The sequence below is a fragment of the Bos mutus genome, chromosome 14, assembly GCF_027580195.1.
Source record: "Bos mutus isolate GX-2022 chromosome 14, NWIPB_WYAK_1.1, whole genome shotgun sequence".
In the NCBI taxonomy this organism is placed as follows: Eukaryota; Metazoa; Chordata; class Mammalia; order Artiodactyla; family Bovidae; genus Bos; species Bos mutus.
Genome location: NC_091630.1, coordinates 35,256,987 through 35,329,075, shown reverse-complemented (window position 1 = coordinate 35,329,075; position 72,089 = coordinate 35,256,987). Strand labels below are relative to the sequence as shown.

At 40.8% G+C, this 72,089-nt stretch overlaps 1 protein-coding gene and 1 non-coding gene across 3 annotated transcripts; both read right to left on the bottom strand.

The window, feature by feature from the left end:
• Window positions 1-33,974: 33,974 nt before the first annotated feature.
• Window positions 33,975-53,055, bottom strand: MED30 (mediator complex subunit 30). 2 transcript variants are annotated; one of them, XM_005897250.3, is made up of 5 exons: window positions 52,715-53,055; window positions 46,968-47,126; window positions 44,918-45,019; window positions 43,053-43,168; window positions 33,975-34,375 (listed from the first exon to the last, which is right to left on the bottom strand). In XM_005897250.3, exons 1-5 carry the CDS (start codon window positions 52,889-52,891, stop codon window positions 34,348-34,350), a joined length of 582 nt encoding a protein of 193 aa, XP_005897312.1. In that variant the 5' UTR covers window positions 52,892-53,055; the 3' UTR covers window positions 33,975-34,347. The 2 variants fall into 2 exon arrangements, with proteins under 2 accessions (XP_005897312.1, XP_005897313.1); XM_005897251.3 differs by lacking the exon at window positions 43,053-43,168 and having other exon boundaries at window positions 52,715-53,051.
• Window positions 53,056-63,267: 10,212 nt separating this feature from the next.
• On the bottom strand, window positions 63,268-63,339 carry TRNAC-GCA (transfer RNA cysteine (anticodon GCA)). Its single transcript has one exon. It is a non-coding gene; the product is annotated as a tRNA-Cys (tRNA).
• Between the last annotated feature and the right edge of the window lie 8,750 nt (window positions 63,340-72,089).

The window sequence follows — 72,089 nt, the reverse complement described above, 5'->3', positions numbered from 1 at the left end:
CTTTCCAGTGGTTAAGAGTCTGCCTTGCATGTAGGCGACACAGGTTCAACCCCTGGTCTGGAAAGATCCCACATGCTGTGGAGTAACTAAGCCCCTGGGCCACAACTACTGAGCCCAAGTCCTAGAACCCGTGCTCCACAATAAGAGAAGCTGCCGCAGTGAGAAGCCCGCACACCACAACCACAGAGTAGCCTCCACTGGCTGCCACTAGAGAAAGGCCCACGTGCAATAGCGAAGACTCAGTGCAACCACAAATAATAAAATTAATTTAAAAAATTTAAAAACAATTCCAATTTCTTTCTGAAAGACTATCCATTAGAATAAATAGACAAGATATATTACAAAAGGGATAGGATCCTCTGAAGCAGCAGTCAAGGTGATTTTTCTAAGCATCCCACTGATGGCATAGGCTCCTGTTTGCGGTTCTCTGCCGCTTCTCCCAGCTGCCCTTGGCTCCAGGTGTAGCCATGATCCTGGAATGCAGCCAGAGAAAGAGTTGGAAGAGATAGGAGGTCTCTGATTGTTGAGCAGCACACAGGCTTTCTCCTCCACTAAAGGGCTCTAAATATTCTTCATGGCGCTTGGTTTTGAAGCCCCTTGTCATCTGGAAGCCTGCATCGCATCAGAAGTTGGAAGCAGTCTGTTATTGATTGCAGCTGCGTCCTTGTTTGGCAGAGGAAGAAGGTGTAGAAAGCAAATGTAGTCCCATTTGGCAAGGACACCTTCCAGGTGAACAACAGTCAGGAAAGAATTCTAGAGGCACAGTTAAGAGCTGCAGAGACAGAACTGACAGGCCCCGGGGTAGATAATTAGTGCCTTGTCTTTTAAAGGGAACCTCCCTCTCAGAAGTGCATGCATGCCTGCTCAGTCACTTCAGTCCTGTCCAACTCTTTGTGACCCCATGGACTATAGCCTGCCAGGCTCTTCTGTTCATGGGATCCTCCAGGCAACAATACTGGAGTCGGTTTGCCATGCCCCCCTCCAGGGGATCTTTCCAACCCAAGCATTGAACCCGTGTCTCTTGCATCTCTTGCATTGGTGGGTGGGTTCTTTACCACTAGCACCACCTGGGAGCCACCCCCCCCACCCCGCCCAGAAGTACTGGGAACAGAAACCAGCTTCCCCTGTACCCTTGGCTTACCAGGACCTAGGACAAATTTGTGCATTTGTGTGTGTGTGAATGTGAATGTATCACAAGCCCTCAACAAGCTTGTCTCACCTCCACATGCACTGGCATTTCGAAGGCTCAGTGTATTTCACACTTATCATCAAATGCCATCTCGCTTGATGTAGAGAAAACAAATAGTAATTGAGTTCCTCCTCCTGCCTCCATCTCTGAACTGGACCTACAGACAGGTATTTGGGGATTCGCCTCAGAGGTGTTCATCACTCAGAAAAACCCCTAAAAATTCCTGATATGATGCTCTGCCTTTTTCCTGAGACACATATTTGAATTTTTTCCTTCAAAGTATGAGTTATTTATCTGCTGAGTGAACCTAACTGCCAGCCCAGCAAGCACGTGATAGTGGAGTTTTGTTGTAGAAGGACAGCAACTCTTAAGATAGAATCAAGACTCGATTCCTTTGTCGGAAACAAGAAGTCCTGAAATGTATACTGTTTGCTGGATTGGAAATGGCAACGTAGATAGAGTCAAGAGGACTTCAGGTTAAATGTGGATGATTACACGTAAATGTGTATCTTCTCTCCTGCTTGAAGAGTCACTGAGACCGAGGAAGGAAATTTATAAAGTGGAAACTAATGAGAGCCAAGAACAAGAGGCAATAGGAGGCAAAAAATGGTAACAGTTACTTGGGAAATGGGAGTGGATGAAGGAGCAATGACCGAGCGAAGTAGAGGGAGTTATGTGCTGGGCGCCTGCTGATGCAGGTACTGCATGAGTTAGATGGCCAGCATCCTCGGAAGCAGGAGAGAGGCGAGGACTGAGTGCAGGTGGGAACTGGCTGTGGGAGACATTGTACTATGCATCCGGATTCCCAGGTCTTTTTCCAGTCCTCAAAGCCAGGTGTTTTCTCCCCCCACCTGCCCCAAAACACACACATACATATGCATCCATATTCACATGAAAGTTTATTTCTTGGAAAAACTTAAACTCAGGATCAGAACCTGTGATGGAACTGAACCACAAAATGGAACCATATATAGCAGAAAAAGTGGGTGAGGGTGAGGCTGAGAATGGGGGTGGGGAACGAAGTGAAAGCCTGCAGAACTGCAGGGCCCAGTCCTCACATCTCCACAGACTGGCGGATAGCCAAGTAAGAGATGCAAGGATTTGCCAGCAAAGAACCTAAACAGCTATAGAGAAGAGACTTGCAGCTATTGGTACTTAAAGATCCTGAAATGTTGACGTTCAGTTCACTGCTCAGTCACCCTATGGTAAAGACTGCCAGTCAACAAGCCCCACTTACTCACACAAAATTGAAATTTTAGTACCTCCTCCAAATATTGCCTGATATTTGAGGAAAATCTTCAGTATGAAAGACTGAGGCCAAAATAACAAACAGAAGAAAGGAACTGGGATGAGAGTGACGTGAGTGGAAAAAGAAATGCTGGAAGGAAATACACACATTGACCTCAGGGAGATGTAATGGTATATTGCTCCCCTGCTTTGGGAGGGGAACAATCAGTGGAAAAAAAGAACATGGTTGCTAAAATTAAAAATTTAAATCAAAGTTTTGAAAATAAAATTGAGGAAATATTCTAGAAGACAATAAGAAGACAATACAAAGAAAATCCAAGAAAAATATAAGAAAATTAGAACTCCAGTATTAAAAATTTTCAACATGTAGAAATTCCAGAAGAAAAGGGAGAAATTAAGCAGTAATACCAAAAATTTGCCTAGCACTGAACAAACATCAACTACCAGATTAAATTGGCTCATTCAATGCCTAACACAGTGAATAAAAGAAAAGCTACACCAAATACAGTATGATAATACTTCAGATATCAGATATACAGAGAAGATCCTAAAATCAGAATGAAGTTGGGCCAGAAGACAACAAAAGGATATCATAAACATTCTTGAGGAAGCATATTTTCACCTTCACATTCCAAGTCCTTCTAGGTCTTGATCAAATGAGAGAGTAGCATTAAAAATATTTTCAGATATGCAAGGACTCAGAAATTTTACTTCTCAGGCTCTGTTACGTAGAGAGGTACTGGAAGATATGCTCTTACTAAACAAGGTAGTAAAAGAGGAAAGCTCAAAATGTGAAATCAAGAAACAGACCATTGAGTATAAAGATGAGATGAAGAGAGGTCCCCATAATGTCAAGAGAGCTGGCCAAGAAGACAACTGCTCAGATTTGGGCAGGAAGATGAGGGGTCTGGGAAAGGGATGGAGCTCACCAAACCTGCATGCGTGCTAAGTCACTTTGGTCATGTCCAACTCTCTATGACCCTATGGACTATAGCCTTCCAGGCTCCTCTGTCCATGGGGATTCTCCAGGCAAGAATACTGGAGTGGGTTGCCATGATCTCCTCCAGGGGATCTTCCTGGCCCAGGGATTGAGCCCATGTGTCTTATATCTCCTGGATTGGCAGATGGGTTCTTTACCACTAGCACCACCTGGGAAGTTCCTGATAAACCCTCATGCAAACCAAGTGTGCAATCAAATGCATTTGATGTTGTGGAGAATTGTGTGTGTGTGTGTGTCTGTTCGGAGAGGGGTGTAGGGAAGAGTTACTGATTGATACATAAGAAAATTAATTTTTAAAAAAGACAACATAAACTCCAGGAAAAACAAAAAGTTATATAAGAAAGGAAACTTTGCTTAACAGAGAACAATATGCTTGTAGTCATAACGTATAAACACACAGTCTGACTTAACCAAAAAATGTGGACAGAAATACTTTGAAGGACAGACATATAAGTGAAACTTTGTGTGTTAGTGTCTGCGAGGACTGCAGCTGACCTTTATCTACAGGAATGTAAGTAGTCAGTGTCTCAAATTGATGCATGAAAAGATAAATCAGTACATATTGAAATTAAGGAGGTATAGTCTAGAAATCGGAGAAGGCAATGGCACCCCACTCCAGTACTCTTGCCTGGAAAATCCCATGGATGGAGGAGGCTGGTGGGCTGCAGTCCACGGGGTCGCTAAGAGTCGGACACAGCTGAGCAACTTCACTTTCACTTCTCACTTTCATGCATTGGAGAAGGAAATGGCAACCCACTCCAGTGTTCTTGCCTGGAGAATCGCAGGAACCGGGGAGCCTGGTGGGCTACCGTCTGTGGGGTCGCACAGAGTCGGACACGACTGAAGTGACTTAGCAGCAGCAGCAGCAGTCTAGAAATAACAGCTGAGTGAATCAAAAGTAGTTGCTATTGAGAAGCAGAACAGCTATTTTCTTTTATAAGCCCTTTTCTACAATTTGGCTTTTCAACAATATTTATATATTGCTTTGATAAAAATCAAAATTCATTAAAAAATTAAGAGCATGGATAAAAAATGTATTGAATAGGTCTGGGCTTCCCTGGTGGCTCAGTGATAAAGAATCTGCCTGCAACGCAAGAGTTGTAGTGGCCGCAAGTTCCATCCCTGGGTCAGGGAAGATCCGCTGAAAAGAGGAAACCAACCCACTCCAGTATTCTTGCCTGGGCAATCCCATGGACTGAGGAGCCTGGTGGGCTACAGTACATGGGGTTGAGAGTTGAACATGACTGAAGTGACTGAGCATGCACGCAAGCATTGAATAGGCCCATGCAATTGATAACTGGTTCTTATCTACAACATAGAAGTCTGGAAGAAATTAAAAAGTAGAATATGCTATATTAAAAAAAAAGTGTCACTTAAACTATTTAGTCATAGTTCGGTAAATTTTATTGGGACCAGAAGCAGAGAGTATGTTATAATGACTCTTTTACATTTGGAAATTCTTGAAGATCTCTGATTATATCTCAGTAGTGTCAAAGATTTATTGAACTAAATCCAAACTAACAAAGCAAACAAATTATGAAGAGATTTTTTGGCATCAGCAAGAATTCCTTCATTTTTTGAAGTGTTTGTGAGGATTCTTTAAATAGCAGCCTCCTCTGGTACACTGAAGTGTTAGTAGATATCAACCTCTAGCAAAGAATCTAGGGAAGATCAAAAGAAGAGATACTTAAATCTAAAGAGCTCGAAGTTGCTACTGGTCCTTGATTTCTAAGAAGATAAGATAAATCAGCGCTGGCACTGCAGTGTGAGTTCACAGGAAGAGACTTCTTCACCAAAGTCTGACATCTGTGCTGCTGTGAGGAGAGACCCACTGCTTTATTAAGCAGAGTGCATATTTACAGCTGTTGAGTGTAGTGACCAAACAGGTGAACTCTTCTCAGCTTGACTTGGAAACTGCTGAGATTAAGAAACTTCCAAACCACTGAAAACATTTTTTTTTTTAAAAGAAAGAAAAATCAGTCCCCTTGAACAGTGCTAAAGGTGAAATTTATGTCACTTTTGAAAATTTTCTGACCCTTCTTGTTGCAAAAGTAATGTAACTTGAGAGAGTTGCCTTAACTGGCAGGAGAGTAGCAACCTGTGCTGTCTTGAGGGAGTAACATAAAGGGTAGGTCATCTTCCAGCCTCATTAGGCCAGGCTCGCTAAGACTGGGTCCCCAGGGCTCTGTACGAATGGATGACAACAACCAGCCCCTTTTCTCTCACTTGAGCCTGAAAATTCATCCCCAAGTAATAAGAACACAGAGCCAGCTAAAGAGCAAAGCTGAGAACAGCTCCCTGGCAGTGCATTTTTATCTTCTTTGTAGAAAGACATCATCTGCTGGACCATCGGTACCTCCAGCGCATCCAGATGTCTACTGGAGGCATTCTCGGTCACCACCCCACCCCAACCCCCCACCTGCAGGTGAGGCTGATGCATCCAGTTTCCTCAGAGTGTTTGGGAAAAAGAACAAGAAAATTGAAGCAGGCAGCCTCTTTTGTTGACATTCCAGAACATAAGGACATTTCAGTCTTTAAGGCATCTCACCAGGGAGAGAAGATTCCAGTGTAGCAGGAGGGAGGCCGTCAGTGTTCTGCAGCAGATTTAGATTTATGCAAGGCCAGTGAGGAACAGCTGCTGCCTCTGTCAGTGCTGAAAGGACATGGGAGCCCTGAGCAGCAGCTGGGCAGCCTCTTAATACAGGGAACTTAGAAGGAGGCCTAGCATTTTTTCCCTATGAACCTGGGCACCCCACCCTTCCCCCGCTTCCCTTGTTAATTTCAAAGGCCCTCATGGATGCCCAAGCCAGCAGCCAAAGGTTGCCGAGAAACTTCAGCAAAAGAAGAGCTTGAATGATTCAGGATGATGATTCCTTCTCCTTTGACTGCTGGGTGTTAATAACAGTCCCTGCTTCATGGGGTTGTTGTGAGGATTAAAGGAGTTATTAATTAAATGGAAGATGATTATAAGAATGTGTGACCCAATGAATGTTCAGTTCAGTTCAGTTCAGTCGCTCAGTCACGTCCGACTCTTTGCGACTCCATGAATTGCAGCACGCCAGGCCTCCCTGTCCATCACCATCTCCCAGAGTTCACTCAAACTCATGTCCATCGAGACGGTGATGCCATCCAGCCATCTCATTCTCTGTCGTCCCTTTCTCCTCCTGCCCCCAGCATCAGAGTCTTTTCCAATGAGTCAACTCTTCGCATGAGGTGGCCAAAGTACTGAAGTTTCAGCTTTAGCATCATTCTTTCCAAAGAACACCCAGGGCTGATCTCCTTTAGAATGGACTGGTTGGATTTCCTTGCAGTCCAAGGGACTCTCAAGAGTCTTCTCCAACACCACAGTTCAAAAGCATCAATTCTTCGGTGCTCAGCTTTCTTCACAGTCCAACTCACATCCATACATGACCACTGGAAAAACCATAGCCTTGACTAGACAGACCTTTGTTGGCAAAGTGATGTCTCTGCTTTTCAATATGCTATCTAGGTTGGTCATAACTTTTCTTCCAAGGAGTAAGCATTCAATGAGTGTTAGCCATCTTTAATAATAGTAGTCCTGGTAGTATTTGAAAGATCAATGAGAGTGTGAGAGATGAAATTGTACTTTGTCTAAGGAGGCAGTTGGGTGACTGGATGACTGGATATTATCTGACTGAAGTGTATTTTTGTTTTTATTTTCATTACTCCAGGAGGTGGGTCAAAAAGGATCTTGCTGCAATTTATGTCAGAGTGTTTTGCCCTAGTTTTCCTCTAAAAGTTTTATAGTGTCTGGCCATATGTAATAAGGTCCTTCATCCATTTTGAAATTATTTTTGTGTATAGTGTTAGGAAGTGTTCTAATTTCATTCTTTACATGTAGCTGTCCAGTTTTCCCAGCACCTCTTATTGAAGAGGCTGTTTTTTCTCCATTGTATAGTTTTACCTCTTTTGGCAAATATAAGCTATCCATAGGTGTGTGAGTTTATCTGAGAGATTTCTATCCTGTTCCATTGATCTATAGTTCTATGTTTATGCTGGTACCATAAATGTCTTGATCACTGTAACTTTGTAGTATAGTCTTAAGCCAAGGAGCTTGATTCCTCCAACTCTGTTTTTCTTTCTGAAGAGTGGTTTGGCTAATCGGGATCTTTTGTGTTTTCATACAGATTGTAAAATTGAAAAACAATTATTTATTTTGTTCTTGTCTGTGCTGAGTTTTCATTGCTACATGGGCTTTTCTCCTGTTTTGGAGAGCAGGGCTGCTCTTCATTGCAGTGCTCAGGCTTCTCATTGTGGTGGCTTCTCCTGTGGTGGAGCACGGGCTTTAGGGCACGTGGGCTTTGGTAGTTGCAACTCGGGCTCAGTAGTTGCAGCTCCCAGGCTCTAGAGCTCAGGCTCGGCAGTTATGGTGCACAGGATTAGTTGCTTCTTGGCATGTGGGATCTTCTCGGACCAGGGATTGAACCTGTGTCTCCTGCATTGGCAGGTGGATTCTCTACCACTGAGCCACCAGGGAAGCCCTAAATTTTTTTGTCCTAGTTCTGTGAAAAATGCCATTGGTAATTTGATAGGGATTGTACTGAATCTATAGATTACTTTGGGTACTATAGTCATTTTCACAATATTGATTGTTCCATTGAAGTCAAGTGTCACAGATCTGAATGAGGATTTCTGCACTGGAGGAAATGGTTCAACAGAGACCTGCCAATGAAGCCTAGCAAGATTATAGAAACTGGACCCATCAGGGTTGGGTATTGAATACAGATTTCATTGCGTGTCAGAGAATAAATGTTATTAACTTATTTATTTTTGAATATTTTGGAGACTTTGGGTGAAAGCCTTCTTGAATAGTTGAGAATATTGAGGGGCAAGGTTAGATCAACTTTTCCTAAGGACATGCCTCCCAAGAAAGTAGGAGGCCCTCAGAAAGCCTTTGTACTTTATTACATGCCATGTTCTCTTATGAAAAGAAGGCTAAGATAAAAACTATATGATAATCTCATTAGATGCAGAAAAAGCCTTTTAACAAAATTCAGCACCTGTTTATGATTAAAACTTCAAAAAATGGGCATAGAAGGAACCTACCTCAACATAGTAAAGGCCATATATGATAAGCCTACAGCAAACATTATTCTTAATGGTGAAAAACTGAAAGCATTCCCCTAAGATCAGGAACAAGACAAGGGTGTCCACTTTCACCACTGTTATTCAACACAGCTCTGGAAGTCTTAGCTACAGCAGTCAGAGAAGAAAAAGAAATAAAAGGAATCTAGATCGGAAAAGAAGAAGTAAAGCTCTCACTGTTAGCAGATGACATGATACTGTACATAAAAAACCCTAACGATACTATCAGAAAATTACTCGAGCTAATCAGTGATTTCAGCAAAGTCACAGGATGCAAAGTCAATGCATAGAAATCACTTGCATTTCTATATACTAACAATGAAAAGTCAGAAAGAGAAATTAAGGAATCAATCCCATTCACCATTGCAACAAAAAGAATAAAATATCTAGGAATAAACTTACCTAAAGAGTTAGACACGACTGAGCAACTGAACTGAACTGAAGGAGACAAAAGAACTGTACACAGAAAATTCAATCAAAGGTGACATAAACAGATGGAAAGATATTCCATGTTCCTGGCTAGGAAGAATCAGTCTTGTGAAAATGACTGTACTACCAAACACAATCTACAGATTCAATGTGATCCCTATCAAATTACCAATGGCATTTTTCACAGAACTAGGACAAAAATTTCACAATTCATATGGAAACACAAAAAACCCTGAATAGCCAAAACAGTCTTGAGAAAGAAGAATGGAGCTGGAGGTATCACCCTTCCTGACTTCAGATTATACTACAAAGCTACAGTCATCAACACAGTGTGGTACTGACACAAAAACAGAAATATAGACCAATGGAACAAGACAGAAAGCCGAGAAATAAACCCATGCACCTACGGGTACCTTATTTTTGACAAAGGAGGCAAGAATATACAATGGGGCAAAGACAGCCTCTTCAATAAATGGTGCTGGAGAAACTGGACAGCTCAATTTTTAGTTCAGTTCAGTCGTTCAGTCATGTCTGACTCTTTGCAACCCCATGGACTGCAGCACGCCAGGCCTCCCTGTCCATCACCAACTCCCAGAGTTTACTCAAACTCATGTCCATTGAGTCAGTGATGCCATCCAACCATCTCATCCTCTGTCATCCCCTTCTCCTCCTGCCTTCAATCTTTCCCAGCATCAGGGTCTTTTCAAATGAGTCAGTTCTTCGTATCAGGTGGCCAAAGTATTGGAGTTTCAGCTTCAGCATCAGGCCTTCCAATAAATATTCAGGAGATTCCTTTAGGATGGACTGAATGGATCTCCTTGCAGTTCAAGGGACTCTCAAGAGTCTTCTCCAACACTACAGTTCAAAAGCATCAATTCTTCGGCACTCAGCTTTCTTTATAGTCCAACTCTCACATCCATACATGACTACTGAAAAACCATAGCTTTGACTAGATGGACCTTTGTTGGTAAAGTAATGTTTCTGCTTTTTAATATGCTGTCTAGGTTGGTCATCATTTTTCTTCCAAGGAGCAAGTGTCTCTTAAATCATGGCTACAGTCACCATCTGCAGTGATTTTGGAACCCCCCAAAATAAAATATCTCACTATTTCCACTGTTCCCCCATCTATTTGCCATGAAGTGATGGGACCAGATGCCATGATCTTAGTTTTCTGAATGTTGAGTTTTAAGCCAACTTTTTCACTCTCGTCTTTCAGTTTCATCAAGAGGCTGTTGAGTTCTTCTCTGCTTTCTGCCATAAGGGTGATGTCATCTGCACATCTGAGTTTATTGATATTTCTCCCAGCAGTCTTGATTTCAGCTTGTGCTTCATCCGCCCAGCGTTTCTCATGATGTACTCTGCATATAAGTTAAATAAACAGGGTGACAATATACAGCCTTGACGTATTCCTTTTCCTATTTGGAACCAGTCTGTTGTTCCATGTCCAGATCTAACTGTTGCTTCCTGACCTGCATACAGATTTCTCAGGAGGAAGGTCAGGTGGTCTGGTATTCCCATATGTTTAAGAATTTTCCAGAGCTACATGTAAAAGAGTGAAATTAGAACATTTCTTAACACCATATACAAAGATAAACTCAAAATGGATTAAAGACCTAAATGTAAGACCAGAAACCATAAGTCTGAGAGGAAAACATAGGCAGAACACTTGATGACATAAAGCAAGATCCTCTATGACCCACCTCTTAGAGTAATGGAAATAAAAACAAAAGTAAACAAGTGGGACCTGATTAAACTTAAAAGCTTTTGCACAGCAAAGGAAACCGTAAGCAAGGTGAAAAGACAACCCTCTGAATGGGAGAAAATAATAGCAAATGAAACTATGGACAAAGGATTAATTTCCTTTGGCCACAAGGCATGTGGGATCTTAACTTCCCCACCAGGGATCAAACCTGCACCCCATGTATTGGAAGGCGAAGTCTTAACCTCTGGACAGTCAGGGAAATGCTCTTGTTTATGTTTTGATAGTACCCGTTCATCCAGAATGAAGGCCAGATGTTTAGTTCTTAAACATTCTGAAAGGAACAGTTCATTAGTGGTGAAAAGAGTCAATAAAGAGTAGGGTACCTTCCAGGAGAGTTGTGGAAAACTTCAAATTTTAAGTGAACCTGATTCCTATGTGATAGAGGTATACTTTCAAGCATGATAGCCTAGCTGTCCATCAACCCTTCTCTGCTTGGGGGTTGGAAAAGGAGGAGGAATTGTACATAGGTAATTCAAAATAAGCAGGAGTTTGTTTGACTGATATCTGAAAAAACTCATAGAAAATTAACTATTGTCCATGGCAGGGCAGTAGAAAAAGGAGACAGGAGCAGTGGTTGGCCTGAAAAAAATTACACCAGTATAAAAACTTGTCAGACGCAGTCCACAAAGTGGATAATCCACTGTGAGTAACCAGTGACTGAAATACAGCAGTAAGACAGCAGTTGCAATGAAACAACTAAAGTGATTTTTTAAAAAAGAAAACAAATTGGCTTCAGCCTCCTAAAATAGGCAGCATTTCAAATTAGAGGTGGCTCAATGGTAAAGAATTCACCTGCCAGTAAAAGAGACTCGGGTTCAATCCCTGGATCCTGAAGATCCACAGGAGAAGGAAATGGGTACCCACTCCAGTTTTCTTGCCTGGGAAATCCCATGGACAGAGGAGCCTGGTGGGCTACAGTCCATGAAGTTGCAAAGAGTTGGACACAACTGAGCACAGCACAGCTAGCTAGTCTAATTCATTTGTAAATTCATATAAAGCAAACTATTGATTTAATGATCTCAGGAGGTTAACACAAACCTTGCTCTGGCTTTTTCCTTCTCGTTGCTCTACTTGTTGCAAAAGCTGTGGTCTCTGGATTGCTGATTAGGAATAGCTTTGCTTTTAATGGCTCAGAATCCTCCCCATTCTGTGGCCTTGATGTGGAGAAATCCCTGGTATTACAATGCCTTTGGACCCTTCTGAATCTCTGAGCCACCAGTGTGTGCAGTCCTGATTCCTGGACTTTTCTACTATAATCATTCTCAATCCTGAAACACAGGCACTGGGTCTTCAGAGGCCAGACTTTGGAATCAGACTGCCCATATTTAGACCTTGGCACTGAATCCTGGCTCCATATTTACTGACTGGGCTTGAATATACCTAGATTTCCTCATGCATGAAATAAGGGAAAATAATAGGATTCTTGTAAGATCTCATTGTAAACACACACACACACACACACACACACACACACACACACACAGAACAGTGCATAATGAAAAGAGTTCCTTAATGCTGATTACTCATATTATTAGGGATATGTGCTTATAGTTTAGTTACTTTTCTTTAATTCCTGTCTTCTCTTTTTTTCTCTTCTTCTTCCTTCTTTTATTAAGATTTCTCCCTTGTTGTAGTTGCTTTTTCCTTATTGCCATCATTAATCTTCACCCGTCACTATTGTTATTGTATCCAAAGAACAGGCTATAGACCCACTTGATTTTGGCAAATAAAATGGTGCTATGTATGGTGGCGAGTGGAAAGTAGACAGGGTCAGTGTTAGTACTTAGATGATACAAAGGCTAATAAATATACCTTCTTAACAACCCCTGGCCCAGAAGGAAGGTGGGTGGAGGCAGGGGCAAGAGAGGGGAGCGTGAAAGAGGAAGAAGGATGGAGAAGATGGGAGAACAGGGTGAAGAAGAGCCACAGAAAACCCTGAGGGAGACATCCCCACAATGTCCAGGACATAAGCATGAGTTATTTTCCAAAGTGCTTTACCATCTTATCATGGGGAGAATTTACCCTTGATTATAAGCACTACCGTAGTTAACACCAAAGTATAAATATGTGCATCAGGAAAACCTCCTTTTGTATGAGTGAGTGAGATGGAGACCAAGAAAACAACGGAAGCTTTAGGGGAACAAGATGAGCAGGTTGATGCAATATCAGGAAATGGGGTGAATCTGACACAGATGAAAAGAGCACTGACTCACAGGCGGAAAGTCAGAAACCATTCCACCTTTGGGGTGGGGAACAGCCATGTCGTCTTGGTCATGACAAGCTATGGGGTGTCTTGCTGGCTGGATGGCATCGATGAGACTGAAAAAGCCTTATTTTGGTTTTTAGGTGATACTGCAGACTGCAGAATGAAACGTTTTCATCTGGAACTGGGGAGATGGATCTGAAACCCAGAAACACTGACCCACTATTTAAAGATAGTGGAATGAGCTCCCTGGCTGGGAGAGGGGTCGAGAGATGGACCACCAGGTTGGTACTCGGACTTGTGTTATCCCACTAAGCTCCAGCATGCTTCATCAGCCTCCGGACAAGACTGTGCACTTTCTCCTCACTCGCTTATAGCCTGGCCCTGTGACCTGACCCCTGGGAGAAGGAGAGTTTGGGTTCTGGCCCATCTCACCCTGGAACTTAGGAAAACTGTTTACCCCTTCAACAACTCAGCTTCCTCGTCTGCAAAACGGGTGATGGAAGAATCCCTTCATATCAGGTTGGTGTTTTTAAATTATTTATTGTTGACTACGCTGGGTCTTCGTTGCTGCGCAGACTTTTTCTCTAGTTGCGGTGAGTGAGGGCTACTCTATTGCGGTGTGTGGCTTCTCATTGTGGTAGCTTCTCTCGTTGCAGAGCTCGGGCTCTAGGGCTCGCTGGCTTCAATAGTTGCGGCTCCCGGGCTCTAGAGCATAGGCTCAATAGTTGTGGCACATGGACTTCGTTGCTTTGGGGCTGTGGGATCCTCTCCCATTAGGGACTCAACCTGGGTCTCCTGCATTGGCTGGCAGGCTCTTTACCACTGAGCCACCAGGGAAGCCCAGGTTAGTGTTAAAAAAAATGGTGTCCTCTGGAAACCCGTCAAGGACAACTGTCTGAGGGGATGGCCAGAGTGGGAATAGGTTGTGTTTCAGTTTTCCTTACATCCCGCCCGCCGCCACCAGCCCCACCACCATTGAGAGCAGCTTTTTCTTCCGCGAACTGCATGTTTGCACTGCAGGGCAATATTCGGTCCGCAAATGGCATTTCAAGGCTAAGACTGAAAACCCGCCAGTGTCGGCCATCTCTAGCATTGCTTCTGCCTCTTACTTTCTCTTTCTGTTTCTCATGAGGTGACATGAGAGTATGCTGTGCTGAAGACATGGTGGGAAGAGGGCCCGGATAGAAATAAATTGGAAAAATGAGTAAGTGGGGGGTACAGTGGGCTTTGGCTGAGGGAACCTGCGGCACGTGCTTGGGAGGAGGCGAGGAAAGGTCTGTCTTGCTGAGGGGTTTGTTCTCCCCCCGCCTCCTTCCCAGTGGGGTCTCTCAAATGCAGAATTAATCCCTCCTGCTTCCAATTATGGGCAGAATCCAGTTTGGAGCACCTATTTCTTACTAAGAGTCTGCTATGTAGTCTGTACAAGGACAATGATAAAAATAGGTGCTGTTAATTGCCCTTTTGGGATACACGTTACAGGATTGAGTCACTGCAGGGCTGGTTGCTGTAAATGTCCAGCTCTCTCTCTCTCTTTTTAAATTACATATTTATTTATGTTTGGTTGCACTAGGTCTTCAGTGCTTCACATGGGCTTTCTCTTGTTGGAACCAGTGGGGGCTACGTAGCCTTCGTTGGGGTGCACGGACTTCTCAGTGTGGGGGCTTCTCATGTTGCAGAGCACAGGCTCTAGGGACTGTGGGCTCAGTTAGATGTGCCCAGTGGCGCCCAGGCTTAGTTGCTCCAAGGCATGTGGACTCTTCCCGGACCAGGAATCGAACCCACTTCCTCTGCATTGGCAGGCAAATTCTTACGCACTGTGCCACTAGAGAAGTCCTACTGAGCTTTCTTTCTCTCCAGTTGATGGCAGAGGTTCAGATAGTAGCATATTTTTGTTGATCTAATGGGTTTACATTGATGAAATTACTGGCATTCAAAATATGTGGATTCTAGAAATCTCATAAATATTGTGGAAACCCCTCTTGTATTTGCATAGAGCATAGCAATCCAGGGAACTCAGCAGTCTGAACTCTTCACAGAGGGGCCCACAGCTTGATTCTGAAACTGTCCTTCGTCTGGCAATTGTTTCTGCGATTGCTTGATTCATCCTCTAAAATTAACAGAATCTCTGCTTCCAGAACACTGCAGCTTTGGTTTATGCAATGGCATGGTCAGAATAAAAGGGCAAAGTTCTGGGAGTTCATCCAGGTTATAGAGCAGGTTGTATGCCTCTTTTGTCCCTTTGTCAGCTTTGGTTTAAGGCCTGTTTCTAATAGAACCTGGGAGCAAAGTTTTAGGAGCAGAAACATACACGTTTCTGTAAGCAATTTACACATTGCTACTCAAACTGTGATGGATGCAATCAGCAGCATAGTTTTTCCCTGGGAGTTTGTTAAAACTATAGAATCAGATCTACCCCAGACCTACTGAATCAAAATCAGTATTTTAATGAGATCCTGGGCATTCATGCATGTTCTGTTACAGACTTCACCTACCTTGGAGTTGTAGTTGTTGATACCAAAACAGTCCATTAATTGTGAAGCGTGAGATTGGCTTAGGCCAGTTTGCAACAGAAAGCAAGGAGAATTCCCAAGGATTTTATGCTGGGATCTTTATGCAAGGAGCTAGAAAAGAAGAGGGGAAGAGAAGCAGGGATAGAAATAAAGCTTAGCTGAGGTTGCGAACTCACAGGCTTCCATAGACAAGGTCAGTAAGGGAAAGGGAAAGTAAGGGGTCACGGGGGACCACTGAGAACCAGAGAATGCGTGCCTCTTTCAAACACAGCTGCCACTGCTCCGATCTGGATGGTTGCTGCCCTGAAATGTGGGCTCAGCGTTGTCAGACCTTCTGACTTTTTCAAGAGCCTGGAATATACATTTTAATGGAGAATTCCCTGATTTTTATTCAGTGAGGTCCAGTAGACTAAATATAATTCTATCAGCTAATAACAACTGAGTGTACTCAGTTACTCCTTAAAAGGGCTGTGGCAAGTCATTTCTTCTCTCTGTATTTCTATGGGTGCATTCCTTCCATGGGTTATTATTAGAGAACATGTAATTTTCCACATGCATTAGGATAATAACCACATGTTTGGGGGAGAGACCTGAGCCAAAGGCTCTGAGAATATATCCCTGGTTTCAGTTGGAGGTGATACCCCTTGGAAAGCCCGTTACCTGCAGTTTTCTAATGGGGTCTCAATTTTCTGATGGTGAATCCAAGGGTTTCACACATTACTTAACCATCCAATGCTATGTGAACCGGTTACTAAGCTTTGCAATTTGAGGGCATATACCTGAGTTCAGAGTTGAGGTGTTTGATAGAGTTTTATTTCTCTAGAGACATAGCAGGCATGGGGGGAACAGTGGGAAAGGGTGGAAGGGCTCAGAACCACCAGCTGAATGTAGTGAGCAGCTGCCCTGGGGATGTGCCTCATAAGGGAATCATTTTCAAGATGTTGTCTAAAGATCCCCTGTATTAAAATAACCTGGAGTGCATTTTTGAAATGCAGACTCCTAGGTCTACAGGAGTAGATAGATGCAGACTCCTGCAACTACAAATCTGCTAAATAAAAATCCAGGGAATGAAGCCATGGAAAATAATCTCACAGATACTCCAGATTATGTGTATGTACATTAAAATTTTAGAGCAATAGCATTTCAGTGAGATAATGCTAAGTGGTGTCTGATTGTTCTTTGTTTCTACTGAGCATAGAGTAAAAAGAGAAGCACTTATCTACTGCGAAAAGAATGAAGGTGTGTTGGAAAGGACAATGGAATTGAAATGCTTGAGTGATAGTATCGTGCCATCGAGAGAGCACCCTGACTTAGATGTACCCGTGTTGCAGTAAGCCAGTTCTCCAGGGGGAATAATGCTCTGATTTGTAGTGTCTCCCTAGTTCTGTTGTATAGATACTCCCACCATGGCCAGTGTCTTGCCACCAACATGTCGTCACTGAATGAGAAGTTGGGAGGGAACATGAAGAGCTTGCTTTCATGAGCCTGTGCCAGCTGGCTCAGGCTGACCACAGACAGCTCCTCACAGAGCAGCCCTAGAGGGAAATGGAAGTGCAGGGAACAAATATAAGGCTTCATAAAGGAAAAAAATATATATATATATACAAACATCATATTCCATATTCATGTATATATACCACATATATATACACACACATCATATATGTATATTCACATACCATATATATGTATACACACACACACACACACATTTTAAATGGTACATATGGGCTTCCCTGGTGACTTAGACAGTAAAGAATCTGCCTGCGATGCAGGAGACCTGGGTTGAATCCCTGGGTTGGGAAGATCCTCTTCTTATATATGGTATATATATATACATACACCATATAGTAAAACCACATAAAAATTTGCACGAAATCCCAGTGTAGTGCTTCAGATAGCTAGGTTGGACTAGGTGGAAGGCTCCTTTACCTTAACGAAGTTGATATACACACCTGGGCTAGGCTTCCCAAAACGTCCATGTGAGTCACCGGTGGATCTGGCTAAAGAGCAGATTCTGGTCTAGTCGGCTCTGGAACGTGGCCAGAGAGAGTTTGTGTTTCTAACAGGCTCCCAGGTGAGACGGCTGATGCCGGTCCATGGACTGCTTTGAGAATGTCACCTGAGAGTCAGAGCAGGTTAAGTCGTTTTGCTCCTTTTCCTTGAACACTAACCAAAGCCTCAAAGCTTATACTCCAAAAGGGTTGAAAGGCCATACCCTAGTTAGCACCAGAGGAAATGGAGATAAAGAACTCCAAACGTGAGAAAAATTGTCCTGGTATTTGGTCAGCCAGTTCCACAGTGTTCTTCCTCAGGAAGAGAGTAATTGGAATGGGAAGAAAGATTTCTTTTGCCTAGAGACCAAAATCAAAGGGCAGTTCCCTGCTTGTGTGGGTGACTGAAAATGGAGATCAAGAACAAAAGCTGGCTCTGAAATCTGCTTTGCAAGAGATGGCTGCAAACATGATAAATCGATTGCCCACCACAGGCATAATGAATCAGTTGCCTATAGAGGTCATATTAGATTTGGGAGGACCCGGGGCAGCCACTGTGGTTAGGGGTTCTGCCTGATGTCGCTTTTTTATATGTACCACTGTAGTGTTCCTAAGGCATCTTTGAAAGATTAGCACTGGCTTTTGGAGCCAAGAAAACCATTCTTGCTAGTAAAACAATAGGTCTCTCTCTTTTGACGTCCGGACAATAATGGAGTGAGTGTATTTGAGTTTTTCTGGGTATTAAGCATTGTGGTAGTTCACTTAATTTTTTTTCAAATCTCTCACCAATTATGTGGGAAAGGATTACTGTCCATATAGTCAAAGCTATGGTTTTTCCAGTAGTCAGGTATGGATGTGAGAGTTGGACCATAAAGAAGGCTGAGCACCAAAGAGCTGATGCTTTTGAACTGTGGTATTGGAGAAGACTCTTGAGAGTCCCTTGGACAGCAAGGAAATCAAACTAGTCAATCTTAAAGGAAATCAACCCTGAATATTCCCCTGAATATTCATTGGAAGGACTGATGCTGAAGTTCCATCCTTTGGCTGCCTGATGCAAAGAAAGACCTTGATGCTGGGAAAGATTGAAGGCAAAAGGAGAAGGGGGTGACGGAGGATTAGATGTCTGGATGGCATCACCAACTCAATGGATATGAGTTTGAGCAAATTCTGGGGGATAGTGAAGGACAGGGAAGCCTGGCATGCTGCAGTCCATGGAGTCACAAAGAGTCAGACATGACTGACTGACTGAACAACAACAGATTACTGCCTTAATTCTCGAGTGAGAAATTGAGGCACAGTGAGATCACGCAGTGTGCCTGCTGTCAAGGAACAAGTTTCAGAGCCAGAATTTAAACCCAAGTCTGTTTCTGCATTTTCTGTGTACGTTTGTCCTTTTTGCTTCTTAATTGTAAACTTCTGAGAATAAGGATTATGCCTTCTCTCTTTATTTCATCATGGAATACCCAGACAGGATCGTGTCTGTGTGTGTATCTGTTGTTTATATACACAAAATATCTATACACAATACTGTGTTTCTTGGAGCTCTTGGGGACTGAGAACTGTGCAAATAAAAATCCACATTATTTATCTACTTATATGTTCATATAAATCAATATGTTACAAATAATTCCAAGCTATTTTATGATTATTGCATATAATTTTCAGTATGTCACTGGTAGAATTCACTAATAACGTACAAGAAAATACATGCAGTATGGTATGAGCACATATCTGGACCACTCAGGGAGAAGCCAACAAGCCCAACAGCAGAATAGAGTTGGAAAAGCTCTATGTATCCCAGTGGGTATAAGACTGGAAGACACTTAAAAGCTTAGCATGATCAGATCAAGATGATAGAATGGGAGAACTTGTACTCACTTCCTCCTGCAGACACACCAAAACTAAAACTGTTAATGCATATAGAGTAACTATTTCTGAGAACAACCTGAAGATGAGCAGAACCGATTTTCTACAACGAAGGATAAAAACAAACTGTTGTGGATCACAACAAACTGGAAAATTCTTAAAGAGATGGGAATACCAGACCACCTTACCTTCCTCCTGAGAAATCTGTGTATGCAGGTCAAGAAGCAACAGTTAGAACCAGACATGGAACAATGGACTGGTTCCAAATAGTCAAGGCTGTATATTGTCACCCTGCTTATTTAACGTATATGCAGAGTACATCATGTGAAATGCTGGGCTGGATGAAGCACAAGCTGGAATCAATATTGTTGGGAGAAATGTCAATAACCTTAGATATGCAGATGACACCACCTTTATGGCAGAAAGCAAAGAGGAACTATAAAGCCTCTTGATGAAAGTGAAAGAGAAGAGTGAAAAAACTGGCTTAAAACTCAACATTCAGAAAACAAAGATCATGGCATCTGGTCCCATCACTTCTTGGCAAGTAGATGGGGAAACAGTGGAAGCAGTGACAGACTTTATTTTCTTGGGCTCCAAAATCATTGCAGATGGTGACTGCAGCCACGAAATTAAAAGATGCTTGCTCCTTGGAAGAAAAGCCATGACCAACATAGACAGCATATTAAAAAGCAGAGACATTACTTTGCTGACAAAGGTCCGTCTCGTCAAAGCTATGGTTTTTCCAGTAGTCATGTATGGATGTGAGAGTTGGACCATAAAGAAAGCTGGTCTATGTGGCTTCTTATAAACCTCAAACTCAAGTGACACTCGGGAGAGGGAGTTGAATAACCCACGCTCCAGAGCGAGAATCCGAGGTCCACAGCATTAGTGGTCTTCTTGACCACCTTTCATTTGTTCAAGAGCAGGGCACTAATGCTTGAAGTTGTGGACTGCCCCATCTGGGAAAGGGCTTTCCTTCCTTGTGTTTCTGCTTGCCATGGGTTAAGGGGTCTGTGCTTCTTGAAATGAGAGCCAGATCTGTCAAACTCTAAGCTTTGGAAATGTGCAGACACTGTGGATGTTGGTCCAGTTACTATTTTCTGCTTCCTTCCTGGCAAAGCCAGCCTCTGATGACAATGGCTAAAATGTTAGATACCCACTTGCCCAGTATCTCTATGGCTCCAGGTGGTCATGCCCTTCATTCCTGCCAAATAGATTTAAAGAGAAGTATATTAGGAAGTGGGGCTTCCCTGGTGGTTCAGTGATAAAGAACCTGCCTGCCAGTGCAGGAGTTGGGGGTTTGATCCTTGGGTCAGGAAGATTCCCTGGAGAAGGAAATGGCATCTGGCTCTAGTATTTTTGCCTGAAAAATTCCATAGACAGAGAAGGCTGGCAGGCTACAGTCCATGGGGTAGCAAAGAGTCATACATGTCTGAATGACTGAGCACACACAAACACACACATACGTGTTAGGGAATTCAGGATAAAATTTTCCTCCCTGATGAAAAATTGTGCTGTGACCAAGGAAGTCCTAAATTCCCTCTGTCTTGCCTGTGGTCTGGCGGTGTAAACGTGTAGTGTCTGGAACTATAGCAGCCATCACAACACCACTGTGAGGCAAGGAGCCTAAAGACTGTGAGCGAACATGTCAGGGGTGGAAGGGAGGAAGGATGAATACAGCCAGGGTCCTTGATGTCATTGTTCATTTGCTGACCCAACCCTGGGACCCAGACTCCTTGTTCTGGAGGGTAACTAAAAGTGTTTTTGTTTAAGCCATTGTTAGATGTTCTGTTGCTTGTTATTCAAACCATCCTAAGTGACAAACAACTTACGTACTCTCTCTGAACCTAAAATTTCTCATCTAAAAAGTGAGGTCAGCACCACCTAGGAGAATTGGGAGTAACTAAATAATTTGGTACATAAGTCATCTGACAAAATGCCACCTCAGAATAGATACTCAGCACATTTTAGCTAAACGCAAAGAAAAACTGGGAGTGTGCTGCACTGTATTTGGCCAAATGTGAATGTTGCCACAGCTATTTGATGAACCTTCTCATGTATGGAGTGAACATACAATGATTTTTTTTTCTTTTGCTTTACATTGGTTTATGTTATTACTCTAGAGAAGAAAATAACAGCCCATTCCAATATTCTTGCCTAGAGAACCCCATGGACAGAGGAGCCTGGCAGGCTATGGTCCATGGGGTCCCAGGAGCCAGACACGACTTAGCGATTAAAGAGAGAGGTAAATATGCATACCCACATTTACGGTTTTTTCTCCAGCTGTCATTTTCACTGCTTAGTTGGGGAGCAGGCTATTTCTCCTTTGTCTGGGAAGGAAGGGAGATTATCACAGTTGCGTTTAAAGGCTCAGAAAACAGTCTGGATATATACAATAGCTACCCATTTAAGAACTCTTTCTACAGCTGTCTAGGCTGGTTTAAGCCTCATCATATCAGGTTTTCCTGGTAACATTTTCCGAGTTTGTATAAGCTTCCACAGACCAGACTTTACCAGAACCTTGGACAAGATGCTCATTGACCTACTATGCAAACACTGTGAAACCCAGTTTTCCTCCCAGATGGAGCAAATACATTGCCTGGTGAAGCTTCCTCTCTTTTGTTACCCATCTCTTTGTCCTTTCAGAAGTAGCTGCTCTCACAGACTCCTGGGTGGTTGCTGAAATTGGCTTTATTTTTTGCTTCTTAGAAAGCGATCAACTTTCTATGAAAATCATCTTCCACTGTCAGGCCAACAATGGCTCTTGCAGCCTCTTCTGTGTCTTCAAGTGGAATTCAAAAGGCATCGGTCTCTTCGAATTCTGAAGGGCCAGAAAGCGGCCGAGACTCAGCTCCTGGAGTACCTGATGAAAGTACTCCTGTGTCTTTCTTCCTTCTCAAGGAAGTATACAAAATGGCCCTTTCTCACTGGAAATTTTCAAGAGGGGTGGAGTACACCACTTCTTGTATGTTCCTCTTACCCACTTTTTTTGCAGCACAGTACACTTCAAGATGCAGAGACCCACATCTTTGGTAACAGTGGCTGTGGCCTGGTCTGGCATAGGCTGGTGCTGAATCGGACCAGCTTCCAAGGGAGGCAGCCCTGGGCCCCATACCCATATTTTCCTTGCAGATTGAGGTCATATGGTTGTGTGTGTGTTAGTTGCTCAGTCATGTCCTACTCATTGTGACCCCATGGACTATAGCCTGCTGTCCATGGCATTCACCAGGGAAGACTACTGGAGTGGGTTGTCATACCCTTCTCCAAGGGATTTTCCCCACCCAGGGATCAAACCCAGGTTTCCCGCATTGCAGGTAGATTCTTTACCATCTGAGCCGTGAGGGAAGCCCCATATGGTTGTTCTCACCAAATTCTGAACCAGAACATGGCTCAAAACGCATCTTTCATAACTAGTGTGAACTCCTGGAGGCAGATGCTCAGTATAGACGGTTCAAGTCTTACGACTTCTCAACTTCATGATGGAACATGATACACATTCAGTAGAAGCTGTACTTTGACTTCTGATCTCTTCCCTGGCCTAGGGATATGCAGGGTGATACTCCCTGTGATGCGGGGCCCCTACAGCAAGCCCCAGACCCTAGTCAACCACATGGTCACAAGGGTAGACGGCTGATCCACTGCTGTACCCACTGCACCATTCTGTTTGTCACTTTCGGTACAAGTGCTGCTGAAGGCAGTCCACCCTCTACCAGGAGGTAAAACCTCTTCTCACTCAGTTTTTTGTTTTTTTAATTCTGTGGCCAGTCATGGCTTAGAAGAGCATATCAAACACCACCCAGAGTCCTTAGAGCGCAGGTCTTACTGATTTCTAGCTAACAGACCTTGCAGAGTGAAGTGCTGTGCTCTGCCAAGAATTGCGCTCATTTGCTAGATGCATTTGGATTCTCCTTACAGTGAAATGCCTTGAGTATGCCTGGTGGCTTCTGAGCAAGGATGTCGCTGGAGACAGGAAAAGACGGGAAAACAGGAGGAAGAAAGTGCAAAGGATACCTGGGGGCAGGACATAAAAAGGGAAATGTTGTTACTTCTATTTTTTGATAAGGCTTTCTTTTACCTTTCCATGACCTACCTGTTCAAATAGTCCTTCTCACTACAGAAGGAGAAAATAAGATATAGAGTAATACATCTCCTTCTGTGAAAGCAAGCCAGATTCCATTCTCATGTTCTAGCGAGTCAGTTCTTAATGCTGGTCCTTCCACTGCAGCTAAGGGAAGACAATGGCCACAGCAGGAATGCTTGACATTTACTAAGCACTTGTGTGAACCAGGCCTGTGCCAAGTGCTGGACAGATATCATCACACCGAGTGTTTGTGTGTCTGTCTGTCTGTAAGGGTTCAACCGATTGCTAAGGTCGAGGTCTTCCAGAGGCATTCAGATTATAATACTGCACACCTCAGTCTATGTTTTACTTGTTTTTGCATCTTTTGTCTCATATACTGGTTAAGAATGAGGACCTCAGAGGCAGACTGAGATTTGAATCCAGTTCAAGTACTTTCTAGCTGCATGGCCTAAGGCAAGTGTTTTAATGTCCCTGGGCTTCCATTTCTTGGTTTATAAAGTAGGAGAATTAATAGTTCCTATTTCATGAAGTTGTGTAGATTAAATGAGTTACTACACGGGCCTGGCACACAAAATCTGTCGTTTTCATTGATTCATCCTCCAAGGAAAATAGAGTCATTGCTTTCAGTACTCACCTCCTTTCTAGTATGTGCTTACGGCCCTTGATCTATAAAAAGGGAATAGTGTGTGTCTCACACGCATGTATGCTCAGTTGCTCAGTTGTGTCTGATTGCAGCCCCATGGACTGTGGTCCTCTAGGCTTCTCTGTCCTTGGGATTCTCGAGGCAAGAATACTGGAGCAGGTTGCCATTTCCTTGACTATGCCAAAGCCTTTGACTGTGTGGATCACAACAAACTGTGGAAAATTCTTAAAGAGCTAGGAATACCAGACCACCTGACCTGCCTCCTGAGAAATCTGTATGCAGGTCAGGAAGAAACAGTTGGAACTGGATACAGAAAAACAGACTGGTTCCAAATCGGGAAAGGAGTATGTCAAGGTTGTATATTGTCACTCTGCTTATATGCAGAGTACATCAAGCAAAACGCTGGGCTGGATGAAGCACAAACTGGAATCAAGATTTCTGGGAGAAATATCAATAACCTCAGATATGCAGATGATACCACCCTTATGGCAGAAATTGAAGAAGAACTAAAGGGCTTCTTGATGAAAGAGGAGAGTGAAAAAGTTGGCTTAAAACTCAACATTCAGAAAACTAATATCATGGCATCCGTCCCATCAGTCACTCGATTAAGTCACTTAGGGACTTAATATATGTAAAGTATTACCCTCTATATGAAGTATGTAAAGTATTAAACTTATATGTTCACAGACTGCCTTCCATAAATGAGTTTGATCTTCTCTTGATGTCATAGTATGGAAACTTATTCTAAGATTTTTGTTTTATCTTTAATTTTGTGGGTGCCAATCAATAATACTGGAGTGGGTTGCCATTTCCTTCTCCAGGGGATCTTCCCAACACAGGGATCGAACCCAGGCCTCCCGCATTGCAGGCAGACACTTTAACCACTGAGCCACCAGGGAAGCCAATAATGCATTCATTAATGTATAAATGTACTCATTAATATGTGAATTACTTTGACTTCAAAAGTATTGTTTCTTGCATCAAGTATAATGAAAAAAGAGAAATAACTTTTTAAGGCAATATGTAAAGTTGAAAGGTCACTTCCTAATCAGTAAAAACTTATGAACCAAAATGAACTTCGATTCAGACAAAAGTGAAAGTGTTAGTTGCTCAGTTATGTCTGACCCCATGGACTGTAGCCTACCAGACTCTTCTGTCCATGAGATTTTCCAGGCAAGAATACTGGAAGTGGGTAGCCATTCTCTTCTCCAGAGGATCTTCCCAATCTAGGAATCAAACCCCCAGACTTGACCACTACTAACTGAACATCTATGATGGTCATAGTACTCTGTTGGATAGAGAAAGAGGGAAAATTAATCCAAACCCCAGAGAGCTTTCCATCTCTCCAGGCAGACAAAGCACACACATGAAGCCGCAACATAAGAGCAGAAGGTAGGGCATGATTGACCTAGAAGTCCACTGAGTTCAGAGATGGTGGAAATCAGTGTGAACGCTGTTAGGGCCAGCAGTGGGTTCAGAGGAGCCTTGAAGAATTATTAAGGATTTAACCAGACAGAAGAAGAGTGTGCAGGGCATCCAGGTTGAGGAAGAGGATAAGCCAATGCTGGATTCACCAGCATGTGACATAGAAAGGCTGGAAGTAGAGCCTTCTGAAAGGGAGCTGTCAGCTGTCTGGGTCTGTCCCAGGAAGGTTAGCGTTTAGAATAAAACAGCCAGGGATTGGAGACTGACGGGACAGAAGTGATAGACAGAAACAGATGGAATCGAAAAAGCTCAGGGTAAGGGGAGGGTTGGGCTTCCCAGGTGGCGCTAGTGGTAAAGAACCTGCCTGCCAATGTAGGAGACCTAAGAGGGACCCAGGGTTCGATCCCTGGGTCAGGAAGATCCCCTGGAGGAGGGCATGGCCATCCACTCCAGTATTCTTGCCTGGAGAATCCCCATGGACAGAGGAGCCTGGAGGACTACAGTCTGTAGGATTGCACGGAGTCAGACACGACTGAAGTGACTTAGCATGCACCAGGGGAAGAGTTAGGGATTTGCTGACAGAGAAAATGACATTGGCAATGCATCTACTTGAGCTTTGCAATTTCCTCCGTGTGAGGAAACTTGAGTGCTGCTTTGTCAGAGGCAGTTGGAGGAAGAACTGGCTGCAGAGAGGGGGAAATAAATGATGATGAATTGCAACCTTTATTCTGAACTGAACTCCACATAGAGATAAGGATATCTGACATCTAGGTATTCCTTTCCCTTCTCTGTGGAGACACAAGACTACACCCTTATTTCATCTTATCCTTGTAAATGGCCAAGTGGATTGTTAAGCGAAGCAGTGGTAGATTTAAAGTATTTAGCTTTTGTAAATATAAACTTTCCAGTTTTTAAAAAACGAAGATCATGGCATCTGGTCCCATCACATCATGGCAAATAGATGGGGAAACAATGGAAACAGTGACTCTAAAATCACTGCAGATGGTGACTGCAGCCATGAAATTAAAAGATGCTTGCTCCTTGGATGAAAAGCTATGACCAATCTAGATAGCATATTAAAAAGTAGAGACATTACCTTGCCGACAGAGGTCCAACTGGTCAAAGCTATGGTTTTTCCAGTAGTCACGTATGGATATGAGAGTTGGACCATAAAGAAAGCTGAGCACTGAAGAGCTGATGCTTTTGAACTGTGGTATTGGAGAAGACTCTTGAGAGTCCCTTGGACTGCAAAGAGATCAAAGCAGTCAGTCCTAAAGGAAATCAGTCCTAAATATTCATTGGAAGGACTGATGCTGAAGCTGAAGCTCCAATACTTTGGCCACGTGATGTGAAAAACTGACTCATTGGAAAAGACCCTGATGATAGGAAAGATTAAATGCAAGAGGAGAAGGGGACGGCAGAAAATGAGATGGTTGGATGGCATTACTGACTCGATGGACATGAGTTTGAGCAAGCTTTGGGAGCTGGTGATGAACAGGGAAGCCTGGCGTGCTGCAGTCCGCGGTTTCGCAGAGTTGGACATGACTGAATGACTGAACTGAACTGAAATATAAACTTTTCAGTTTTCCCATCTGTTAAAAATAAGATCCATATAACATACTATTTGTCCCTTGTACAGAGAAGAAAACCAAGTCATAATTAAGCTGAAAAATTTGCCCAAAGGAACAGCTGTGCATGATCAGTCACTCAGTTGCATCTGACTCTTTTGAGACCCTTTGGACGATAGCCCGCCAGGATCCTTCGTCCATGGAATTTTCCAGGCAAGAATACTGGAGTGGGTTGCCATTTTCCTCCTCCAGGGGATCTTCCCAACCCAGGTATTGAACCCATGTCTCCTGAGTCTCCTGCATGGCACGCAGATTCCTCACTTGCTGAGCCATCGGGGAAGCCCAAAGGAACAGCAGGTAAGCAGCAAAGCTGGAATATAGGGAGTTTGTCTTTAAGACTCACTCCCTTGCCAACTCTTCAGCACTCAGTCTCCTAGGGTGAGAATTCTCTAAAAGCTGAGATATTACTCTCATGATCTAGAAGCATGAGACTCTTCACTATCTTCTCCTATCCTCTTCCCCACAAATACAGTGTCTTGTAAACAAGTAAGTAACCCAGACCTTGTGCAAAAATCCTTCAGAGTTTCAGGGAAAAAAATACATGCTCAAAACAGAAGCTAACAGGCCCAGGAAATGCCTCAAACTTTCTGACCTCACAAGGCCAACAGACTGTATTTCTCCAACCTTGCGTGGATTGACAAGAGCAAGCAACATTTAGGAATCCATCAAAATGAGCAAGGTAATAAACATGCTACAACTCTGTTTTATGCTTTGGTTATTTCTCACCTGGACTACTGTTAGCACCTTGGCAGGTCCTTTTCTTTCATCCATCTTGCTTTTACTGTCTATTCAAAACATAGAAGCGCATTTATTTTTTTTCTCCCCCACCAACTGTAATTCTCAAACCACCCTTTGTGCAGGCAATTACACCAGTTTTCTATTTCATCAGAGAATTCAATTTAAAATTTTAGTGCCAGTGGTTCAAATACTTACTTCATACATAGCTTCAGGTTTGTATGCGGTTAATTTACATTTATGTTTCCGTTCACACCTTGCATTCTTTAATTGATTTATTTGTTAGTGATACCATCTGTAGATTTTAAGTACTGAGCTTTCACAAATGACTTTTCTTCCCCTTCCCAAAGCTGTTTGGAAAACTATTTCCCTCACCTTATTGCAATTAAAGCTGAGCTACATTCTTGTTTTCAGAGTGGAACATTTTAAAGGCATTGCCTTCTTGTGTCTTTAAGTTGTTACAAGTCTGGGCATAGATAGTAATTTTTTAACCACAGAGATACTCTTTTCCTGTGGAACCCCTGGGAAGGAGACCTCTAGCTTGAGCTCTGTTATCTGCTCTATAGGCACCAAGAAAATCTAACTTCCTGTACTATAAAACCAGGCCATTGATTCTTTGGGTTGGTTGCTGGGCCTCTAATTTGTAAAGAAGAAATCATCTGAGAAGCCTGGAGTTTGTGTATATGGACAGCTCTCTTCTAGCTTGTATTCTGTAGCATTTGAGAAAGGGTCCTTTCTCTCTTGGTATATCCACTTCCTAATCTGGGGCCCAGAGTCTGTAGGTGATCTACAAATGGCTGTTAAATGAATAAATTATAAATCCAGGTTAGTTATTTTATCAGTCTTAAGACATGGCCATGTTCAGCATGAAACGGGGGACAATTAGTGTCATCTTCCTTTTGTTTTCACTCAGCCTCTCTAATGTCTTGAAATGATTATGACCTGTAAGGATAGAAGATCATGCATCAGCCTGCTTTTCCTTTGCCTCTAAAAGTTGTTGACTTTCTTTCTTCAGTTTTTCCCGTCAATTTGATTGTGACTGAGTAGAGTGAGGGCTCTTTGCTCCTGACATATGAGAGTGTACAGTCAAAAATACCTTGGTTTCCAACCTAGAACCTATTATACAGAATGAAATAAGTCAAAAAGAGAAAGATAAATACCATATTCTAATGCATACATAATCTAGAAAAATGGTACTGAATAATTTACTTACAGGGCAGCAATGGAGAAACAGACATAGCAAATAGACGTGTATGCTTGGGGAGAGGGGAGGAGAGGGTGAGATGTATAGAAAGAGTAACATGGAAATTTACATTACCATGTGTAACATAGATAGCCAAGGGTAATTTGCTGTATGGCTAAGGAAACTCAAACAGGGGCTGTGAATCAACATAGAGGGGTGGGATGGGGAGGGAGATGGGAGAGTTCAAAAGGGAGAGGATATATGTATACCTATGGCTGATTCATGTTGAGGTTTGACAGAAAACAACACAATTCTGTAATGCAATTATGCTTCTATAAAAAATAAATTTAAAAAATACCTTGGTATATAGGTGAGTTTTAGGATTTTGTCCTCTTTAAGATCTTTGCTCCAAATATGTAACTGTTACTGGAAAAATCAATCCTTCCAGATTATTTCCATGCTCATAAGTCTACATACAGCAATGCCTCTTACCTTGGCTGAAGGTTGGAATCACTCGGGAGCTTTAAAATACATTGCTGCCTGGATCCCACTCAAGCCATCCTGATTGAATTGGCCTGGGACATGGCTTCTGCACAGGAGTTTTAACATTTTTCCAGTTGATTCTCACGTTCAAGCCAAGGTTGAAAACTACTCATGTAGAGCATTATTTTTAAATACTTGAAAGGCTAGAACTCTAAATATGGCATGAAACATTTTATATCAGTACTGCTATTTTTAAGAATTTTTTTATGTTAAAATACTCATGACTATCACTGAACTGCATATAAAAAAATGTTTTCCAGTGCACTTGGATATCTTGTCATTAAATATGCATACATTTAGACCCTACCTTAGAGATTCTGATACAGTAAACTTGCGCTAAGTCCAAAATCAGCATTTTTAAGTGCACCCCACTTGATTCCTGTGTTTGCTGAGCTTGACGAGGTACTGCTTCAAAAAGGCATAAGTTAAAACAAGGTAGTTCTGGACAACCTTAGGCTCATGCCACTTGGTGATCTTGTGATCCTGTGTCATAGAAGAGTAAGACCTCAAAGTACAGAGAAAATATAGGTTTACTTTTTCCCTTTAAGTTTTGAACTGTTTTGGGAATGCAAATTACATATTGACAACAGTAAGAATTTTCCCCCCAAAATACATGCGTGAATGAATCATCAGTACATTCATACATTTAGTGATATAAATGCATTAGCGTACAATTCAACCCTATGTAAAAAGATAAAGATATTAACTTAAATATATTAACTCTACTTCAAATTTTAAAAAAAGATATGAAAAAATTCAAGACTGCTTCCTTGTTAAAAATATATATACATCTGGAATACCACCTTTCAATTTAGTCTTTAAAAAAAAACAGTCCTTGGACCACAAATGTTTTAAAGGAATAGGAAAAATTTTAAGGCATCCAGTTATGTTGCACAAATTTAAGAATACTCAGGATAACAAAGTCTTTGAGCTTTAGGACAAAGTACACATTTTAGTTTAAGGCTTAAAGACTCCTCTATCTAGCTTAAACTTCCTTGGGAATTCAAGGAAAAGAAAATGAATTACTCAAACTGGAACTACACCAAAATGTCAAGTTAACACATTTTGGCTTGTAATGGTGCCAAAGGATCTAATGCCTGAGTGATGAGGGCCTTAGGTTTCCAAATCATTTTAAAGATAATTTCATTACCAGGATGCTGGAGCTTTCATTTTATATTTTTCTTAGCTCTTTTCTATTTCTGTTTTAACCCATGCAAGGCTAACCAAGACCTGATAAGATCACATTGCAATTTATTGAAAAACTTGCAAAACAAAACAAAAGACTGCAAAGAAAAATGTCAACACAGAAAACTACAAATCGAGAAAGAAAATTAACAATTTTCTCACAATAATCAGTGATGCATTTAGTTTTCTCTAAACGTTTGTTAGGTTTTTGAGAGTTGAATACCTTATGTTGTCTGTATTAGAAGTATTAGAACCAAGGAAGAACAGCAGTGGACTGTGGTTGCCGTTGTTGTTAGGTTTTTCTTACAAATTTTTCTGATTGGTTCTTTTCCCCCTAGTGTGTGTTCCGTGCTCAGTAACTTTTCCATGATTTTTACACCCAATTCCGAGAGAGATGGGCTTATAACCTGGGTGATCTAATCATAGTACCCATGTACATAACAGTTGGTCCAAAGGTTGGCTACATGACCCAGGCTGTGCTCATCAAGGTCCACTGTGGTTCTTAACATAGAGTGGGAGAAGGGGCCCAGACTCTGGGGTCAGGGCATGGAAAAGATGTAATAAGCCAGTGGGAGGCCATCTTTCCCAACATATGGAGAAAGCTTGTCTACAGTAGGAGAGGATGAAGCAGAGAGAGAGCGGAAATTAGGGGTAAGCAAAGAGAATCCTAGGGCATTGATTCTTGGTTCTATTTCTTGAAGCCTTGGTTTCTGCAGCTTTTCTATGCTGCTATGAGTACTTCTCAAGCATCATTTCTTGCTACATGAACTAGTAAGTTCCCTTTTTGGCTTAAGCCATTTTGAATTGGGTTTCGAACATTTGCAACTAAAATTCTAACACAGAATATAAGATCTGTATAATTAATATAACTAATCCCACTTATCATTGTACAGACAGGAAAACTGAGATTTACTTGTGCAAGGCCACACATCATGACTGAATTGGCTTTCTGGCTCTTCAGTCTCTGGCATGCTCTCCCTCAAGAAAAAGCTGAAATTTTGTTAGGGGAGTCTGTGTTTTTAATAACCCTCGACACATAAGCAGGGCTTCCCAGGTGGCACTAGTGGTAAAGAACCTGCCTGCCAATGTAGGAGACATAAGAGACATAGGTTTTATTCCTGGCTCAGGAAGATCCCCTGGAGAAGGGCATGGCAACCCACTGCGGCATGCTTGACCAGAGAATCCCATGGACAGAGGAGCCTGGTGGGCTACAGTCCATGGGGTCGCAGAATTGGACATGACTGAAACAACTTAGCACAACACATAACCAGTCTCAAGCAGACTAGTGAGTGACTAGTTTTGAGGACTTTGAGAGCAGAGAATTCAAGGTTCTCAGAATTTGGGACTCCTGCTCTGTAGCTGAGTAGCTGCATTGATTCTTGCTCCACAGAGAGGCTAGCTATAGAATCAAGCCCCCAAAGATGCAATTTCCACATTCCCTTCAAGAGCTAAGTTTGTGACACCTTGAATGATCTAAGGAGTTGAGTATGATTTAAAAACAAACAAACAGAAAACCCCACTTGATTAAAACATTTTTTACAACTGTTTTACAAGTTGTCAGTATCAAAACATTAAATTCCCAGTAGTAATCTGCAATCTACTATGCAAAGAACATACAGTAAAAACCTGTAAGAAAAACCCTTACATGTCCACCTGATGATAGGCTAAATAAACTGTAAAACCTTTAGATACTGCAGACTACTGGGGCAGATTGAGTAACTGTCTTCTTATCATAACCTCATATACCTCTGGGCTTCCCAGGTGGCTCTAGTGGTAAAGAATCCACCTGCCATTGTAGGAGACACAGGTTCAATTCCTGGGTCAGAAAGATCCCCCAGAGGAGAAAACGGCAACCGCCTCCACAGCATTCTTGCCTGGAAAATTCCATGGACAGAGGAGCCTGGTGGGCTATAGTCTATGGGGCTGCAGAGAGTCAGACATGACTGAGCGACTAAGCACGCACAGCACACCTATACTTTTACCTTCTGCTTTATAACTGCTGTGCTTTGCACTGTGGGCAGAGTCAGCTCCCCATTTGACGAACACTGTGCTTGCTCAGGTGAACTTGTTCTGATGAATGTACAGTTAGGTCTAAAGATGTCTCCATGCTTTGGCTTGTCTTGTGTTTCCGCCACTTGTTAAAGGTGGGCATTTGGATAACAACATGAATAGGCAGTATTTGCAAATGCTGAAAAAAGCCACAGGTCCCTAAGGGTATACACTAAAAAGTAAGCATCTTCTTTACCCTCATCCTCAACCATCCAGGTCCCTCCCCAGAGGAATTTGGTACCCTCGAGATTCCAAATATTACCAAGTCAAATAGCGGTATTTATTGAGTCAGAACCAAGGCCAGGGGGTAGGAGCTACTGGATCAGGCTGGAAAAAGTCCTTCCCGAGGAAAATCTGACTCTCTTATTTGAGGATGCACTATTTATAATCTGAGAGTCCAGCTGCTTGTAGGCAGACCTATAAAGGACTTATTACTGTAGAACCAAGCTACAAAAGAATTTGTCATTTAAACTTAAGAATTCACTGTTTCCAAAATTTGCTTAAGGTTACTTTAGGGTATACTTGAAAAATCAGATAGGGGATTGCTTCGTGGCCTAAAGCAGGTAGCAAATAAACACACAGTTGGCATTTCAACAAAATTTTCTCTCCTTTAGAGACAGAGCATGCCAAGTAAGAACCACAATAAAAGAAATCTTAATTTTCATCTACTTACAGCAATAGATAAGCTAACTGTTCTTCCATTCTAACTTTCAGTTCAGTCACTCGGTCGTGTCTGACTCTTTGCGACCCCATGAATCGCAGCACACCAGGCCTCCCTGTCCATCACCAACTCCCAGAGTTCACTCAGACTCATGTCTATTGAGTCGGTGATGCCATCAAGCCATCTCATCCTCTGTCATCCCCTTCTCCTCCTGCCTTCAATCATCAGGGTCTTTTCAAATGCATCAGCTCTTCGCATCAGGTGGCCAAAGTATTAGAGTTTCAGCTTCAACGTCAGTCCTTCCAATGAATATTCAGGACTGATTTCCTTTAGGATTGATTGGTTGGATCTCCTTGCAGTCCATGGGACTTTATTGGGACTCAAACTAAAATTTTTAAATTGAGCTCAAATGGTAACTTTTATGTTTAATTTGTACCACAGATGGACTGAACTTGGTATTTTCATCTGCAAGAATATTTAAACCTTTAATTTTCTCCTAAACAGGTAATGAAATGAACAAAACAATCAGTGTCAAATTTAGAAATTTATTTACAAAAGTTAATTATTTTTGCTTTTAAAAAACAATTATTCAATTCATGAAGAGTAACCAAAAACAAATCTCATCAAAATGTATTACAACAGTCTTTCACAGAATCAATAGCTTTTTAAAAAACCATCAGTGAATACTTTAATATAAAACCACAGTGTAAAAAATAGAAATTTTAATTCTAGTGACTAGACTGAAAGCCGATAAATAATCTTCTTCAAAGGGAAAAAGTACTTAAGGGGAAAAAAAACAGTGTAACATGTGTAAAGCCGGAAATTTAAATATCAGTTTAGTTCCTCATTGCTAACATGGCATTTATATCCCAGATGAGATTTCGTAATTGATCCATAATTTGCTTCAGCTGTTGATTCTTCTGTTTGAGTTTCTGCAGAAACAAAAGAATTTATCAAAAAATGTTTCATGAAGTACAGACCATGAAGATATAAGATTAAAATGTCATTAAGTCAGAACTCTAATGAACCAGACAGAAATTAAGCTAAACACTTCCTTAAGGCAAGGTAGGAATACGAAATGGCACCCACTCCAGTATTCTTGCCTGGAAAATTCCATGGACAGAGGAGCCTGGTGGGCTACAGTCCACAGGGTCCCAAAGAGTCAGACATGACTGAGGGACTAAGCACGCACTTCCTTAAGGCAGAAGGTCTCAATACTTTTCTGGCCGCAAACATCCACTGAAAGGCATAATAAATTCTAATTCGGCCTACAGAGCCTATGGCTCCAGCCCCCTACCTCCTTTTCCTCCTCCACTCGAACCACCAAAGAAAATAAGCTAAAATATTCAATTATAAGACCTAAGCATATAGGTTTCCACAAGGCAGTGTAGCTTAATGGTTAAGAACACAAGCCCTAAAGCCTGGGTTCTCTGGGTTTACGCTCACCTCCTTCACTAGGTAAATATTACTTAATCTCTCTGTGCGTCAGCTTCCACAACACAAAAATGGGGATAATAACTGAACGTATTTCATAAGGGTTGTTATAAAGAGTAAAAGACCTGATTCACATCAAGTGTTAGCAGTGCACCTAGCATACAAGTAAGTGAAAGTGAATGAAAAGTCAAAGTGTTAGTTGCTCAGTTGTGTCGGACTCTTTGAGACCCCATAGACAACAGCCTGCCAGGCTCCTCTGTCCATGTGATTCTCCATGCAAGAATACTGGAGTGGGTAGACGTAAGCATTCAACAAATGTTACTGGTAGGCACAGAACATAAACTGTCAATAGAGAATATAAAGTATAATAAAAATGCAATTTATCCTTCAAACATGTGGCAGAAGTCACTACTTTCTCTAAGCACGAAGTGCAATCTACTTCTAATTCTGAAAAGTGAAGACAGGATGCCACAGCCCCGATAGAATCTTCTTCATAACTGAGATTTGCTGGATGCCCTGAATGCACATAGAATGTGTCTGTTATCTCCAGATCTGGCTCTCTAACAGGCCACAGTTTATCAACTTCTTATTAAGCATCTTTTCTTCAAATCGTATGTAGTAAATGTCTGTGTAGATAAAACAAGATCAAAACAGAGAATTTCAAAGTGTTCACTAGTTATTATGATAATCATTACTGTTAAGTGACCTCTTGGAAATATTACGTTTGGAAGTAATATAGTTAGTTAGATAATTTTAAAGACACTACATTAAAATACCTCTAGATTAAGTCATACATGTTCATTATAAGGAGACCTAGAAATCTTAATTTTGATTTATTAAAGAGCAAACTGAGATTAAATAAATTGTTCATATTCTATCTAGAGTCAGGGAACAGGAGCAAAGAAGCCAAAAGGGAGGAGGAAGAAATTCCTATTGGTATTCAACTTCTTGAAAGGCCAAGTTTGGTGAAAGAAGCTTAGTGATCACATTTTCAGTATTCATTAAGAAGTAACTGGAAGTAATAAAATTATATTAATGAGTGGTTAAAAAGAGACTTTCAAATCAGTATCAAAACAGAGGTTACAGATGGCTCCCACAATGGTTTCATCAATGGAATAAATGCTACTTTAAAGAATACTCACTTGGAAGTATAAATTCTGATATTAAAAAATTTAGCTTCATTAACTCAAAAAATAAAGATAACTAAAAAACGGTAGGATATTTTCAAGGTAATACTCAACTTTGGGGAACAGTAAAAATTTTTTATTTAAAGAATGCCATATTATAAGGCATTAGGATAGTTTGTCTCAAAGAGACCACTAAGTTTTAAATTAAAAAAAATTAGCATACAACTAAAAAATACCTGGGGCCAAAACACATCATGAAAATATCAACACCAAAGCTGACAGCTATGCTTATTAGTGGTTAAACTGTAAATAAATTTTCATGACATGATACAGGATTTAATATATACAATCTTGCCACTGATTGGTTTTAACAGAGGTTGACAGCTGCTATTATCAAAATCCATCAGCTGTGCCTAATTTGTTACATTAACAGGTGAATGTGTAAGTAGAGTACTTAAAAAATGTTTATGCTAAGTAATACTGTGTAATTTAATATTCACCCAAAAGCTGTGACAATTGATCAAAGCAGTCTGTCCTCTGTATCCATGGTTCTGCATCTTTAGATGCAGTCAGCTGCAGATTGTGCAGTACCGTAGTATTTTATTGACAAAAATCTGCATGTAAGCGGACCTGCACTATCCAGACCTGTGTTGGTCAAGGCACAACTGTGGTTGAAAAATCAAACCAATTAATTTCGACTTTTAATAGCATCTGTGTAATTATGTAATTAAATTGTTGTTTAGTCGCTCAGTCATGTCTGACTCTCTTGTGACCCCATGGACTACAGCCTGTCCATGGGACTCCCTAGGCAAGAATACTAGAGTGGGTTGCCATTTCCTTCTCCAGGGGATCTTCTCAACCCAGGGACTGAACCCACATCTCCTACATTGGCAGGCAGATTCTTTACCACTAAGCTACCAGGGAAGCCTGTAATTAGATTAGACCAACATTTTACCATCTGAAGGTGGTTATTTCAAATAAACATTTTTCACAAAAACACTCAGGTATGTGTGCCATTAAGGCAGAAAAATATATCAATGATCATGAGTTTACTCAGTATTTTATAATTTTTCAACTATATTTTAATCTTATATTCCAGAAGGGAGGTACAAAATTTGAATAAGTAGAGGAAAGGAAAAAATAATTAGTGGCACTAATTATACATAAGATAACTTGGTTAATAGGATATGAATTATGTTTAATTCACATTTATGATGCTTTATTTAAGGAATGAGTTAAAAACCTCTTTGGGTCAAAAAATCCACTTTGGTTTTTAGCTGTTAACTTTATTCTCTTTTGCTTTTTTAAGGGGAATTTCAATTTGAGTTAACCAAAACTTAGGCCTCTCCTTTAAAAAAAAAAAAATATATATATATATTTTTTTTTTTCAAACTTTAAACTTTTTAGGATGGACCTACAGAGTGTCATTCAGAGTGAAGTAAGCCTCTCCCTTTTTTTTTTTTTATTGGTCTGTTTATCACTTAGTTCTTCAGTCTTTCCTCAAATTAGACTAACAGTTTCCAGGAAGTAAGAGAGAGCCATGAGGCCAATCAAATGAATACTTCTCCTGCCTCTCAAGAGAAGATACATTCTCTCTAAATTCTCTTTAAAATTTTTTCCAGTGGAAATATAGGGCTAAGCTTTAAATCTGTTTAATTTAAAACATTTAATGGATTCTTTCCTTTTTGTAATAATTTTCAGTTCAATACCATGTTAATGAAACAAGTTTTACCCCAAAGCCAGAAGCACATACAACAGCAAATTCAACAGATTCAAATGGTTTAATCAAAATCAAAAAGCGTTCTCAAATGCCTGAAGTAGAAATGGGAACAGAATTTAAAATATGGGCTTTTATTCCAAAAATAGATAAACCTTCAGAAATACTATTTTGTGTATTGAAATAAACTTACTGCAGATAAACACTGTGGACTAAACACGTATTTCTTTTTTTTCTCAAACCCTAATAAAATGGCAGGAGGGGAATGAAAAGGCTATAAATTCATATGGAGAAAAATGATCAGAAAGGAGACAATAGTAGATGCCAGGTGGCACATTTTAAGGTGGGGCATAGAAGGGGTATAGTAAATGAGAGGAATGGTAAATGAATGGGAGGAAACCACTGTCCCACCCAGAAGGATGCCCCTGAGAATGGCTGATCTCCATGGAGGCAGGTGCCATGGCAAAGTCTGCTGTGAGGCCTGGGGACGGAAGCTGGAGGGGAAGAGCTACAGAAACAAGCAAGAGCCTAGGCTGCTCATTCCTACTCCTCACCAACACGGGACTGAGTCCCCTCTCCAGACTTCCGTACCCACTCCCCCTTTCAGGGAACCAGGTTTGTTTCTTATGAACCGAATAGCTGGGGATTCAGGGATTCAGTACCACCAGCACAGCAGAAAGCAAGAAGACAAGAGACTATCCCTCTGTGTAGGACACTGGAAGATTCTGAACAGCCCTAAAGAAAAAAATGTCAGTAAAAGATCCTTGGGGATCCTCCAAAGAAAAAAGCCAGCTTGTTTCCAATCTTGCTATGATGAAGGCCAATTCACAAAGCCTATGATTAGTGTCTTAGTGCCTCACTCCCAAATAGAAACGCCTCATGTTTAAGCATCTGATGCTCCACAGATCTTTGATCCTCCATCTACAAAGACAACAAAACGTAATAGACAAACTATGGCACGTGACCTGTTTTTGTAAGGCCTGTGAACTAAGGATGGTTTTTACATCAGAACAAGGCTTTTTGTCTCACAAAGCCTAAAAATATTTATAACTAGGCTCTTTAAAATCTACCAAATGCCATATGAGGAGATTATGGAAGAACACCTTCTAATTCCTGAGGGAAATTAATTTACAACATATAATTTTATATCCAACCAAACAATCATCTGGACAGATACACAAAGACTAAAAACTTAAGTCCCTGCATTTCTCCTGAAGAAGCCACTGATGTATGAACCTTACAAACAAGGGAGGAAATAAACCAAGAAAGAGGAAGATGGAAGACTGAGGAGATAGTAAAATTAACTGAAGAGGTGAAGGAAAGGCCCCAGGACAGTAGTTGAATACCAGGCTTAGTGAGCATTCAATTCAGACCTAGCAAGATGGTCCCAGCAAGAAGGAGGACTCTGGGGGCAGGGTGGAATTGGGGGAACAAACCTGTAAGTCATCTGATAATTTGATGCTGGAAAGTTGGAAAACAGTACTGAGCTGCTCCCACAGATCCATAAAGAACTAATCAAAAATTTTCAAAATTACAGAACTATTAACTCTAGGAAAACAAAAAATTGTTCCAGGAAATATAACTCTGGTTTCCTATGTGGTTTAGCAATAAACAGTATCTATGTGCCATAATAATACAAACACAGAATATTTACTGAATCCCAATTATGACATAACCACACTGAAACAACTGGGGAAAGGAAAGAGGTAGGTGGGTCCTAGACAGAGACCATAAAGAGACCTACATCCAAATGTGGAGAAAAACATATCAAATGCTTTGTATCAATTATATCCTTATCTTAAAATTCACAAAATTCTAGCTAGTAAGAGTGTTTTGATTACACACTGTCAAGGAATGACTATATTCTGATTATTTGAAAAGAAAGTGAAAGTGAAGTCGCTCAGTCGTGTCTCTTTGCGGTCCCATGAACTGTAGCCCACCAGACTCCTCCATAGAATAGGCTATTTCAAAACCATATTAGAAAAAGGGAGAAACTTAGAGAAATAGGAAGTGTAATGAAACTTATCTTTAGAGAAATGATCTCATTCTGGAGCTTTTCTCTCCCCTGCCCCACCAAAATATCATAATATCTTCTAGGTTAGAGAACAAACTATATTTAAGTCACACATAGCATTACGAAATCAAAGTAATCATCACACACAATGGTGTTTCATTTACCTATACATTTCATTCTATAACTAACATCCTTACTACAGAGAAAAATAATAGGATATATCCATTGTGAATTAATATATAAGATTATCAACCTTAACATAAAACACTTAATATATGGATGTCTCATCTCTGGACTACCAAACACCACTTACTCTTCAAGATCTAACTTAAAAGTTTCCCCTCCTAATCCCTACTGTAAATTCTTTATGCTTATTACTGTCAAATTTGCTGTAAATATTCTTAATGTATAGTTTACCTCATAAAATTTTCTTAAATGTTATTTTAGAAAAATCTTTTTTTCTGAGTTTTTATATATATTTTTCTTTTAGTTTTCTAGTATTTTGTTTTACAAGTCTTATTTTCAACTGTGAAATTCATTTTGACACATGGTATAATGTAAAAACTAGCTAAAATTTCCCCAAAGTGTCTATTTTTAAAGACTAATTTTCCACATAATCCCTCTTATGTCATATTAAATTGTCACATATTAATATAATAGTAAAACAGTTTTTCTGAATATTATTTCACTAATCTGTCTGTATAATCATAAGGGATTTGATTTAGGTCATACCTGAATGGTCTAGTGGTTTTCCCTACTTTTCTTCAATTTAAGTCTGAATTTGGCAATAAGGAGTTTGTGATCTGAGCCACAGTCAGCTCCCGGTCTTGTTTTTGCTGACTGAGTAGAGCTTCTACACCTCTGGCCGCAAAGAATGTAATCAATCTGATTTCAGTATCGACCATCTGGTGATGTCCACGTGTAGAGTCTTCTCTTGTGTTGTTGGAAGAGGGTGTTTGCTATGACCAGTGCGTTCTCTTAGCAAAACTCTTAGCCTTTGCCCTGCTTTTTTCTGTACTCCAAGGCCAAATCTGCCTGTTACCCCAGGTATTTCTTGACTTCCCACTTTTGCATTCCAGTCCCCTATAATGAAAAGGACATCTTTTTTGGGTGTTAGTTCTAGAAGGTCTTGTAGGTCTTCATAGAACAGTTCAACTTCAGCTTCTTCAGCATTACTAGTCAGGGCATAGACTTGGATTACTGTGATATCGAATGGTTTGCCTTGGAAATGAAAAGAGATCATTCTGTCGTTTTTGAGATTGCATCCAAGTATTGCATTTTGGACTCCTGTTGACTATGATGGCTACTCCATTTCTTCTAAGGGATTCTTGCCCACAGTAGTAGATATAATGGTCATCTGAGTTAAATTCACCCATTCCAGTCCATTTTAGTTTGCTGATTCCTAAAATGTCGATATTCACTCTTGCCATCTCCTGTTTGACCACTTCCAATTTGCCTTGATTCATGAACCTAACATTCCAGGTTCCTATGCAATATTGCTCTTTACAGCATCGGACCTTGCTTCTATCACCATTCACATCTACAAGTGGATGGTGATTTTGCTTTGGCTCCATCTCTTCATTCTTTCTGAACTATGGATGGAGGTTCATGACACAGTACAGGAGATAGAGATCAAGACCATCCCCAAGAAAAAGAAATGCAAAAAAGCAAAATGGCTGTCTGAGGAGGCCTTACAAATAGCTATGAAAAGAAGAGAAGCAAAAAGCAAAGGAGAAAAGGAAAGATATACCCATTTGAATACAGAGTTCCAAAAAATACCAAAGAGAGATAAGAAAGCCTTCCTCAGCGATCAATACAAAGAAATAGAGGAAAACAATAGAACGGGAAAGACTAGCGATCCCTTCAAGAAATTTAGATACCAAGGGAACATTTCATGCAGAGATGCGCTCAATAAAGGATATAAATGGTATGGACCTAACAGAAGCAGAAGATATTAAGAAAAGGTTGCAAGAATACACAGAAGAACCATACAAAAGAGATCTTCACGACCCAGATAACCACGATGGTGTGATCACCGACCTAGAGCCAGACATCCTGGAATGTGAAGTCAAGTGGGCCGTAGGAAGCATCACTATGAACAGAGGTAGTGGAGGTGATGGAATTCCAGTTGAGCTATTTCAAATCCTAAATGATGATGCTGTCAAAGTGCTGCACTCAATATGCCAGCAAATTTGGAAAACTCAGCGGTGGCCACAGGACTGGAAAATGTCAGTTTTCATTCCAATGGATGTGAGAGTTGGACTATAAAGAAAGCTGAGCGCCGAAGAATTGATGCTTTTGAACTGTGGTGTTGGAGAAGACTCTTGAGAATCCCTTGGACTGCAAGGAGATCCCACCAGCCCATTCTAAAGGAAATCAGCCCTGAATATTCATTGGAAGGACTGATGTTGAAGCTGAAACTCCCAATACTTTGGCTACCTGATGTGAAGAACTGAATCATTGGAAAAGACCCTGATGCTGGAAAAGATTGAAGGTGGGAGGAGAAGGGGATGACAGAGGATGAGATGGTTGGATGGCATCACCAACTCAATGGATATAAGTTTAAGTGATGGACAGGGAGGCCTGGCATGCTGAAGTCCACAGGGTCACAGAGTCAGACACAACTGAGCGACTGAACTGAATCTGTCTGTTCTTATGCCAGGATTTCACACTTACTGTTTTTATAATGTGCTTCATCTAACATTTTAATTTTTGAAGCAGAGTCTGTTCATTTTATTACTCTTACTGGAATTTTTTTTTATTATATACGTTTGAGTATGCTCTCAAGGAAAAAAGTTCCAATTTTTTATTTGTTTTTTGATTGGTATTGCACTAAAATCTTACTATTTTGTGCAATTTCAAGAGAATTCACATTTGTACTTGGAGTGTTGCTAACACTATTCTGTAAAGCAATTATCCTTGAATTAAAAAAATAAATAACTATGAAATAATCAAGACTGGCATTTTTAGAGTAGTTATTGCCCATGTAAGAATGTCATGTGTTTTTTCAGCTGTTCAAAATTTCTTTATGAGTCTGGCAAAGGGTTTATGAATTCTGTTTATCTTTTCAAAGTACCAGCTTTTAGTTTCATTCATCTTTGCAACTGTTTTCTTTGTCTCTATTTCATTTATTTCTGCTCTGATCTTTGATTTATTTCCTTCTACTAACTTTAGGTTTTATCTGATCTTTCTCTAGTCATTTTAGGTGTAAGGTTAGGTTCTTTATTTGGGATTTTTCTTGGGAAGGGACAGTTAGGGAGTTCGCGTTAGACATGTATACACTTTTGTATTTAAAATGGATAACAAAAAGGACCTACTGTACAGCACATGGAATTCTGCTCAATGGTATGCGGCAGCCGGAATGGGAGGGCAGTTTGGAGGAGAATGGATACATGTGTAAGTATGGCTGAGTCCCTTTGCTGTTCACCTGAAACTATCATAATATTGTTAATCAGCTATACTCCAATATAACATAAAAAGTTTTACCAAAAAAATCCTTTTATATATACTAAGTTTAGTCTCATATATTATGGAAATACTAACAACTTAATATTTGTTGTTGCAATTGTGAATAGGATCTTATAATCTAACTGGTTTATGACATTATAGGAAAATGGTATAAATCTTTAAGCTCTTTTATCAAATACTTATTGCTTCTACTTGTTAATCAGTGAGCTGCTTTGAGCTTCAGAAGCTTAAGCTATAATGTTATGTACTACCTTAATAAACTTAACAAATTTTTATATAATATTATAACTTCTGTTTCATAAAGTTTGTTTCACTGGCTATAATTTCTAAAATAGCATCAAACACAGTAGTATAAGGCATCTTATTTTCTGCCTGTTTTTAATATGACTGGAGAAGGAAATGGCAATCCACTCCAGTATTCTTGCCTGGAGAATCCCGTGGACAGAGGAGCCTGGTGGGCTGCTGTCCATGGGGTCGCACAGAGTCGGACACGACTGAAGTGACTTAGCAGCAGCAGCAGCAATATGACTAGTTTTGTATTTCATTTCTATGAAAAATGTTGGCTACATATCTGAAATAAAAAGTTTTTTTTTAAAGACTATCACATTAATAATTGTAAGCATTCTTTGAGTCCTCAACATTTGAAGTCTATCAAATGTCTTCTGCTGCTGCTGCTGCTAAAATTTTTTTTCAGTTTAGCCTACAGACCTTATATAAGTAAACTAAGTCTTCCTCCTCTACCTCAGAAAACCCTCTTTGGCTGTGGTAGATTAATTAATGTCCTGATGAATTCTATTAACTAGCATTAGGAATTTCAGGAGTGAGGCAGGAGGTGGGGGCACTTATTTGTAAGTAAAGCACCAAGACTGGTAGTTTTATTTTGTGTGCTATTTGTTAGCCACGCTTCTATCCCAGAATGGACCGACAACATCCCTTATTTCCCTATGCTTCAAGAGAACTATCTGAACATTATCTTCTGAACTTCTGAAAGTAATCAGCATTAAATTCAAGTTAGGAACTTTTGTGGGGTGAAGGGTAGGATGGGGTAGTGCTTTGATAACTCTCAGTTTCTTATTCAGCTGTTGAGACATTCACATCTCCTACTTGTAAAGTATTATCATTTGCTGCTCCTAACATGCTGTAACCTAGAGAGCTACAATTCTGCCTAGAGAAGAAAATGTAAATGGGCTGTGACAGAGCGCCTATGAGGCCTTTCTACGAGCTTTACTGCCTGAATTCTGTGATCTTCTGACTAACCAGATGGCATTTCTGTTTACCTCTGAGTTTTGAGTTGTAATCTGCTGCTGCTGCTAAGTCGCTTCAGTCATGTCCGACTCTGTGCGACCCCATAGGCAGCAGCCCATGAGGCTCCCGTCCCTGGGATTCTCCAGGCAAGAATACTGGAGTGGGTTGCCATTTCCTTCTCCAATGCATGAAAGTGAAAAGTGAAAGCCAAGTCGCTCAGTCGTGTCCGACTCAGTGCGACTCCATAGACTGCAGCCCACCAGGCTCTTCTGCCCATGGGATTTTCTAGGCAAGAGTACTGGAGTGGGTCGCTAGTGCCTTCTCTGGAGTTGTAATCTAACTAGGTTAAATTTGCCAAGAAACAACTTCATGTAATTCTATAATTCAAATTATGTTTTTGAGTTATATAGACTCCCTTTTAATTTTTATCAATATTCAGAAATGTAAGACATACAGACTAGCAACTCACTTTATTGACTTCAGCAATTTCTCGCCTCTCTTCACTAGCAAACCGAGGTGGGCCAGCCCGGTCATCTTTTGAGCCATCTTCTTCCACATATGGAATAAGTTGCTGAGAGTGACAGACACAAGTTAAAAGTCAAAGATATGACACACAATTTCCAATTATACTGACATAGATAATACATCTAATTAAGATAAATTTTTATACTTTTATCTTAACAGTACAAAAATATATTTTAATTCAAGTGATGGCCTAAAATAAAAGCATTAGAAGTATATATCATTTCAATGAGTTCTATACATTTGCTTTTTGGGTTTCTTTTGCAAAACAGTCCTTTTAGCAAAATTAGTTGTCACATGTAATTAAGTAATATCCTACTCAGTCAATCAGCAAATATTTAATTGGCAGACACTGGGTGAGCAGACACTGCAAAAATAATGCCAAATAAGATACAAGTCCTACCCTTAAGTACTTTATGTCCATTCAGCTAGAATAGGCTTCCTTGATCTATACTAGAAAGAAAGGAACTTCATGGACATATATAATTGTGATTTACTTGCTATTGAAGTGTCTATGTAGATTTCTAGATGTCTTATATTTGGGAGAAAGTTTTTTTGTAAGAGAAAAAGTTTATATAGCAATGAAACTTCCAGCAGAATTATAATTAAATATGTATAGATTTGTGATGACATTTGTTTGATGAAACCCCTTGTACAGTCACCAGAGACTTGTCTCTTCCATCTTATATTACCAATGCAGGAATAGGACAGAGGTAAGTAACTAGTATAACCAGTAATCAATCTAGCCAAACTTCTGTGAATTCTTGGGACAAATATAAATTTGCCTACATCCACAACTACTTTCTTCCTTTCCTCTCTCCAAATGCGGACAGTGGTCCTTCATCTCAAATACATTTAGTCTTCATTCCTGTACACTGATTCCTCTGCCCTCCCGACTTCATTATTTATTTCCCCTGACCTCACCTGACTGTTTTCTTCCATTTTCATCTAAACAAGTTCTCCCATTTGGAAGGGGCGGGGTGGGGGGTGGTGGGGGGGAACCCAAACTCTATCCCTCCTACCACCTACTTCTTCTTTTGTTTTTAGTCTAAGCTTCTTGAAAGATGGATATCCACTTTTTGGCTTCAGTTCCTTACCTCCTGTTTAATCTTCAGCTCACTGTGATCTGACTTCTGTTGCTATCTTTCTACCAAAGCTCTGACCAAATATACCAACAGTTTTCCTCTAGCAAAATCTGCTGGACAGTTTTCATTCCTTATTTTCCTTGACTTTTCTGCAGCCTCTGTCAGAGTCCACTATATTTCTGACCCTCCACATCTGACCACTTTTTTTTCAGGCTGTATTGCAGTTTACTCTTTGTCTGTTCACCCCATACATGCTGATCACTCAAATAAGAAAGCACTGACGACATGGAACTGTTCTTTATATAGAGTGAGAGAACATCTAACCCCACTCTCTGCCACCAGCTACCTCTGGTGGCAGAGATTATCACTTGTCAACAGGAAAGGACCACCTATAAAAATAACCGTATACCTGATTAACTAAAATATACCTACGATCCAATATTAAACTTAAAGAAATATATTTAAAACTAGAGTGATTCTACTAAGATAATTTAATAATGATGAAAATGGTCATAACCTTTTATCCATAAAGAACTTACATGAAAACCACTGTAAAAGTATTTTACAATACTATTAAAATGTCTACTAAGACATCATGCACTGACTTAATTAAAATGAGACACTGACAGCAATAATATAAGTGCCACAGATAATCTCCGATAATCTCCCCCAACAACAAAAATTCACCATCAGCCTGGATGCTAAAGTCTGCAAGAAATTATCAACATGAAAAGACAGTTCTATATATATATACACACACACATATATCTCACAATTTAATCTTTTCTAGTCAAAAGTGAAACCAGTATGATCAAAATCTGAAAATACTGTGAAAATAGAAGAGAAAAAGGGAAAAAATTACAAATGTCCTAAGACTCTTACATTCACCCTCCCTCGACCACTAAAACTTGCCTCTACTGGAATCGGATCCATCCCTCCGCAGTTTTCATTGCATTTATCATAGACCAATCTCAGCTTCCTGAAGAGAATAGAAAGTTGGCGAAGGTGATCCTGTAGTTTTGCTAACCGGTCTTGGTATGTTCCAGTATGGTAAGTGACACCATTTGGCAGCTTCTCGGACAAAAACCCAGAAACAAAAAGTAATAAAAATCAAGATTTTCTTTAAGCAAAGCTAACGAACAGAAACAATCTTTGAGCAATGCATAAAAGCAAGCTGTTCCTCACAATGAATCAAGTGCAACTTTAAGAATTTAACAGTAATACATGCTCATTTATTAATTAGCTCCTTAGCATACTGTCAAGCAGTTCTACAAGACTTTGTGATAAGCCTTTCTGATCAGTTGAAATGCTTTCTGCCTCTAACTTTTGATTATATTTATACCATAGCTTTGTATTATAACTAAAAAGAATACACAATTTTAATATCACTTAAGATAATGTAAAAGCAGCAAGGTGCTGAACTCAACCAGGAGCTGAATTCAAACAACTCAAAATACAATTTTAAGAAAAAGAAGAAGAAAAGGAAAAAAATGAAGATAGGACTTTTCAGTAGAAGAAAAAGAAGAGTATGCTGCCGTTGTTGCAAAAATAATCTCAAGATACCTTAACTATTATAATTAAGATGTTCTGGGCATGCATTAAAACATAAAGCTGTCACCAAAAGTTTTACTTTAAAAGAAATCAATAGCAGGTGATATATAGTAACAAATCAATCTGTACTTGAATATTATTAATAAATTATTGCAAATAACTTCTATGATCATAACTCTGTCTTGGATGCTTATATATTTTTAATTCAGGAATTTTACCAAAAGAAGCCAAAATACATACTGAAATGACAAAAATCACAGATAAATGGAAAAACTACTACTTACTTACAACTAAATGCATATTTTGTGCAGTGCTGAAACTTACAAAATCTTCCTCTCTGTGTACATCTTTACAATATTTTATTCCCACAATTTGATCTGTGAAATTATCCTAAAACTAGAATTAACAAAGTTTGTACAATGGTTTCTAGTATACAATTTCATTAAAATCACTAATTCATACACTTAGGGATTACAAAGTGACTTAAAATCAAAACTCCAAATAATGTTTAAAGCTAGAAGATCAATCCAGTCTTTTCTAAACCTCACTTCATCCTTTTTTTCTTTCCTAAACAGCTGAGGTAGGAATCAAAAAAAGCCTGATACAGTGTTCAGAGAAGAAAGAAAATAAGAGCCACTATTGTTCCAAGTAGGTAAAACCATAAGCACAGAGGGGGAAAAAAAAAAGACCAAAGGTGTATACGTAATTATACATATACAGTTATTAAAAGGTGTGAGTCAAGTTGCTCAGTCATGTCCGACTCTTTGCGGCCCCATGGACTGTAGCCTACCAGGCTCCTCCCTCCATGGGATTCTCCAGGCAAGAGTACTGGAGTGGGTTGCCATTTCCTTCTCCAATTAAAAGGTGTAATAGTTCATAAAAGATTTAACAGGAAGATAGGCTTAATAATTGATTTTCTTCTTTTATCTCACTTCTAAATTTCCTGTAATGTTATGGTTTACAATTTAAGGAGATGGATCTTTTAAAATTCTTTGAAATTAGTTTTTATAATATTAGGATTTTGGGAAATTTTCAAGCATTAAAACATTCTGAAGATGATATCTCAAAGAAAAGGGTTAAAGTATCAAAGACTGAATTAGTGAAAACAGTTTAAAGGACAAAAGCATTGAGAGTTCACCCTCCACAATACTATGTGGGATTTCTCATGATCTTTCAATTTATGAAGTTTCAAAACATTAAAAAATAAGAAAAAATTTTCAAAGGGTCACTGCTTTCTTGTTTGGGTGACAATAAGAAATATAATAATTACACTTTACATACAGAAGCAGGCTATACCTTTATTATGGTACTACATTTTTTGTACCTACATTGTAGGTACTACATACTTTGCCTATATTTTGTATTTAATAAAGACTAAAGATACTCATGATGTACTCTGCATATAAGTTAAATAAGCAGGGTGACAATATACAGCCTTGACATACTCCTTTTCCTATTTGGGACCAGTCTGTTGTTCCATGTCCAGTTCTAACTGTTGCTTCCTGACCTGCATACAGGTTTCTCAAGAGGCAGGTCAGGTGGTCTGGTATTCCCATCTCTTTCAGAATTGTCCACAGTTTATTGTGATCCACACAGTCAAAGGCTTTGGCATAGTCAATAAAGAAGAAATAGATGTTTTTCTGGAACTCTCTTGTGTTTTCCATGATCCAGTGGATGTTGGCAATTTGATCTCTGGTTCCTCTGCCTTTTCTAAAACCAGCTTGAACATCTGGAAGTTCACGGTTCATGTATTGCTGAAGCCTGGCTTGGAGAATTTTGAGCATTATTTTACTAGCTTGTGAGATGAGTGCAATTGTGCGGTAGTTTGAGCATTCTTTGGCATTGCCTTTCTTTGGAATTGGAATGAAAACTGACCTTTTCCAGTCCTGTGGCCACTGCTGAGTTTTGTGCTGGGCTTGAAGACGCACAAGCTGGAATCAAGATTGCCAGGAGAAATATTAATAACCACAGATATTCAGATGACACCACCCTTATGGCAGAAAGTGAAGAGGAGCTAAAGAGCCTCTTGATGAAAGTTAAAGAGGAGACTCACAAGGTTGGCTTAAAGCTCAACATTCAGAAAACTAAGATCATGGCATCTGGTCCCATCACTTCATGGGAAGTAGATGGGGAAACAGTGGAAACAGTGTCAGACTTTATTTTTGGGGGCTCCAAAATCACTGTAGATGGAGATTGCAACCATGAAATTAAAAGACGCTTACTCTTTGGAAGGAAAGTTATGACCAACCTAGACAGCATATTAAAAAGCAGAGACATTACTTTGCCAACGAAGGTCCATCTAGTCAAGGCTATGGTTTTTCCAGTGGTCATGTATGGATGTAAGAGTTGGACTGTGAAGAAAGCTGAGCACCAAAGAATTGATGCTTTTGAACTGTGGTGTTGGAGAAGACTCTTGCGAGTCCCTTGGACTGCAGGGAGATCCAACCAGTCGATTCTGAAGGAGATCAGCCCTGGGATTTCTTTACAAGGAATGATGCTAAAGCTGAAACTCCAGTACTTTGGCCACCTCATGCAAAGAGTTGACTCATTGGAAAAGACTCTGATGCTGGGAAGGATTGGGGGCAAGAGGAGAAGGGGACGACAGAGGATGAGATGGCTGGATGGCATCACTGACTCCATGGACGTCTCAGTGAACTCCGGGAGTTGGTGATGGACAGGGAGGCCTGGCATGCTGCAATTCATGGGGTCGCAAAGAGTCGGACACGACTGAGCGACTGATCTGATCTGATCTGATCCTTCTGGATTAATAATATAGAAGATAATTTTAAAAATTTGAAATTAAAAATGTATTAACAAATAGTTTATATGTAGTCTTGTTTGTACCACTTCTCCTCCCAGCTTTCTATAAATTAAGGAGCACACTGTTGCTTAATTTACAGCCAATTATGATATGGCCCAAAGGTTCTTAGTGAGTTAAAACACAGAATTCACAAGCACAAAGAAAAAGTTATTGTAGTCCTTACAAATTGATTTTGAATATATGTCCACATGTAATCTAGTTATTGATAGTATTTTTGAAAGAGTTCAGTTCTTTCACTGTCAGTCATGGATGTGTATTAGATCTCTGTTAATAATACAAACTGTTGATAGCAAGTTAGTATAATAAAAAGGTTAGTAGAAAAAGCTACCAGTCATATATGATGTTGAGTAAATCCTTCAAGTCTCAGTTTCCTTAATTGTAAAATAGAGATAAAAATACTTCTTAGAACTGTTCTTACAACAATGTTCCTAAGGAAAGTATTTGATAAATGTTAGCTAGTAGCTCTACTAGTCCAATACAGCAGCTTAAAAATAAATATTTGCTAAATTCTAAGAGATCATTTAATCTATTTTAATCATCTTACATTTTAATCTATATATTTTTAAAACAATTGCCAAAGATTTCATATCTCCTCTTGGATTCCCTTTTTATCTCACAGTGGCTTATTAACAGGGTCTTAAAATATTTCCATACAGTTGTATTACTTCTAGAATCAATAGGAAAAACACCCCAACCATTGTATTTAAAAAGGCAATAAAACAATCTTTAGTGCAGCTGAAATAAGAGTTCGAAAGTTCTAAGAGTCTGAGGACCTGGTTTCAAATTTACCCTACACTGACTATCACCTCTGTCACTTCACCTCTCAGAATAGAGAGGTGAATCCATAGAATCCTCATCCATAAAACAAGAATGATATCCACATCACACACTAGTAAGATAAGCCTTAAACATGGGTTAGTAAAACAGTAAAATGGTGCTGGACTGACATGATATCCAAACGCAAAAAAAAAAACAGATCTATATCTATCAGTATTTTAAAAAAGTAACTCCATGTGGATCATAGACCTAAATGTAAAACCTAAGACTATAAAACTTCAGAAGAAAACATAAGAAATCTTTGGGTTAGGCAAAGACTTCTTAGGTATGGTACCAAAACCCAAAATCTGTAAAAGGACAAATCAATAAATTGGATTCCATTAAAGTTTAAAATATCTGTTCTTCAAAAGACAATGTGAAGAGAATAAAAAGACATGCCACAGACTGGGAGAAAGTACTGATGAAACAGAAAGACATACAATTCCAAAAAAAAAAAAAAAAACCAAGGAAAAAGACAGTAACAACTACTGGCAAGGATGAGGAAACTTTTGGAAAAGTTTCTTAGAATAGTAATCAATCATTTCCCTCATAACCCAGCAATTCCACGCCTAGGCATCTACCTACTCAAGAGAAATGAAACATATGTTCACACAAACATTTGTAGCTGAACACTCAGAAGTGTTATTTATAATAGCTCCAAAGTGGATACAGACCAAATGGCCATCAACAGATACACTAATTGTGATATATTCATACAATAGAATACTGTTCAGCAATGAAAAGGAATGACCTATTGATATTTGTTGAGTGAAAGAAGCCAGATCCGCATCCCCCCTCCCCCTGCCCCCAATCATAGTGTATGATATCATGTGTAGGAAACTCTAGAAAATGCCAACTAGCTATGATGCCAGAAATCAAAAGAGAGACTGCCTGTGGACGGAAAGCCAGAAGTAAATTTAAAAGGGGCACGAGAATGTGCTCACTTCTCCACAGAGGGAACTGTGGGGTGATGGACGTTGGTTTCACAAGTACACATGCGTCAAAACTTTGAATAAATGCATTGTATTGGGAATCAGTTATACCAAAATAAAGCTGTTTAGCAAAAATGGTTAGCAGAATCTGAATTCAACTCCTTGAACCATCACAAAGTATTCTGTGGAAAAATATGAGATTAAAATAACCCAAAGAGCGTGGAGGAGTGAGGCCCACCTCTACCTTGAAAGATACGAGTTCACCTAGAGCCTACAGAACCTGGTCGAATCTAGAAAATGCGGCTTCATCCTTTTCAGAAATCCGGTCTGGAAAACATCACCTTCACATCTTGGGGACAGACACTTTATCGGGGAACACTTCTGAATGTAAATGGGGGCGACTCCATACTCGTGGATTGCCCAGGGCAGCCGCATCGACGCCGAGGGACCTCAGGTAACAAACAAGCTGCTCCTTCCCTCGCAGAAGCACCTCGCTTTCTCCAAGCACGCCCCGGAGAGGGGCCCGCCCTCCTTCCCACCTGCATGTTCCTCAGGAGCTGGAAGATCTCCATGGTGCGGTACACGATGTCTTGGACCGTTTCCTGCCCGATTCTGCAGAGCGATGCAGTGTTGACCTCTCGGGCCGCCTGCTGGGCCTGGGGCCCGGCGAAGGGCCCGGGCGCCATCCCCGACGCCGCCAGCGGAGGGGTGGACATGGCGTGGCAGCGGCGTCAGGTCAGCAGGGCTGGAGGATAGGTGTCGGGGATGTCCCCCGACGCTGCTCGACCTCAGGCCTCGGCGTAAGCAGGAGCTTGTGAGACTCGAGCGGTCTGATTTCAAAACAGCGGCCGCGACTTCCGCCACGGTGACGTGAAGCGCCGTCAGACGTCACAGGGCCCGCCCACTCGGCTGGTCCCTGGGAACTTGCGGTTCAAGGACGGCTGGGATTGGACTGGACGCGCGGGGGGTCGGATCGGACATGTTGAGCAGCCAATCACCGGGTGAACTCCAGACAGAGGGGGCGGTGCGCGGGGTGGAAGACAGGTGGGCTTTCCCACAGTTCGTTTCCCAGTCTCAGCCAGTGGTTAAAATTCTTAATAGAACTCTGAATTCGTGTTAATTTCCTTGCTGATTATTGCCTTGTCACGAGCCTACGAAGTTTGTAGTATTACTTTCCTTTCACAGCTAGAAGGCAGACTCAGAGGGGCTAGTTCGACATGTTTCGTCACAAACAACTTGCAACTGAAAACCTGAAATTTGAGTTTTTGATAGTCCAAGCTTTACTGTGACGTGATACTAATTTCCCATTTGTTGTTGTTTCCTGCTAAAAAGTCCGTTTATTTGACAAGCTTTCCTGATCACAGAAAGTATAAAATTAACACTTCTGTCTCTCATGGCACACAATTCCTCCACTTCCTTCCCTTTTCTGACTTTGGCACTATGTTATATATAATTTTCAGTCTGTCTTCTTTCTGACTTATCCTTGCCTTATTCACACAGACCAGATATCCTGGACTAAAATTCAAAGTTAGCACTGCCCAACTGTGGACAAATCACATCAGCTTCCATGTAAAAGCGTGGGAGTAACCATCAGTTCAGTCCAGTCTCTCAGTTGTGTCAGACGCTTTGAAACCACATGGACTGTGGCCAGACTTTCCTGTCCATCACCAACTTATTGAGCTTGCTCAGACTCATGTCCATCCAGTCGGTGATGCCATCCAACCATCTCATCCTCTGTTGCCTCCTCCTCCTCCTGCCTTCAACCTTTCGCAGCGTCAGGGTCTTTTCCAGTGAGTCAGTTCTTCGCGTCAGGTGGCCAAAGTATTGGAGCTTCAGCTTCGGCATCAGTCCTTCCAATAAATATTCAGGGCTGATTTCTTTTAGGACAGAATGGTTGGATCTCCTTGCAGTCCAAGAGACTCTTCAAGAGTCTTCTCCAGCACCATAGTTCAAAAGCATCAATTCTTCGGTGCTCAGCTTTCCTTATAGTCCAACTCTCACATCCATACATAATTACTGAAAAAACCATAGCTTTGACTACGTGGACCTTTGTTGGCAAAGTAATGTCTCTGCTTTTTAATATGCTGTCTAAGTTGTTCATGGGCTTCCCTAGTAGCTCAGATGGTAAAGCATCCACCTGTAATGCAGGAGACCAGGGTTCAATCCCTGGGTCAGGAAGATCCCCTGGAGAAGGAAATGGCAACCCACTCCAGTATTCTTGCTTGGAGAATCCCACGGACAGAGGAGCCTGGTGGGCTACAATCTATAGGGTCGCAAAGAGTCAGACACGACTGAGCAACTAACACACACACAAGTTGTTCATAGCTTTTCTTCCAAGGAGCAAGTGTCTTTTAATTTCATGGCTGCAGTCACCATCTGCAGTGATTTTGGAGCCCAAGAAAATAAAGTCTGTCACTGTTTCCATTGTTTCCCCATCTATTTGCATGAAGTGATGGGACCAGATGCCATGATCTTCGTTTTTTTGATGTTGAGTTTTAAGCCAACTTTTTCACTCTCCTTTTTCACTTTCAAGCAAGTTTTTTTCATTCTTCTTTGCTTTCTGCCATAAGGATGGTGTCATCTGCATATCTGAGATTATTGATATTTCTCCTGGCAATCTTGATTCCAGCTTGTGCTTCACCTAGCCGGACATTTCGCATGATGGGAAACCTTTGGGATTCTTGATAGTATTAAGTGAGATTCTGAATATAAAGTACTTATAGTTCAAAGCATAAGTATTCAATAAATGTGTTCACATGTGTAACAGTGAGAAGAAATAGGTAAAGTGAGAAGTAAGGAATAAAGTTGTCCCAGGACAGAGGCGATAGGAATACTAAGAGACAGAAACAGGAAAAGAAGACCATAATAACAAAGTTGACAATAGCCTGAGAGATTGAAGGAAAATCAAGATTATATCATACCATGGAAGCCACAGGAAGCACAGGTTAGGAAAGGAGCTCTTGGTGAACAGTGTCGAATACTACTGTAAAAGGAGGTATCTTAATTTAAAGAATAGGAATGCTGCTGCTGCTGGATATTAAGTGGAAAATTCTTGCCTGACATAGTGTAGAAAAAATGGTGAAGTGAGATAGCAACTATGTGTTCAATCCAGGAGCTATGCTGCCTTTTTCCTTTGCAACATAATGTCTGATTTTAATAGACATCAGGGTGAATATATGTCTCAGTTTTCATTACATGTTGGCAAGGCTGTTTTACTTGGTCATAGCCAGTGGGTTAGAAGCATGGGTGACATGTGAGGCTATTGGCAGTTATGTCTAAAAGAAGGGAACCATCTGAAGAGCATGATAACCAATGAAACAAACAGGCAACCTGTGGAATGGGAGAAAATATTTTGCAAACCATAATATTCACATAAGGGGCTAATATCCAAAATATATAGGAACTTATACCACTAAATAGCAAAAGGACAAATAATTCATTTAAAAATTTGACAGAGGCTCTCAATGGATATTTTTCTAAAGAAGACGTAAAAATGGCCAAAGAGTCCATGGAAAAAATCAAATCAAAATCATCAGAGAAATGCAAATCAAAATCACAAGGAGATATCACCTCACACCTATTAAAATGGCTATTATCAAAGATAAGAGATAAGAGTTGGCTATAATGTAGAGAAAAGGGAACCTTTGTGCACTGGTGGTAGAAATGTGAATTGGAACAGCCACTGTGGAAAAGAGTATGGAGGTTCCTCAAAAACTTAAAAATAAAACTACCATATTATATAGCAATCACACTCCTGAGTATATATCAAGAAGAATTGAAATGAGGATTTCAAAGAGATATCTACATTCCCATGTTCATTGCAGCATTATTCACAATAGCAGAAATGTAGAAATGACCCAAATAGTCATCAACAAATGAATGGATAAAGAAAATGTGGTGCGTGCATGTATTTCAACCTTTAAAAAGAAGCAGATTCCATCCCTTGTGATAACAAGGATAGACCTACAAGACGTTGTGCTACGTTAATTAAGTCAGTCACAGAAGATCAAATGCAGCCATGATTTATGTTATATGAGGGGTCTAAAATAGTCAAATGTATAGAAGTAGATAATAGAATTGGAGAAGGAAATGGCAACCCACTCCAGTGTTCTTGCCTGGAGAATCTCAGGGACACGGGAGCCTGGTGGGCTGCTGTCTCTGGGTTTGCACAGAGTCGGACACGACTGAAGTGACTTAGCATAGCATAGCATACCAGGGAATGGAGACAGAGGTTTATGGGGAGTTGTTCTAATGGATAAAGGTTAATTATGCAAGATGAGAAAGTTCCAGAGATGTGATGTACAATATAATTGGTATAGTTAATAAGATACTGTATACTTAAAAATGTGTTATGAGGGTTAATCTCATATTGTATCCTTAACACACACACACACACACACACACAACCCCAAAGGGACACAAGGAAATTGCTGGAGGTGATGAATATATGTATTACCTTGATTGTGATGATGGTAAAATGAGTATATACCTATTTCCAAACTCACCAAATTGTGTACATTAATTGTGTGCAGTTCTCTGTATACCAGTTATTCTTCAATAAAGCTTGAGGGGTGGACAAAAAGAAGAGAGCCTCCAATTTCTCCTTCCAACTGGAATTCAGACATTGTGGCTGCAGCTCAAATGAGCTCTTATTTGGGGACATTTTTTGTCACATGCAGCTGAATCTAATTCTAGCTACTGAAGTGGCAACTTTGGAATTAGACCTGAGCTCCATTTAGTTCTTCTTGATTCCAACGTAGTTTCTCCTAATATTATGATTTACCGCCTCTCCTTTAAATGATCCAAAAAAACAGACCAGAGCCCCTTTTGACCTGGTCCACCATCCCCAATGGTGCCACGAGCTCTTGTGTACTTTCAAGAGTGGAGTTAGCTTTGCTTCTGTTCCCACAGAAAGTGCTCACCTCTGCACTTTCTAGAACCTGGGCATGCTCAATTGTTCAGTCATGTCCAACTCTTTGAGACCCCATGGACTATAGTTTGCCAGGCTCTTCTGTCTGTGGAATTTTCCAGGCAAGAATCCTGGAATGGGTTGCCATTTCCTCCCCCAGAGGATCTTCTTGACTGAGGGACTGAATGCCCATCTCCATCTCCTCCATTGGCAGGTGAATTCTTTACCATTGAGCCACCTGGGAAACCTAGCACCTAGGAGATGAACGATCCTGGGATGTTTTGTGGAGTTAGGATACTGTGCTAGTTAAATCAAAGGTTGTAGGTCACTGCTGTTAGTCTGAACCTAAAAGCCAGTATTTGAGAGTACACTGACTGGAAAGCAGTGGACACTCAGGGTAGGGAAGAGAGAAACATAGATTATGGAAAGATATAATGAAAGGAAAACCCCTCTCAAGTCAGCACAATGGAAACCAGATTTGCTTTGTCTTTACATAGTTTAGTGGGCTTAAGCTGGTCTATCGGCCAAGGCAATGGCATCCCACTCCAGTACTGTTACCTAGAAAATCCCATGGACGGAGGAGCCTGGTAGGCTGCAGTCCACAGGGTCACTAACAGTCAGACACGACTGAGCGACTTCACTTTCACTTTTCACTTTCATGCATTGGAGAAGGAAATGGCAACCTACTCCAGTGTTCTTGCCTGGAGAATCCCAGGGACGGGGGAGCCTGGTGGGCTGCCATCTATGGGGTCGCACAGAGTCGGACACCAGTGAAGGGACCTAGCAGCAGCAAGCTGGTCTATAATCTGTTTCACTCATAAACTCTAACACTTTTCATGAACTCACACATGCCATAGAAAAGCTTCAAACTAACCTAGGGACATTTGGAAATTTTACCACATAGGACCTAACAAAGCAAAGGATTGGGTGTAAACCATCATTGACATGACCTTGGCCTGCCAGTAGTGATGTTGAAATGCCCATTTGTGCACAATTTATTCATGACTAATAGACTATATTTTTCACTTCAGCCACTCATGTCAAGAATATTCCCTCTGGATATAGAGTTATTGAATTTAAACAAACACTTATTGGGCACCTGTAATTGGTCCAACTAACAAGCATTTAGGTTGATTTAGACTATTGCCTACACATAATTAGTATTCCAATTTAACAAACTATGCTAACTAGTCCCTGAAGATTCATTAGTAAAGGTTTTCTTTGCTTCACAAATGCTCAGTTAGAATTCCATACTTAAGAAATGCACGAATTAAATCACCACTTCACACCAAAGAATGGTTCTTCCCCCAAGTTTAGAGAACTTGTGTGCCCTGGTCAACTGTTTTGGGTATTTAAATACTTAATGTCTCTTTTTTCCCTACGTGTCACATATATTGCCATCCAAAGTCTGCTATTCAGACACATTTAGCAGGGATCAGGAGATGTTTTTAAATACCAGTAATGACAGCATGAGGCTTTAAATAAGCAAACATGGTTTGGTGGAAAGGCTCAAGTTGTATATGAATTGGCCTATTGTTTGTGGTGGGTTGTCTCACAATTACATAAGCTGATAATGGTTGATAGTTATTCTTTTGTTGTGCTTGAAGTCAGTATTCTCCTTCTTTTTGAGTTGTATGACCATCAAACAAACTAGCAAAAACTTATTATAAGGGCTTTGTGATCATTGATACTTCAAGGTGAGTTGTAAGTGAAACAGAATACAGTGAATAATTCACCTGTCAGAATTTTCAGTACCCTTGTCTGCTACGACTTCTTTTAAAGTTTGTTTGTTTCAAACTTTTTCATGGAGTACTGGATGGAAAGCCTTCTGCATTACTGTTAATGCCTAAAGCATGATCTTCAGATTCCTTAGGATATTAGAATGATTGGGTGTGATCATTCACCTAGAGCCAGACATCCTGGAATGTGAAGTCAAGTGGGCCTTAGAAAGCATCACTACGAATATAGCTAGTGGAGGTGATGAAATTCCAGTGGAGCTATTTCAAATCCTGAAAGACGATGCTGTGAAAGTGCTGCACTCCATACGCCAGCAAATTTGGAAAACTCAGCAGTGGCCACAGGACTGGAAAAGGTCAGTTTTCATTCCAATTCCAAAGAAAGGCAATGCCAAAGAATGCTCCAACTACCGCATAATTGCACTCATCTCACACGCTAGTAAAGTAATGCTCAAAATTCTCCAAGCCAGGCTTCAGCAAATATGTGAACCATGAACTTCCAGATGTTCAAGCTGGTTATAGAAAAGGCAGAGGAACCAGAGATCAAATTGCCAACATCTGCTGGATCATCAAAAAAGCAAGAGAGTTCCAGAAAAACATCTATTTCTGCTTTATTGACCATGCCAAAGCCTTTGACTATGTGGATCACAATAAACTGTGGAAAATTCTGGAAGAGATGGGAATACCAGAGCATCTGACCTGACTCTTGAGAAACCTGTATGCAGGTCAAGAAGCAACAGTTAGAACTGGACATGGAACAACAGACTGGTTCCAAATAGGGAGAGGAGTACGTCAAGGCTGTATATTGTTACCTGCTTATTTAACTTACATGAAGAGTACATCATGAGAAACGCTGGGCTGGAAGAAGCACAAGCTGGAATCAAGATTGCCGGGAGAAATGTCAATCACCTCAGATATGCAGATGACACCACCCTTATGGCAGAAAGTGAAGAGAAACTAAAAAGCCTCTTGATGAAGGTGAAAGAGGAGAGTGAAAAAGTTGGCTTAAAACTCAACATTCAGAAAACGAAGATCATGGCATCTGGTCCCATCACTTCACGGGAAATAGATGAGGAAACAGTGGAAACAGTGTCAGACTTTATTTTGGGGGGCTTCAAAATCACTGCAGATGGTGATTGCAGCCATGAAATTAAAAGACGCTTACTCCTGGGAAGGAAAGTTATGACCAACCTAGATAGCATATTAAAAAGCAGAGACATTACTTTACCAACAGAGGTCTGTCTAGTCAAGGCTATGGTTTTTCCTGTGGTCATGTATGGATGTGAGAGTTGGACTGTGAAGAAGGCTGAGTGCCAAAGAATTGATGCTTTTGAACTGTGGTGTTGGAGAAGACTCTTGAGAGTCCCTTGGACTGCAAGGAGATCCAACCAGTCCATTCTGAAGGAGATCAGTCCTTGGTGTTCTTTGGAAGGAATGATACTAAAGCTGAAACTCCAATACTTTGGCCACCTCATGCGAAGAGTTGACTCATTGGAAAAGACTCTGATGCTGGGAGGGATTGGGGGCAGGAGGAGAAGGGGACGACAGAGGATGAGATGGCTGGATGGCATTGATGACTTGATGGACGTGAGTCTCAGTGAATTCCGGGAGTTGGTGATAGACAGGGAGCCCTGGCGTGCTGCAATTCATGGGGTTGCAAAGAGTCAGACACGACTGAGTGACTGAACTGAACTGAACTGTTTAAAAATGTCAGTATTGGCTGCATTCACGCTGCCCCAATCTACTGCTTCAGTATCTAAGGGGATGCCTGGGAAACTCTTTCAAATTACACCTTTTTTGTCTCTCTTTCTTACCCTAGCCCCTCAATTCCATTTGTATTTTGATATAATTTATTTCCCCACCTCTCACCTTAGCTTATTGAAAACTTCTGATCTGAAAAACAGATTCCTTCATCGATTGCTTTAGAGAGAATCATCTTACAACCAATTTTGTTTAGTTAGGGTAATAATGTAAAGTGAAAATACCTGTATTTTAAAATGTTAACACATATTCTGAGAGGTAAAACTATTAAGGTATGGTAAGCCAATGCATTTCTCTTAGGAGAACATCATGTAAAGATTGAATTTTGAGCAGATTTTTGAGAGAGGAGTAACAGATAATGGTGTGGCCGAGGGGCGGGGAGGCATCTCGTGTTTTGGCAAAGGATGAAACAGACAAATCAGGGGTGAGGAATCAAAAATGTTCAGGACAGCAATAATGTTGGGAGAAAGTACTGACTGGTCACTGGCCAAGTTTTCAGAAAGAACCAATTTGACAAACAGCTCCTACTTTCACTCACTTTTTCCCAAGGTCAGGGAGGTGAATGAGTGATGAGACTGGATCTAGGATGAATTAATCAGTCTCCCCTCCCCCTACCTTCTTTCTCTTCCTTTGGCTAGCCTCCACAGTGCCTTATTCTCACCTCGCCCTCAGGCGCTGTCCCTACCCTGCCTGGGACTGGTCGGCAATTCCAGAGAAAGGCAAAGGAAAACCATATTCTATAACCTAGCTGATACTTCAGGAGAAGGCTAATATTTTGCCTTTATCCCTTTGAATTTTCTGTACCTACTTCTCATTGTATTTGTTCTGCTGGGTTAAAAGAAAGGCAATATTATGTCCTTTAAATCTCAACGCCTGGTCTAATTGCAAAGAAAGTAGAGAATTAAGATAAATCTACTTATCTCCCTGAAACTCCGCTTTCACCATGTTAGTCTCTGTTTATCTCCTTCATATGATTCCAATCATCTCCATAAAAAGTCTCAGTTTCTCTGACTTCTCAAGGCCTCCCATTTTTTACTTCTACTTTGCATAAACAATCTTATTTCTCACTGTGTGGAGCGGATCAATCATGGTCCTTGCCATCCTCAGGGCCCTTTCTAAGGGAAACTGTTCTTCCTACTTAGGCGGCAGTCTTAGGTATCCATTTCCATACCATATGACTCCTGGTCCCAGCTGAAGATTAGGGATAGGCATGTGACCCAAGGGCAACCAGTGTGTACGCTGACCAGCAGTATGTCACCTGACTTTGTACAAAAAGCTCTGCTCAAACCAGGATGAAAGTAATAAACTGGGATGATCAGGAAGTGTTTCTCAGGACTTTGAAGGCGAAAGAAAGAGTGAATCAGGCAGTAATCTAAGGGAACAGGGTAGTTGGGAACTAGACAAGAAATGAACTCAAAGAGAAGCAGAGACTGACAGAGGCTGGTAGTGTTGGAAGGGACGACTGGAAGAAGCTTGCATTTCAGGACCATGAGACCTCATGCACCATCTTTCTACCATAATTCATTTGACCTCAGAGGATGTGCTTTTCCACACAAGTTGCTCACAAATTTGCACAGAAGCTCTGGACTCCTGAACATGCCTGATGGGGTCCTGCATGTTCTGTTTATGTCCTACCTTTTCTTAGCTCTTGCCTCTTTTGCACCCATGCACTGAGCATTGTCACATTGTCCTTGAAGCTTTTCGAAGGTGCCAAGTTCTTTCCAACCTTGGAGTTTTCCTACAGGTTCTTCCCACGCTGTGAATTACTTTTCCCCACCTCACTCACTCCCAACACTTATTTCCCTCCTGGCTTCCTCTTCATTTAAATTCCAAGTGAAATGTTACTCCCTTGTACTTTCCCAAGTGAAATGTGATCTCTGTCTTATTCTGAGCACTTCCTGTTCCATCCTTTCATAGCACCAGTCATCGTTTGCAATGATATCTTTACTTGCACATTTATTTATTTGATGACTACTCCTTCCAAGTCTAGAAGCTACATGTGGAATAAGGAGAAGGTATATTTCTTCACCACTGTGTTCTTTGCATTTAGCTCAATGCCTAGGACATTGTAGATTTTTAATAGCCATTAAATGAATGAATGAATGAAATATATTAAATGATTTCCCCACTTTGGCTCAATCCTAACTACCTTTCTTAATTCAGATGTCAGATCCTTCACTCCCTTCTCTATCTCAGTGCTTCTTTTTTCTCCCATCTTTTAATTACATTTATAGTTCAATCACTAATAGTGTATTTGACATATATTATTATATTATTCGTTATTCCTTAATTGTTTTACGCATGCTTGGTTAATTTATCCACTGATTAAAGCAGGGATTGTGACACATGCCATGGATCCCCTCCTTCCTCAAAGTGCCTAACACAGTACTAGACATGTTATGAAAATTTAATAAATACTTGGCAGCCTGAATCAAGTCCCTTTCTGTGATTGCACCAAAACACAGATATGAGATGCTATGCAGTTCTAGAGACTTACATTGAAGTCTCACGTGTTAGGAAAAAAGTTCATCAGGATAAGAAAGTGAAAAGAAAGTGAAAGTGAAGTTGCTCAGTCATGTCCGACTCTTTGCGACCCCATGGACTGTAGCCCATCAGGCTCCTCCATCCATGGGATTCTCCAGGCAAGAATACTGGAGTGGGTTGCCATTTCCTTTTCCAGGAAATCTTCCCAACCCAGGGATCGAACCTGGGTCTCCCGCACTGCAGGCCGACGCTTTAACCTCTGAGCCACCAGGGAAAGGCCCACAGATGAAGATCTGGAATAAGCCCTGGGGAGGTTTTAAAGTCCATCTAAAAACATAGTCCTAATGTGTTTTTCAATTAATACTTAGCCAACTAAGACCTGCTTTATGCTTTGAATACTAATAATCAGATTCATTGGTTCACTTTGCATGAGCAAAGTCATAAGTGGGGAGAAAACCCTGTTTATTCATCTCAAATTAGACTTTAACATTTCCTAGCATAAGATTCAAAAGTATTGCTTTTAGTTCTACTTTTTGGACCTAGCCACCTTAATTTAAAAAATCTTATCTTTATCTCACCTCCATATCTAGATTATAAAAATCTTTGAAAGCAGGCACCGTATCTTCTTTCTTTTCAAAGAAATGGTTTTTATTAATTTAGTTTTACATGCAATAAAGCTGCACATATTTCAAGTGTACAGTTTGAGTTTTGACATATGTTTACGGAGAAGGCAATGGCACCCCACTCCAGTACTCTTGCCCAGAAAATCCCATGGACGGAGGAGCCTGGAAGGCTGCAGTCCATGGAGTCGCTGAGGGTCAGACACGACTGAGCGACTTCACTTTCACTTTTCACTTTCATGCATTGGAGAAGGAAATGGCAACCCACTCCAGTGTTCTTGCCTGGAGAATCCCAGGGACGGGGGAGCCTGTTGGGCTGCCGTCTATGGGGTCACACAGAGTCAGACACGACTGAAGCGACTTAGCAGTAGCAGTACACCGAATAACTACCACAGTCAAGATGCTGAACTTTCTTAAAATTTTATTTATTTCTTTCTGGCTGTGCTGGCTCTTTGTTACTGCTCAGGCTTTTCTCTAGTTGTGGCGAGTGGGGGCTCCTCTCCAGCTGCAGGGCACAAGCTTCTTACTGTGGTGGTGTCTTTTGTTGCAGAGCCCCGGCTCTAGGGTACGTGGGCTCCAGTAGTTGGCAGCTCACAGGCTTAGCTGGTCTGGGGCCTGAGGGATCTTCCTAGACCAGGGATCGGAACTGTGTCCACTACATTGGCGGGTGGATTATTAACCACTGGGCCAGCAGGGAACCCCAAGACACGGAACATTTCTAACACCTCCAAACTTTCAATGTGATGTTTTCCCTCGTGCCTCACTGTGTGTCCCTTATGTTATGAAATCACTTACCTATTTCTATTATTATAGATAAATGTTCATTTTATAGACTTTTATAAAAGTGTAAACATCAGTATGTGCACTTTATTGCCTGGATTTTTTTCATTGAGTATAATAATTTTGAGTCATTACCTGTTGATGCAAATATTAGTGAGTGGTACCTTTTGACTGCTGAGTACTATTCCACTGCATGGTCATACCATATTTTGTTTATCTCTTCACTCCTGATGGATATTTGGGTTATTTCCACTTTTAGAATATTACAAATGAAGCTGCTATGAACATCTGTAAACATGTTTTCGTATAGAATCAGGTTATAGATGGTGGATTCACTGGCTTATAGATAGTGCCTGTTTAAATTTTAACAAATCCACTAAACTGTTTTCTAAAGCGTTTGTACAATTTGACATTCCCACCAACACTCTGAGGTGAGATCACCCCCAGCACTTGGTATTGCCAGTGTTTTTAATTCTAATTGTTATGAAAAATATTTAATTTATGTATATCATTGTTTATGTTTTTCTCATGATGAGGAACATTTTTTTCCATGTGCTTATTATCCATGTCTATCTTTTATGACGTGTCTGTCAAATCTTTTTCACATTTGTAAACTGGCACGTTGTTTGAGTTCTTTTTAAATTCTGGATTCAAGTTCTTTGATATAACTTTCAAATTTTAGCTTCTTGTGGAATTTCAGGTCACTGAGAATTTGTATTTTTCTGCTTCTTTGTGTTTTGGGGTATTTTGGATTCTACCATGGGCATTCTGAAAGTTTTGTTGTATAGACTCTGGGTTCTATTATATTCCTCTGAGAAACTTTGTTGATGTTTCCTTTTTTACCATCAAGTAATTTGGTACAACATAAGCCAGAACTCTTTTCTTACTTTCTGTGGGCAGTCATCTAAATTTTAGTTCAATTCTTTAGGCCTTTGCTGTATTGTTTTAAATCTGTCCCATATATGCTTGGTTAAACCTTTTAAAAAAGTTTTCATGCATAGGATTAGAGATTTACCTAATCCTCTGGGATTCTCTTTCCACCATCCAGTATTGGCTGCTGTACAGGCTCTTTCCTTGGTTCTTCTTTCAAGGAAGATGGTGGGGCTTCTCTTATAGTTTTAGCTTCTTGAGTTTCAATAAACTCTGTTCAGTTCAGTTCAGTTCAGTTCAGTCGCTCAGTCATGTCTGACTCTTTGCGACCCCATGAATCACAGCATACCAGGCCTCCCTGTCTATCACCAACTCCTGGAGTTCACCCAGACTCACATCCTTTGAGTTGGTGATGCCATCCAGCCATCTCATCCTCTGTCGTCCCCTTCTCCTCCTGCCCCCAATCCCTCCCGGCATCAGAGTCTTTTCCAATGAGTCAACTTTTCGCATGAGGTGGCCAAAGTACTGGAGTTTCAGCTTTAGCATCATTCCTTCCAAAGAAATCCTAGGACTGATCTCCTTCAGAAGAGACTGGTTGGATCTCCTTGCAGTCCAAGGGACTTTCAAGAGTCTTCTCCAACATCACAGTTCAAAAGTATCAATTCTTCGGCACTCAGCCTTCTTCACAGTCCAACTCTCACATCCATACATGACCAAAGGAAAAACCATAGCCTTGACTAGATGAACCTTTGTTGGCAAAGTAATGTCTCTGCTTTTGAATATGCTGTCTAGGTTGGTCATAACTTTCCTTCCAAGGAGTAAACTCTGTTACTGCAGCCCAAGTCTGGGGCAAAACCATAGGAAAATGCAGAACTTACCCCATGCTTGTTGCTGCTCCACATTTCTATACTTCCCTCCATAATCTGCCTGCTTTTGTTTACTCTTCAGAATCTTCAGGTTTATTTTTTTTTTCCAGAGTCTATAATTGTTACAAGGGGGAAGATTAGTCTAAAAGGGGGTTATGCCCCCATAACTGAAGGGAACTCCATTATATTCTTATCCCTTATCTGTTATCTTATCCCTTGCTCCATCTCTGTAAAGCTATGGCAGGAGCTTAGAGATCAGGTCTCCATTTTTCTTTCTGCTTCTTCATGAATACACATAGCCAAGACAATTGAAAAGACATACAGGATTCAAACAGAAGTTGGGAGGTTCGGGATGTTGTTAAGGGAGAGAGCAGAAGTGTCAAATTTTCCTAAGCATTGCAGAATAGATATTTTGGTTCTTAAAGTCTCAATTAGTGGACTATATCCACTTTTTTCCTGCTTGTTTATACTACCTACCAGTGTTGAGTTTCTACTGTGTGCCAGTAGAAATTGTGCTTTATATACATTATCTTTAATTCGTACGTCTACAACAACTAAAGATTTTTTTTTTTTTTCAACTCTGTCTCCTCACATTAGGGAATAGGTCTCAGGAAAGTTAAACACACTGTGCAATAGTCACATAGTTCCTTGTGCTTAGTCACTCAGTCGTGTCTGACTCTTTGTGATCCCACGGACTATAGCCCGCCAGGCTCCTCTGTCCATGGGGATTCTTCAGGCAAGAATACTGGAGTGGATTGCCATGCTCTCCTCCAGGGGATCTTCCCAACCCAGGGATCAAACCCAGGTCTCCCTCTTGCAGGCATATTCTTTACAATCTGAGCCATCAAGGAAACCCAAGAATACTAGAGGGGTAGCCTATCCCTTTTCCAGGGGAACTTCCCGATCCAGGAATTGAACCAGGGTCTCTTGCATTGCAGGTGGATTCTTTACCAGCTGAGTTACCCTTGAAGCCCTTGGAGCACAAATCCTCTTCTTTCTATTATGAAGCCCTATCCCATTCCCCTCATCACTCTACTTTTCAAGCTTGGATTCAGTGTTAGTGTCTTTGCCTCTCCATAATATTTTGACACGGGCATCATTTCTTTTGTTGACTTAGAGAGCTGTTAATTTCTCCCAGAGGAGTTACCATCTCTGCAACATATGCTCAGATCTAAACAAAAATTGGGAACTGAAAAAAAGTCTGTATTTGCGTTACAAAGGGAAGGCCAGTCTCATTTCCCTTTTTTTTTTTTTCCTTTTCCCTTTTTTATCAAAAAGTGTGCTTCAGGTATTTGCTCACACAAGCCTTCAATAAATGCTTGCTGAAATGAATTGAGTCCTTGGGAAAGTGTTTAGGAAGATCAAGCAAATCACTGAAATAACCATGACAGTTCAAAATCATATACAACTTAAGATCTATTAGCACTTTCAATTGTACCTTAACACATACATTGTAGCAACTTGAAACTCATTAGCAGCTTGTTTTCTGACTTGTATGATCAGTGTTTGCTTTCCACTTATAAGATTTTTCTCCTTGCTCTGCTTCACAAAAGAAGAGATGAGAGCTAATGGATCAGTTCAGTTCAGTTGCTCAGTCGTGTCCGACTCTTTGCGACCCAACCCCATGAATCGCAGCACGCCAGACCTCCCTGTCCATCACCAACTCCCAGAGTTCACTCAAACTCACGTCCATCGAGTCAGTGATGCCATCCAGCCATCTCATCCTCTGTCGTCCCCTTCTCCTCCTGCCCCCAATCCCTCCCAGCATCAGAGTCTTTTCCAATGAGTCAACTCTTCGCATGAGGTGGCCAAAGTACTGGAGTTTCAGCTTTAGCATCATTCCTTCCAAAGAAATCCTAGGACTGATCTCCTTCAGAATGGACTGGTTGGATCTCCTTGCAGTCCAAGGGACTCTCAAGAGTCTTCTCCAACACCACAGTTCAAAAGCATCAGTTCTTCAGTGCTCAGCTTTCTTCACAGTCCAACTCTCACATCCATACATGACTACTGGAAAAACCATAGCCTTCACTAGATGGAGCTTTGTTGGCAAAGTAATGTATCTGCTTTTGAATATAAACATACCCAAATCAGGGAAGTTTCATGCATTCTTAAGAAGCTTCTTAACATTTTTTAACATCTTTCAGAGTTAAAAACATAGGGGCTTAAGTCCATGAGTTCTTTTCTTTACATAATATTATCATTCTGGTTATTTCTGAAAAAGCTACAGATTTTTCTTTCTATGACTCATTCAGTGTTTATTTAACAAACTTTTATTGAGCACCTGACTTGTGCCTGACACTGTTCTAAGCCCTGGAGCTAATGAAATGAAGAAAATAAATAAAAATCCTGGCCTACCTGAGCTTACCTTCTAGTTGGGGGAAGAGACAGTAAACTGTTGTTGTTCAGTTGCTAAGTCGTGTCCAACTCTTTGTGACCCCATGGACTGCAACACATCAGGCCCCTCTGTCCTCGACTATCTCCTGGAGTTTGCTCAGATTCATGTCCCTATCCAACCATCTCATCCTCTGCTGCCCCCTTCTCCTTTGGCCTTCAATCTTTCCCAACATCAGGGTCTTTTCCAATGAATTGTCTCTTTGCATCAGGTGGCCAAAGTATAGGAGCTTTAGTTTCAGCATCAGTCCTTCCAATGAATATTCATGGTTGACTTCCTGAATACACTAAGACATTAATAAAATGACAGACAAAAAAAAGTGAAATATATACTATGTCAATGGTGGAGAAAACCAAATCAGAGAAAGGAGATAGACAATGTTGTTTAATTAAACTAGCCAGAGAAGACATCACATAGTAGATAATCTTTGGTGACCTGAAGGAGATAAGGAGTCAGGCTCTGATGTATTGAGTATTAACTTTTCAGCTTGAGAGTGACAGCTTGTCATCTCTCTTGCCTGACCAATGGTTTGAGGGCCTTGAGCAGGGAGGTACTGAGAAGGGAGCTGCCTGGCATGTTCAAGACCCAGCAAGTAGGTCTGTAGGGCTAGCACATTGCAAACATTGGCAGGTGGAAAGAGGTTGGCATATCATTCAGTTCAGTTCAGTCACTAAGTCATGTCCAACTCATTGAGACGCCATGGACTGTAGCATGCCAGGATTCCCGGTCCATCACCAACTTCCAAAGCTTGCGCAAACTCTTGTCCATCGAGTCAGTGATACCATCCAACCATCTCATCCTCTGTCGTCCCCTTCTCCTCCTGCCTTCAATCTTTCCCAGCATCAGGGTCTTTTCCAATTAGTCAGTTCTTCACATCAGGTGGCCAAAGTATTGGAGCTTCAGTGTCAGTCCTTCCAATGAATATTCAGGGCTGATTTCCTTTAGGATTGACTGGTTTGATCTCCTTGCAGTCCAAGAGACTCTCAAGAGTCTACTCCAACACCACAGTTCAAAAGCAGCAATTCTTTGGTGCTCAGCTTTCTTTGTAGTCCAACTCTCTTGAAGAAAGTAGGGGAAACCACTAGACCGTTTGGGTATGACCTAAATAAAATGGCTTACAATTGTATAGTGGAATTGACAAATAGATTCCAGAGATTAGATCTGATAGAGTGCCTGAAGAACTATGGATGGAGGTTCATGACATTACAGGAGGCAGGGATCAAGACCATCCGAAGAAAAAGAAAGGCAAAAAGGCAAGATGGTTGCCTGAGGAGGCCTTACAAATAGTTCAGAAAAGAAGAGAAGCTAAAGGCAGAGGAGAAAAGGAAAGATATACCCATTTGAATGCAGAGTTCCAAAGAATAGCAAGGAGAGATAAGAAAACCTTCCTCAGTGATCAGTGCAAAGAAATAGAGGAAGATAATAGAATGGGAAAGACTACTAGAGATCTCTTCAAGAAAATTAGAGATACCAAGGAAACATTTCATGCAAAGATGGGCACAATAAAGGACAGAAATGGCATGGGCCTAACAGAAGCAGAAGATATTAAGAAGAGGTGGCAAGAATACACAGAAGAACTGTACAAAAAAGATCTTCATGACCCAGATAATCACAATGGTGTGATCACTCACCTAGAGCCAGACATCCTGGAATGCAAAGTCAAGTGTGCCTTGGGAAGCATCATCATGAACAAAGCTAGACGTGGAATTCCAGTTCATATAGCATATAAGGCACTTATTCTAGAAAGAAATGGGGGTGCAGAGCTGGTTTGAACAGAGGAGGGATGGTCTGACTTTTATTTGAGCAGGATTTCTCTGAATAGAATAGACTATAGGAGACCCCGGAGAAGGCAATGGCACCCCACTCCAGTACTCTTGCCTGGAAAATCCCATGGACGGAGGGGCCTGGTGCGCTGCAGTCCATGGGGTCGCTAAGAGTTGGACACAACTGAGCGAATTCACTTTCACTTTTCACTTTCATGCATTGGAGAAGGAAATGGCAACCCACTCCAGTGTTCTTGCCTGGAGAATCCCAGGGACGGGGGAGCCTGTTGGGCTGCCGTCTATGGGGTCGCACAGAGTCGGACACTACCGAAGTGACTTAGCAGCAGCAGTAGCAGCAGCATAGGACACCCAGATTGGGGAGGGTAGGGCATAACAGACAAACAACAGTGCAGACAGCTAAAATAATTCAGAGGCAGCCCATCTTGAAAAATATTTCACACAGTGCACGTTGGGATGAAGGTGCATTCCACTCTCATTGACAGTTTTGTTTTTTTTTATTAATTTTTATTGGAGTATAGTTGCTTTACAATGTTGAGTTATTTTCTACTGTGAAGCAAAGTGGATCAGATTGGGACTGACATCTACACACTACTATATATAAAGTAGATAACTAATAAGAATCTGCTGCTGCTGCTGCTGCTGCGTTGCTTCAGTCGTGTCCGACTCTGTGCAACCCCATAGATGACAGCCCACCAGGCTCCCCCGTCCCTGGGATTCTCCAGGCAAGAACACTGGAGTGCATTGCCATTTCCTTCTCCAGTGCATGAAAGTGAAAAGTGAAAGTGAAGTCGCTCAGTCGTGTCTGACTCCTAGCGACCCCATGAACTACAGCCCACCACGCTCCTCCATCCATGGGATTTTCCAGGCAAAAGTACTGGAGTGCGGTGCCATTGCCTTCTCTGAATAAGAACCTACTGTATAGCATAGGGAACTCTTCTCAATACTCTGTAATGACCTATATGAGAAAAGAATTAAAGAGTGGAGATATATATATATAATTGATTATCTTTGTTGTACAGCAGAAATATAACATTGTAAATCAACTTACTCCAATAAAAATTTAAAAAAAAAATAGTTCAGAGGCAGGATCTGAAAGGTTGGACCGGGGTAGTGATAGGGGCAGAGGAGAGGAGTGGTCACACTCTGGATTTGTTTTGAAGGGAGAGCCAGAAGGAACTGCTGAGTGTAAGGAGAGCAAAAGAGAGGTCAGGAATGCATCCAGAGCTGTGGCTAGAGCACCAGGACCGATGTAGTCATCAGTAACTCAGAGAGAGAAGGCCTTGAGAAGAGTACATTCTGGAAAAATAAGAGGATAGTTTTAACCTGTAATGTATGAAATGTCCATCAGACATCCAAATAGTTAGACACAAGCATGCAGAGGTTAGGAGAGAGGTGGGCCTAAAGTTATGGTGGTGAGAATTTTCAGAATATAGATGATGTTTAATACCACAAGGATGATTAAGATTGCTGCCGATTTCTGGAGTGCTGTAAAATTAAGAGATCCAAGAGATGAGAAATGATAAGGACAATAGGCTGAGAAGGTGAGGACAGTGATACAGGTGGCAAACAAGGAGAGTGTCCTGAAACCCAAATTAAGAGAGTATTTCAAGCAAGTGAGCAATCAGCGAGTCAGATGCTCCTCACGGGTCAAATAAGGTGAGGAATAACAACACAGAGGCCATCAGAGATCATGATCACATTAAAACAGTTTA

Bases quoted from the DNA above. Each gene is read 5' to 3' on its own strand.
- MED30 (XM_005897250.3), bottom strand. From the start codon at position 52,891: ATGTCCACCCCTCCGCTGGCGGCGTCGGGGATGGCGCCCGGGCCCTTC. The intron at 47,127-52,714 runs GTGGGAAGGAGG...TTGTCCGAGAAG, and splicing joins AGCTCCTGAGGAACATGCAG to CTGCCAAATGGTGTCACTTA. The intron at 43,169-44,917 runs GTGAGTTGCTAG...ATATTATGATAG, and splicing joins AAATTGCTGAAGTCAATAAA to TTTCAGGTGAACAGCAAAGG.